This window comes from Peromyscus maniculatus, chromosome 1 (genome assembly GCF_049852395.1).
Source record: "Peromyscus maniculatus bairdii isolate BWxNUB_F1_BW_parent chromosome 1, HU_Pman_BW_mat_3.1, whole genome shotgun sequence".
NCBI classification, from domain to species: Eukaryota; Metazoa; Chordata; class Mammalia; order Rodentia; family Cricetidae; genus Peromyscus; species Peromyscus maniculatus.
Genome location: NC_134852.1, coordinates 61,565,289 through 61,637,377, shown reverse-complemented (window position 1 = coordinate 61,637,377; position 72,089 = coordinate 61,565,289). Strand labels below are relative to the sequence as shown.

The following is a 72,089-nucleotide window of genomic DNA, read 5'->3' as shown; positions in this document are numbered from 1 at the left end:
GAAGAATTATGAATTAACAGCTTTAGCAGAGGACATTCTGAATCAAGCTAGCAACAGCTATGTTGTGTTGCTATTAATGGCCAGTCTTATATAGATCTATAATGAAAAGATGTAATCTGAACAAGGAAAAATAAAAAAAACATACAATTAGAAGAGGAAAGGAGCATCAGCAAGTGTAAACTGATTAAAGGAAAGCCTGATACTAAGTGGAATAAAGGGAGTAGTGACCTCAGAGTAAGACCCTACCTCACTGAACTTCCAACTTGTGAAAAGGAATTAACGTAGAATGAAAAGGAATTAAAAAAATGTTTAAGGACAGGTGTGGTGATGCACAGTTTTATCTTAGAACTCAGAAGGCAGAGGCTGGTGGATCTCTGAGTTCAAGGTCAGCCTGGTTAGTAGATTGAATTTCAGGGCAGACAAGTTTAGACAGCAAAGGAACCCATAGAAAATAGAAAGCTGGTGAAGATATAATTTGAACAAGGGGACCATATTCCAGCCCCAGTAAGCAGCAGAACTTGGTTGGCATCTTTGACCCTATGGTTTTAGATTTAGAGTCAAGGATACAATCAAGGGGTTGTGGAATCTCCTTCCATGGCTGAGGGAAGAAGCATGTGTCAGGGATATCCCTGAATGGAAGTTTAGGGAGGCCACTGTGTGAATTTATGAAGATAAAGACTGGATTGCCTTGGAGACACCAAGAGGTTAGAGAGTCCAGAGCTTTGAGATACCTGCCAAAGAAAGCTACTAACATGGAGTGGACCAGCCCAAGGAAAAAAATGTGTGTTGTAGTAAAAAAAATGCTGAAAGGGGGTGGAGATCTGAAGAGCTCTTTGACATCAGACAAGGAAATGCAGTGTTTGCAGTTTCTCCAGCTGTGTTTTGGTAAAGTATTTTCTTACTATTTTCTCTTTTTTCCATTTTGGAACAGTAATGTATATTATATGCCATTATATGTTGGAAGTATGTGATCTTATTTTTTTTCTTTTCTTTTTGTTTTTTTGAGACAGGGTTTCTCTGTGTAGCTTTGTGCCTTTCCTCGAACTCACTTGGTAGTCCAGGCTAACTTCAAACTCACAGAGATTCGCCTGGCTCTGCCTCTTGTGTGCTGGGATTAAAGGCATGTGCCACCACTGCCAGGCCTTTTTTTCTTTTTCTTTTTTTCATTTTTCTTTATTAAGAAATTTTCTACTCACTCCACATACCATCCACAGATACCCCCTCCTCCCTCCTCCCACCACCAGGCCTCTTTTCCAAGCCACCCGGCATCCCCACATCTGCCAAATCAAGGTCTCCCATGGGGAGTCAGTAGAGCATAGCAAACTGAGCCTAGGCAGGTCCAAGCTCCTTCCCACTGCACCAAGGCTGTGCAAGGTGTCACACCATAGGCACTGGATTCCCAGAAGCCTGCCCATAGACTAGGGACAGATCATGATCCCCCTGCCTAGGTGCTTCCCAAACAGTTCTAGCCAAACAACCATCTTCCGTATCCAGAGGGCCTAATCCAGTCCCATGGGTCTCCACAGCCACCAGACCACAGTTCATGGGCTTCCACCAGTGTGGCCCATCATCTCTGCATGTCCTTCCATTATGATCTCAACTTCCCTCACCTGCAATATCTCTCCTCTCTCTCATCAATTGGATTCCTGGAGCTCAGCCTGGTGCCTGGCTGTGGATCTCTGCATCTGCCTCCATCAGTCACTGGACAAAGGCTCTATGATGACAGCTAGCTTATTCTCTAGACTGGTCACCAGAGTAGACCGGTCCAGGTACCCTCTGGACCACTGCCAGCAGACCAAGGTGGAGGCATCCTTGTGGATTCCTGAGAGCCTCCCAAGCACCCTGCCTCTTCCTATTCCCATGGTGTCCTCATCTATCTTGGTATCTTCTTCCCTGCCCTCCCATTTTGTCCCTGTTCTGGCTTGACCCTCCCATTTCCCTATGTTCTCATCCAAGACTCCTCACACTCTGCCACCCTCCACACCCAGTCTGTTCATGTAGATCTCATCCACTTCTCCTTTGCAGGGTCATCCATGTGTCCCTCCAAGTGTCTTTCTCTGTTAGCTAGCCTCTCTGGAGTTGTGGGTTGCAGTCTGGCCATCCCTTCCCACACATGTAGTATCCACTTATGAGTGAGTACATACTATATTTGTCCTTCTGAGTCTGGATTACCTCACTCAAGATGATATTTTCTAGTTCCATCCCTTTGCCTGCAAATTTCATGATGTCATTGTTTTTTTCACTGCTGAGTAGTACTCCATTGTGTATATGTGCCATATTTTCCTTATCCATTCTTCAGTTGAGGGGTATCTAGGTTGTTTCCATTTCTTGCTACTACAAATAATGCTGCTATGAACATAGTTGAGCATGTGTCCTTGTGGTAAGATTGAACATTCCTTGGGTATATGCCCAAGAATGGTATAACTGGGTCTTGAGGAAGACTTATTCCCAATTTTCTGAGAAACTGCCATACTGATTTCCAGAGTGGCTGTACAAGTTTGCATTACCACCAACAGTGGTGGTGTGTTCCCCCTGCTCCAATGCTATCCAGCATAAACTGTCTTCAGTGTTTTTGATGTTAGCCATTCTGACTTTAAGAAATGGTGCTGGAATAACTGGATATCAACACGCAGAAGATTGCAAATAGATCCATATCTGTCGCCATGCACAAAACTCAAGTCCAAGTGGATCAAAACCTCAACATAAATCCAGTTACACTGAACCTGATAGAAGAGAAAGTAGGACGTAGTCTGGAACGCATTGGCATAGGAGACCACTTCCTAAATATAACACCAGTAGCACATACAGTGAGAGCAACAATTAATAAATGGGTTCCCTTGAAACTGAGAAGCTTTTATAGAGCAAAGGACATGATCAATAAGACAAAATGACAGTTTACAGAATGGGAAAAGATCTTCGCCAACCCCACATCTGACAGAGGGCTGATCTCTCATATATAAAGAACTCAAAAAGCTAGACTTCAAAATACTGAACAACCCAATTAAAAAATGGGGTATAGAGCTTAACAGAGAATACTCAACAGAAGAATTTCAAATGGCTGAAAGGCATTTAAGGAATTGCTAAACGTCATCAGAGAAATGCAAATCAAAACAACTCTGAGATACCATGTGATCTTATTTTTGATTTTGATTTTTACAAGAGATTACATTTAAGATATTGAATGAGTTTCAGAAGGGATTTGAACTTTGGACTTATAAATATGTTTCAGACTGATAGACTATGGGACCTTTGAAGTTAGACTGAATGCATTTCTGCATTATGATATGGCTACAAGTCTACAGAGGCCAGGGAGTATAATGTGGTGCTTTGAATGAATGTGGTACCTATAGAGTCATAGTGAGTGGCACTATTAGGAGGTGTGGCCTTGTTGGAATAGATGCAGTCTTGTTGAAAGAAGTGTGTTACTGGGGTCAGAATTTGAGATTTCAGAAGCTCAGGCCAGGCCCAGTGTTAGTCTCTCTTCCCGATGCCTGACAATCCAGATACAGAACTTTAAGTTCCTTCTCTAGCACCATGTCTGCCTGCATGTGGTCAAACTTCCTGCCATGATGACAATGGACTATACCTTCATACTGAAGTCATCCCCAGTTAAATGTTGTTCTTTATAAGAGTTGCTGTGGTCATGCTGTGTCTTCAGAGCAACAGAATCTATAACTAAACAAGGACTGACCACTCTTTGCTTAACCCTGGGAGAAGCTAATTCCCCCCCACACCCCCAGAAGTCATTAAATACCTGTAGATCTTTGTCTGGGGATGGAATTCTGATATTTCTCCTTCTGCATTAACATGTCCACTGATGTTGCCATTGTTTGATCTTGTTTATGCAACCATTTCTAGGAAAGACAGTTTCATAGCAGACTTCCTAGTATTATAGTACTTTCTGCCCCCTTTTTAGTGCTTTGAATAGGTATGGCCTTTATAGACTCATGTGTTTGGATGCTTGGCCTATACAGAGTGGCAATATTAGGAGGTATGGCCTTGTTGGAGTAGGTGTGACCTTGGTGGAGAACATGTGTCATTGTGGAGGTGGGCTTTTAGGCATATATTTACAATAGAAACCCTACTTAAGACACCCCTCTTCTATTATGCCTCCATAATTATCAGAAATGACAGTGCCATGGGGTGGTTTTCAAGGACAAAGTTGGGTGTGGAGTGGAGACAGCCTGAGTCTATGTGACAAACTATGTTTGCTGTAAATGGCAGAGCCTATGAGACAAAGTGTGTTCGCTGTACATAGCCGAGCTGTTGAGTGAGCCTGCATAAACTTTTTGGTTAGACAACTAGAGACTCCCAGATGCTGAGCATGAACTGCATGATTTGCATTTACACTGCTAGATTTTTCATTTTTTTTTTTGCTATTCTTCAATTCTTTCATTTTGGAATAAGACATATATTGTTTTTTTTTTTTGTTATATTTCAAGACAGAGTTAAGAGACTTCTGACATTTGAAGAGTCATTGCATATTTAATTGCTTAAAAATTTCAAGAGTATGGGACTTTGAAATTTGAATTATCTGCTGATATTAAAATGAGAGCTCAGGGAAAAGGAATAGAAAAAATATGGCTTTAAGTGAAATGCTTGTGTGGGAAGTTGACAAATGGTGGAATGTCCTAGTTATCATATTGGCATATTGACACAGAATAGGATCCTCTGAGAAGCCCCAATTGAGTACTTTAATGTTTATCTTATGGAGATAAATCTGAGGGATTGTCTTAATTGTTAATTAACTTAGGATGACTCAGCCTACTTAGGGCGTTGCCATTCCCTTGGCTAGTGGTCTGGAGCTCTATAAGAAAGTTATCTAGCACTTGGGAGGCAAAGCTGGTGAATCTCTGTGAGTTAGAGGCCAGCCTGGTCTACAGAGTGAGATCCAACAGAGGCACCAAAACTACACAGAGAAACCTTTCTCAAAAAAAAAAAAAAGGAAGAAAGTTATCTAAACAGTCACCTCTGCAATGCCAAGTGGGGAACCCGGCAAGCAGTGTACCTCCATAGTTTTTTAGTTTCTGCATGAATTCTCTCAGTGATAAACTCTGAAAAGTTTCCTTTAATATATATTTTTGGCCTTTCCTATCACATTTGTTTTCTGTCTTTTATCATGTGAGCTTTCCTTCCTTTCACATAGCCCCACCTCCATTACATTCTACATAGATTCAAAGAGACATTAAATCATGTATCACATGCTCAAACCATGAGCCGCAATAATCTGTCTTCTCTTCCTGTCACATACTAATTGAAACAGAGTGACTTTAGTACTGAATTTCAGAAAAAGAGAACAAAACACCCTAAAATTATATTGTTCCAGATGCTGACTATGAGATATAGATGTATCAGATTAAAATAAAATAATTAACAAAGGCCTCTTTACCACTAATAAAAAGAAAGTGTTGCATGTTTATTGGAACATTATTTACAGGTTCAGTATGTGGGAGAGTTAGGCATCCAACAACAGATAAATGGATTATGAAATTGTGACAGTCACATACAGCATATCATTCCTCAACTGTCAAAAGGGAGGAGTTCTTATCCTTGGCTACAATATGGGTGGAGTTATGCCCAACAGTTAGGAACTAATCTTTGTACAATCTCTCAAAATAGAACAATTAGCAGGACAACAAACATTTAAAGCACAAGCCTATGAAGATTTTGATACTCAGAACTTAACATTCTGCCCAAAGTGTCATGCACATTTCATAATGTAAAACTTATATAGTTCACCTTTAAGCTTCACAGAATACATTTCCAACACTGTTTCAAGGCTCAGGTTCAATAGGAGGGCAGGATAGAAGACAGAATTTGGAGTAGGTTAAGTATAACACTATAAAGGCCTTATGAAAAGCTATATGGAAACCCACTACTTCCTCAAATAAATACATATATTAATGGAGTTCTAATTTAAATGGAGTCACCATATAACTCAACTCAAAATAAGATTAACATAAGGAGAAAACTATTGAATAACCTCATTTACATATGGAATGTATATTAAAGTGTCAATATGTACAGGCAGACTACATGATATAATAGTAGTTACTAAACCTTTGTGGTCATAGCAAATGGATAAATGTGTAAAAAATATGAAGAAACTAATATATAAGATGAAATAAAAATAATTTATAACACAAGATCACTATGTGGTAAATTTGCATTGCATTCAGGAGTTTTTCCTATGACAGTTTTTGCTATATGGAGGAAAAGGAAACTTAAATTTTAAATGTATATACATATATATGTGTGTGTTTGTGTGTGCAAATATATCTATATGTTAGTGCATTCAAATTTAACAACCATTTTATCACATATCACACAACATGATGATATACTCTTAGTTTGCACTCTCAATTTTACATTAAATTGTAAATATGGAATGTACTGACCTCCACAGCAGAGTTATGACTGGAGGAACAGAAGGAACTCACAGAGGCAAGGAAGTATTTTGTGTCTTGATTGGGTTTTGAGTCAAGTAATTATATTTATCCAAGCAAATTTACTGAATTATGCATTTGTTTAATCTGTGCATATCAGCTTTTCTTAATTATACTTTAAATTATCAAATGCAGTAGCATTTAAGAATGAAATATTATTTCATAGAAAAATGTTACCTCACTCCATGTAATATTTTCTAGGTTTAGCCTTTTATCTACATAAAAGGCTGAATAGTATTCCATTGTGTATATGTAGCACATTTTCATTATCTGTTCATCCAGTTGAAGTCATTTGGGTTGTTTCCATTTCCTGGCTTCTGTGAAGAAGGCGTCAATGAACACTGGTGAACAAGTATCTTTGGACTAGATGTTCAGTTCTTCAGTCATATACCAATGAGTAGTATAGCAGGGCATATGGTGGATACATTTTTAGTCTTTGAAAATTCTCCATCCTGTTTTCCAGAGTGGCTACACCAGTTCACATTTCTACAAGAATGAATGAGGGAGAGTTCTGCTTTCTCCACAACCTAGATAACATTTTTTGTTCATTTTGTTTTGTTGTTGTTGATGTTGATTTGAAATGTGCTGCCTGGGGCAACATGAAATATCAAAGTTGTTTTAGTTTGCATTCTTCTCATTTTTAGGTTGATAAAGACATTTCAAGATTTTATTAGCAATTTTTATTTTTCTCTTGAGAACTCTCTGTTTAGGTGTTAGTCCATTTTTCAATTGTTAATTTGGTTTTGGGACTCTTCATTTTTGAAATTCTTTATATTCTGAATATAAATCCTTCATCTGGTGTGTAACTGGCAAAGATTCTCTCCCATCCTGTGAGTTTTTTCTTTACCTGGCTAATTGCTTCCTTAGTTGTGCAGAAGTTTTTTAGTTTTATGAAGATTCACTTATCAATTGTTGGCCTTAATTGTTTTGCAAATGGAGTCCTGTTCACAAAGACAAATGCCACATAGTCTCTCTGATCTGTAGTTCCTAACTCCACACTCTCAGATGTGCATATACAATATAGAAAAACCACAATCCAGAAAAGTATAAAGAGACCATATGTTGGGGGGATTGGAAAGCAATAGCAGGATAGATACAATGTAAAGTGGATATTGGAATAATGGGAAGGGTATCTCATTGGTGTGGAGGGTAGAAGGTCAATAAAGAAGAAAGAAGAGGGACAGGGACAAAAAACAAGAAGGTTGTTTGTTGAGGCCTTAAGGAATTGTATTGTTTTATATTTCCTTGAAATTATACATACACAAATATATATTTATATGTGTTTATATATATATTCATGTACACATATACATGTATGAACACATGCATGTATGCAAGCATTATATATATATATATATGTATATATATATATATATATATATATATATATATATATATATATCACATCTTTAAGGAAGTCACTTGGGTTGACAATAAACCCACAGAAACAGTTCCAGGCATGAGACACCTTTTTTTGAATGGTTGGTCAGGGTTGTCCCTGTGACTTCCAAAACATTACAGATTATAGATCAACCATTGTTCATTTCTTAGTGTTTTAGGGTAGGCCACTATTGCTGAAGACACTTCACATTTAGGACAAAGGACTCAGATGATTTGAGCTTGAGCTGACCTCTTTCCTGCATTATGGCTTCCTGGGTCCATAAAATACTATACCAACTGCCAAGGGAATGAAACAAACAATTCTACCAAGCTTCAATAATCATGATTCATTTTTAAAAGAAAAATGTAAACAATCATAACTCAAGTAATGGATGCTATGAACTTTGGGGAATAATGTAAATATGACAGAGGTTCAATTCAAGAGTAAATAAGTTCAATGACACTGAAAATGTTTTCATGAGGGGTTAGACAGTCACAGAGAGACAGTCAGGGTGAAGACAAGGGAAGAAGAGGGAAGACATGACTGTGGAATGCTAACCAAGTCATTGGGAAAGGGGGAAACTGGAGATAGTCTCTCTCCACCTTCAAGTGTGTTTGGATGTTGATGTATAAAACCTGACCTTATTCTTTCAATGCTGAAGATGGCATATATTTGAAGTTCTAGACTCAATGGGTGAATGGAGATTTAGAATAGGCAGTCTTAAAGATGCATATTTTTTACTAAGGAATTTATATAAGGAACAGTTTAAAATTATACATATATTTTAAAATAGGATATTGAAGGAAACTGGAATTATCGGAAGTTCAATTATTTCTCAAACATTTAGAAAATACCCTGTAAAAAATAGGGATATTACTATTAAATACAGTACTCATTTAATCTTTATCATGTTCAGTGACCAAAGAAATCCTGATTTTCTCTGCATTGCTTTGGGCCTTTTTTGTAGGGAGTGGTTTGTCTATAGTGGGACCTGTCCAGGCCTTAAGTGATTTGATTAAAAGGTTTACATTACATAGGTCCACATAAGGCAGCTTTATGGTGCTGCAGTCAATTTCCATTAACAAGCCCCAGTTTACCCAATTTCTACAAAATGATTGTTTTCTCAAACCAGTTGAACAAGGTTGTGGAAATGGCCCACACAGATAAGGGCCAGGTTGTTTCTCAAAGCAACTGTGTCTGATCAAGGACTCACTCAACTACCATACATGGCTGTTTCCTGCTGTCCAGGATTTCCTGAAGAAGCCCTCTCTCCATCTTCTTCCTCAGGAGTGTCCTGCTTTGCTCTCTGCAGAAGCATCTTCAGAGTCTGCCTCTGAAACCTGCAATGCCTAATGGAGTCAACAAAAAAGTAAATGATGGGATTGGTACAGCTGTTAACACAGGACAGGAAAGATGTAATTTCATAACTATTGCAAAAGGATACACTAGACCACTTCCCACTCCAAAGGAAAATTATCCAGTACATACCAAAGGGCAGACCAAAGAGTAAGAAGACCAGCACTGTGAGTGCAATGGTCACATACAACCTGGTCACAGGAATCCTCTGTGAGCCACAGAAGATCCTGACCAACAGGGCCAGGTTGAAAACACAAGGAAACACAGATAGTGCTGGTATAAATACAAAAGCAACAGTCAAACAGAAAGAATAATGGTAATCACTATATAGTAAATTGCAACCAAACCACAACAGGAGGCTTAACAGTAGAGTGAAGCCCCAGAGCAGGGCACACACAACAGATGACATGTATCTTGGTCATTTGCAGTGATACCAAATGGGCCACAAAACAGAGAGGAATCGCTCAACACTGATGGCTGTAATCATACATAAACCTGCAAGGTAAGCAAAAATTAATATACGGGTGAAATATGGAATATGGAAGTAGCTGACATCAAACAGTGAAAGGATTTGTCTCAGGGAAAACACAGTCTGAAAACAAAGGTAGAGGAAGTCAGCCCCAGCCAGGTTGAGGACATAGACAGAGAAGGCCTTCCTGTGCACATGGCAGCCCAGAAGCCACAGCACTATGGCATTTCCTGCAACTCCAACCATGCAAATGATGGCAGTGAGAATGCTCAAGATTTTATACATGGTGACACAGAGTGAGCTTGTAATGTAGTAACTTCTATTCATTGTTGTGTTGTCAGTATTCCAGGCTGGGATGGATGGACCCATGCTGAAGAAATTTCCACTGGTGTTCCTGCAAAGTAAATTGAGATATGAACACATGAAACTTTCTGTCAATAACACCTGGCTATGTGGGAATGTCTGGCACAGGTTCATAAGGAGGAGGAGACAGACTTGCAGAGATTATGTAATTTATCAAACCTGCACAGTGATAGAAACTTCTTTAAATCCAGTTTGTACTATTCAGCCTATCTGCAGACCAATGTCTCTAGTGATGTTGGGGTACTCAATGGTTCTAGTACAGTTGCTAAGCATCTTATGCTGTGTCAGGAAGAGACAGAATTCTGAAACTGTCTTTCTGATCCAGGGCTGTGGTTCCTTCTCAGGATTAGGAATATGGTAGATCCTGGTACAAGCCATAGCTGCCCTCAGTCACTGTGAGGGGTCTACCAAATGAGGAAAATAGAATCATGAATGAGAGTCATGAAGGGAATGGGATTTCTTATGAAGACCTGTGTTCAAACAGTCACATAGAAGGACTGAGTCTTTTTTTAAAATTTGAAAAGTAGAAGGACAAAGCCTTGAATGACATCAATCACGTCTATGTTTGTGATTATGTCACCAGAGTCCTGTTCTCTACAGGGCTACAGGGGAGAGTTAAGAACTATAATAAATGAGCCAAGGAACCTTTAGTTCAAGGATAGTTCAAAATTTGGAGTTAATGTTCTGGTTGTGACTTGTACCTACATGTAAAGAAACAGGTCTGAGACATGAAAAGTGTGGCCTGTGATGCAGAGGAAGCCAGAGAGCACCTCCATTTGGGAATAGTGTCCCAACCCCTGAGAAGAGCTTTGAGATCTATACATGGATGCAAACAGTCTGGAAAAGAGAGCAGTAAAGCTGGGCAGGTAGCATCATTTAGAGCTTTCTTTCCACTCCACTTCCCCATACAGACATTCTCAGTTGGCTTCTATCTCTAACTCCTGAAGCCAAGAGACATTTGAAGAAAAGAAAGCTTTTCTTTCACACACTGACCAAGGGTGCAGAATACAGGGCTGTTCTTGTGCTATCAGTAGCTTAGCATGAACAGTACCCATATAGAAAACTTTGCATCACAGGATCCTTCTGGATAACTTGTTATTGTAGACAGAGACTTTCATGTAGAAGAAATCATCTGAGAATGCCAAGACAGAGCTCCAGAGCCAGGGAAACCATCTAGAAGACCTTACAAACTAACCTCACACAAGGGATTTGAAGAAAATCATCCAATAAACTCAGTTGTACTCATGAAGGTCATACCATTCATTCTTGGAGCATTGATCTCCCCATAGAAGCACAAGGTTTTAATCCAGGAAATCATCAGGGGCATCAAGAGCTTAAAATAGTCAGACTGTTAGGAGGTAAGCAGCTGACTTAAACATATTAAGCTTGCTGCTGAGGGTAGCATGGCAGTGGTTGGTACAATTGTTCACCAGTGTGCATTTCAGCTTCATGAAATGGAAACAGGAAGCCAAAATAGGATCCACTTATCTTCAGCTCCCATTGTGACTGGCTTTGCTAGTCAGTATTTTTCTAGTCAGTGGAAGACAGTGATACTAAAGGTGACTTGAATTGTGGAGGCCAGGCACAAGAGAGTTCAGAGGAGAAGAATGTTAGTATGTTGCATAGACACTATTCTTGGGGTATTTTGGTGAAGAATATGGCTGCTGTCTGCCCTTGTCCAAGAAATTGTGCCTGCATCTAAACTGAAGAGTTTTGCATTAATTTCATTGGCAGGGGAAATCTCAAAACAGCCTAGTATCAACTCTGTCTTGTGGTTATTAGAGTTCACTCTTATGCATTTCTAACATTAAAAGAAATAAGCTGCCGGGCGGTAGTGGCGCACGCCTTTAATCTCAGCACTTGGGAGGCAGAGGCAGGCGGATCTCTGTGAGTTTGAGGCCAGCCTGGACTACCAAGTGAGCTCCAGGAAAGGCGCAAAGCTACACAGAGAAACCCTGTCTCGAAAAACCAAAAAAAAAAAAAAAAAAAAAAAAGGCATGAGTGCCAACATTTGCCTGGCGTTGGTGGCGCAGGCCTTTAATCCCAGCACTCGGGAGGCAGAGGCAGGCGGATCTCTGTGAGTTCGAGGCCAGCCTGGGCTACCAAGTGAGATCCAGGGAAGGCACAAAGCTACACAGAGAAACCCTGTCTCGAAAAACCAAAAAAAAAAAAAAAAAAAAAAAAAAAAAGAAATAATCTCATCAAAAAAAGTTATAAAACATAGAATTTGAGAAAAGTGACACCAAGAACACCAAGAAGTGGAATGGAGCTAAGTCCTGTGTTCAAGGATATAAGCAGATTAACAAAAAGCCTGATATTAAAAAGAATAAGGGGTATACTAACCTTAGGATATAACTCTGCTCAGCTAAGCTTTCAACTTGTGAAAAAGTATGAAAGAATAGCTTAGATCCTGGCATAGTTGTACATTCCTTTCATCTCAGCACTCATGAGACATTCAAGAGGATCTCCAAGTTCAAGGCCAGGCTTGTCTACATACTGAGATTCAGGACAGACAAGCTTAGGCAGTAAAGGAAACTATCAAAAACAGAAAGGTGGTAAGATATAATGAATGAGGGGGCCAGGTTACTGTGCCAGCAAGCAGTGCAACTTGTCAGCTTTGGCCATGTGGTTCCAGCTTTAGAGGCAAGGATAGAAGGTTATGGAATCTCCCTCTGCAACACGAGGAAGTTTCAGAGGCCAGGCATGTCTCAGGCTTGTCCCTGAATGGAGGCCTAGTGAGGCAATTATGTGAAGCTGTGAATGTGAAGCCTAGATTGCCATGGAGATCCCAAGATGTTGGAGATGCCATAGCTGTAGGAGACCTGTTGAGGAAAGCTGCTAACAGGGAGTTGAATCAGCCCAAGAGAAAGAAGTGTGTTGCAGTCACAAAGCTGAACAGAGTTGGAGATCTAAACAGTGTTTTGACATTGGCTTTTGAGATGAAGTGTTTAGAGTTTGCCCAGATTGTTTTGCATCTTGCTTTGGTCCAGTTTTTCCTCACCATGCTCCCTTTCCTCCATTTTGGAATGGTAATGTATATCATGTGCCATTATATGTTGGAAGCATGTAATCTCATTTTTCATTTTGATTGTAGAGGAGTTTCAGTTAAGAAATTGGCATGAGTCTTGGAAGAGATTTGGGACTTTAAAACAAATTTGAGATTATTACAGACTACAGGGAATTTTGAAGTTTGACTAAACTCATTTTTTGCATTATGATAAAGATATAAGTCTATGGGAAGTGGAATGTGGTGATTTGAATGAAAATGACCCCATAGATTCATAGGGTATGGCACTATTAGGAGATGTGGCCTTCCTGAAGTAGGTGTGGTGTTGTTGAGACAGTGTGCCTCAGTCTTTTCTGCTTCCTGTGGATCCAAATGTAGAACTCCCAGATTCCTCTCTAGCACCATGTCTGCCTGCATGTCACCATGCTTCCTATCACGAGGATAAGGGACAAAATCTTTGAACCTATAAGCCAGCCCAATTCAATGTTTTCCTTTATAAAAATTGCCATGGTTATGGGGTCTCTTCACAGCAATACAATCTTCACTAAAACATAATCCATGACAGTTCACCCAAGAGCTATCGAATGCATATCCTTGTCAGTAACCGCCAGAATTTTTCTATATTATGTCATATTTTAGGTAATAAAGCAGTCTTCATGAGCATAAAGGAATTGCATTGTATTGTACAATGTTAGTTCACAATAGAACAGAATTAGAAATGGTCAACAATCCACAGCCCAAGTGATGATGTTTGGCTCAGGTTTGTGCAAGCCACCCACATGCCAGACTTGGTCCTCAAGACCTGGATTGGCAGGAAGACTTCCATGGCCCATCTGATGCTGTCTAGCTCAGGTGTATGCAAGCCATCCATAGGCCAGCCTGATGGGTCCCATTATGACAAGCAAGAGTGTGGTTGAGAAATGGGAGAGAAGGGAAGAGGAATGGTCTATATGCTCTGAAATGAGGTGGCATGGAACAGGTTAATGTGGTGAGGAGTAGGCTGATGTGGGAGTCCTTCTTGCCAATCAGAGACATGGTGGCATCTGGGCTAGAATACTGCCAGGGGCCATGTCTGGCTCCATGGTTCTACCACAGCCAGGTGCTGTATAGTCATCCATGGACCCATTGCTAAAAGGATCCATGGAGTTGTCCAGTGTCTGGGCCGCCACCAGTGGCCATGTGAGTGTCTAGGAGTTGTGCCACCACCAGAGCCACACTGATCTGTGTCACCTGTGCTGCCATCCAGGGCCATAGTGTCATCTAGGCCTGAGATGCTACAGATGGCCATGTCTGGGTCCAAGGCCCTATAACAATCAGCATCTGGGCCAATGTCTTTGGCTAGTATTGCAACCAAGGACTGTGTGGTTTCTGGGTTCTGACCGACCAACCTGTGAGTATGTTTTTTCCCAAGGTCCATGCCACATCTGGGTCCATATAGCCCAAAGTGGCATATTCTGTTATCTGTTGCCGTGGTGATGTCTGGACCAGGGATACAGGTAGGAGCCATGCCTGGGTCCCTGACCCTACAGCAGTAAATGTCTGTGGCTCCTGTTGCAACTGAGGACTGTACTGTATGATTGTTGAGGTCTGATCAGCCACATGGGACCATGTTGTTGCTCAAGGGACATGCTACATATGGTTCCATACAGACCAAAGGGGCACATTCTGTTATCTGGTGCCATGGTGATGCCTGGGCCAGTGCCGCTACTGGGAGCCATGTCTGGTTCTGTGGCCCTACTGCATTCTGAATCTCTGTAGATGTCCATGGATCCTTTCACCACGAGGACATGTAGAATCCTGGCGTCTGAGCCAACACCTGGGGCCATGTTGTTATCTGATGGTCATGCTGCCACTGGGGTCATGATGGTCTGGGTGACCTGTGCCACCATCTGGGGCCATGGTGACATCCAACCTGGCTGCTGCTGAATGCCATGTCTGAGTTTATGGTCCCAGCACAACCAGGGTCTCTGTCACCACCAAAGGTTGCACAGAAGCCTGGGATAGGGGCTGCAACCTGTGGCCATGTTGGTGTCCAGGAGCCATGCCACTACCAGAGCCATTCTGATTTGAGTGGCCTGTGCTTCCACCAAGAGCCAGGATGTCACCCAGGCCCAAACTTCTGTAGAATGCCATGTCTAAGTCCATGGTCCTGCTACAGCTGGGGTCTGTGTTGATGTCTATGGCCTGTGTCATCTCAGGGGGCCACAGGATATGTTCCTGATGAAGACAGAGAGCTTGTTGAGCCATCCCCACCATTCACTGACCATGATGTAGTTGGCTCTGTCCCTTACTGGACACTGCAGTAAGAGAGCTGACCCCAAATTATAATGTCAGAGCTTGCCCCCCCCCACTTTGGAGAGAATGCCCTACCCTTCATGATGGGTGAGGGAGAATTGACCCTCATAGCATAGGTGTAGGCGAGCTGGCTCTGCCCCTCACCTGAGGAGTGGCCCAAGTGGTCTGGAATGACCAGGTCAAGTACCTTCCCAGGCCAACTGCCAGGCCTGGTGTTGTTCTACCCTAATATCTACCCCACCTAGGACTTGCTGCATCTGGGGACATGACTGGTCCTATGAAATGATACACACAAGATCTCAGTGACTCTCAGTGTCCTCAGGATATCCAAGATATTTTTCAGTGAGTATCCATTGATGATGATATAACAGAAACCAGAGGCCTTGAACCAGACCATGAGTCTTGGCAATGAACATTTGTGAGTAAAGCTGATCGGACAAAAAAAAAAAAAAAAAAAAGCTTTATTGTGTGACACATTGCAGCACTCATTGCTACTATGATGAATTAAGAGGTGTTGTAGAGGGTCCCCAAAAAAAGACACGGAGAAATGGACGAGATCTACATGAACAGCTTGGTCATGAGTGGGAACAATGAAGGGCGACGGTCGAGGGAAAGAGAGTGGGAGATCCTAGCTGGATCAAGAAAAGAGAGGGAGAACAAGGAATAGGAGACCAGGGTAAATGAAGACCACATGAGAAGGTGAGAAGGGGAGGAAGCAGAGAGCTAGGGAGGCCCACAGAGATCCATAAAGATACCCCCGCAAAAGACTGCTGGCAATGGTCGCGAGACGGCAGGAACTGACCTCCTCTGGTGATGGGATGGCCAGACATCCTGATAGTTGTGCCATAAACCCCATCCAAGGACTGAGGAATCTGAATGCAGACATCCATGGCTGGGCCCCTGGTGGAGCACTGGGAGTCTAATTAGTGAGAAAGAAGAGGGTTTATATGAGCGAGAATTGTTGAAGCCAAGCTTGGATAAAGCACCGGGACAAATAACCAAATGAATGGAAGCACAGGATCTATGAACCAAAAACTGAGGGGCCCCCAACTGGATCAGGCCCCCTGAATGCGTGAGATAGTCATTTGGCTTGATCTGTTTGGGAGGCAGCTGTGCATTGGTGCCGGGTCCTGGGCTCGTTGCATGAGTTGGCTGTTTGAATCCTGGGACTTATGCAGGGACACTTGGCTCAGTCTGGGAGGGGGGGAATGGACCTGCCTGGACTGAGTCTACCAGGTCGACCCCGGTCCTCGGGGGAGACCTTGATCTGGAGGAGGTGGGAATGGGGGGGTGAGCTGGGGGGAGGGGTGGGCGAGAGGGGGAGAACAGGGGAATCTGTGGCTATTATGTTGAACTGAATGGTGTTGTAAAATAATAAAAAAAAATGATTCTAAAAAAAAATAAATAAAATCAGCCTAGATCTTCATCAGCATGAAAATGGACAATGAAAATATGCCACACATGCACAGTGGAAACTCATTCAATTATAAAGAAAAATGAATTTTTTTTGTCTACAGGAAAATAGATGGATTTGGAAAATATTGTACTGAATCAATAAAACCAGAAACAGAAAAAAAAGAGGTGTTGTAGAAGCTGGGAAGATGGAAAAACTAAGAAGTTTATGCTTGTTTTTACTACCTCACTTTTTGAGACAGGGTTTCTCACTGAACATGGAGCTCACAGTCTCAACAGCAGTTCAGCTGAGATTCATTCTGGATGAGGATTCAGAGGCTCCCAGTCTGAGGACACAGGATCAGCTGAGGAATTGGCGAGGTGAGGAAGCTGTGGCTTGTTCTGTTTCTCTGAACATTCAGTGTTCACCTCAATACCTGGCTCTGGATTTGTTTTTATTAATAAGACGTTTTAAAATTTTAATATAAATTAATTGTAGCATGAATCTTAAGACATTTATATTTCATTATTTGTAATGTTCTATAATATTGTTTGATACTATATATATATATATATATATATATATATATATTTATATTCCTAATGATATATGTAGGTATAGTTCATTGCTTAATTACTCTATGTGTTTTATTGAGTGAATATCAAATTTATGTATCCATTTTCTTATTCCTGGATACTTAGGCTTAATCAACTGTCCATAATTATTTACAATATAATAACAAACACTAAACTTTTTGTGGGTTAATGAACTTTATTGATGGTAATCCAGAGAGTAGTCATTGCTAAGCTTCTCTCTTTCTTCTGGAATGGCCTATAATAGTTATTTACTTAAAAGACTGTTTCTTTACCATACCCTTACAAGAAAATGATAGAGAAAAATTTGCCTTTACAGTACCTAATTATAATAATTCTCAGCCAGTCAAGAGATATCAATGGAAGGTATTCCCACAGGGAATGTTAAACAGCCCTACTTTGTGCCAATACTTTGCAGAAACCATTAGAGATAATTCGTGTAAAGTTTCCACAATCCATAATTTATCACTATATGGATGATATCCTATTAGCTGATCCAAAGATAGATACATTAGAAAGCATGTTTGAAGAAGTAAAAAAAGTTTTGCCTCACTGGGGACTGCAAATTGCTCCTGAAAAAATACAAAGAGGAGATTCTATTAATTACTTAGGATATAAGATAGAGCTACAGAAAATTAGACCCCAACAGGTACAACTAAGGAGAGATAGATTGAAGACTCTTAATGATTTTCAAAAGTTATTAGGAAGCATTTCCAACTTACTGGGTATCATGGGAATACCCAAAGATGGACTACAAAATTTGGCTAATACTCTAGAAAGGGACAAAGAATTAAATAGTCCAAGAGAATTATCAGCCGAAGCTGAGAAGGAATTGGCTCTAGTAGAAAACACAATTTGAGAAGCACATGTGGATCATGTGGATCCAGAACTTAAATGCATTCTTGTCATATTCCCCTCCAGACATTCCCCAAGAGGTATTTTTGATGCGGAGGGAAGATATTATATTGGAATGGATATTCCTACCATGTAAACCAAATAAGAAATTAAAGACTTATATAGAAAAGGTCTCTTATTTGATTCAAAAGGGTAAATTAAGACTTCGCCAGTTGACAGGAATGGACCCAGCAGAAATTGTAGTACCGTTAACTAATGAGGAAATTTCATTACTATGGAAAGATAACAAATACTGGCAGAGACTTTTTGGGAGAGATTAACACCCACTATCCCAAAAGCAAGAGAATAGAATTCATAAAGAAGACTGAATGGGTCCTTCCTCACATTGTACGACAAAAGCCAATTTCTGGAGTCCTCACATTCTATACTGATGCAAATAAATCAGGGAAAGCAGGATATAAATCAGGAGACTTAAGTAAAGTGGTACAAAGTCTATATAGCTCTGTACAAAAGGCAGAACTGTATGCCATTCTTATGGTACTGATGGACTTCAAAGAACCCCTCAATATAGTCACTGACTCTCAATATGCAGAGAGAATTGTTTTACATATTGAAACTGCTGAATTTATTCCTGATAATACAGAATTAACTTCATTATTCATACAATTGCAGGAAATCATCAGAAAAAGGGAACATCCTATATATATAACACATATCAGATCCCATACAGGTCTGCCAGGACCTCTAGCACAAGGTAATGATGAGATTGATCAGCTACTAATAGGTAATGTGCTAGAAGCCTCAGAATGTCATAAGAAATACCATGTAAATAGCAAAGGTTTGAAGAAGAATTTCTCCATCACTTGGCAACAGGCTAAGGATATTGTGAAAAAAATGTCCTACTTGTTCCATCTATAACCAAACTCCATTACCTGCAGGGAGCAATCCAAAAGGTATACAAAGAAATGAAATTTGGCAGATGGATGTGTTTCATTTTACAGAATTTGGAAGATTAAAGTATGTACATCATACCATTGACATCTATTCAGGATTTCAATGGGCAACTCCTGTGAGTTCTGAAAAGGCTGATTCTGTGATTACACACCTATTAGAAGTTATGGCCATCATGGGAATATCTGTACAAATTAAGGCAGACAATGCCCCAGAATATGTCTCCAATAAAATGAGACAATTCTTTGCTTATTACAATATAAAGCATGTTACAGGTATACCACACAATCCCACAGGCCAAGCAGTCATAGAAAGATCCATTCGAACTTTAAAGGATATGCTAAATAAACAGCAACAGGTAACAATGACTCCTAGAAATAGACTGCATAGTACTTTATTAACCTTGAATTTTCTCAGTGCTGATGAAAAAGGAACAACAGCTGCAGAGAGACATTGGACAACAGACAGAACTCCTGAGCTAAACCAACTGGTTTATTTCAAGGATGTGCTGACCTTAGAATGGAAACCTGGATATGTTCTACGTTGGGGAAGCGGTTTTGCCTTTGTTTCTGCAGGAGAAGAAAAGCAATGGATACCAACAAAATTAATAAAAATTTGATTCAAACAGGACAAACCCCTTGATGAAGAGAAGTAAAAGATCATCCACCAATGTGACATCTCTACAAGTTGTAAGAAAAATTTAACAATCAAAGGTAGGGTTCTGTTTTTGTCTTTCCAGGATAATGGAAATACCCATCTTCCAAAACTCATAAGGCCTTGGATATCCAGATGTTTACAGCAGAAAGAAAGAATCTATTGGTACCAATCTACACATGGTAAAATCTCACTGTCTAACATCTATCTCTCTATCAGTCTAGAAAAGTTGTGGTTCCAATTCAATTATAAGCCAAGCTGGCTTTGGAGATGGAATTGGCTCACTCCTCTAAACCCAAGCATATTGCTAAAAGAAAAGTTTGAGAGATTCTTCAGTCCCGTATCAGAAGAGCCCTCTGGTGTGAGACAGAAGGAAACCAATAAACAGGGACCATTGTCTTCTAAATTCTAACTCTCTCCATGCTTACTCTTGATTTCTCAGAATCCTTTCTTACATGCTATGTCCTCTTTAAATCCAAACCTCCCATTTTCAATAACAAATAAGTTTTTCCAATAGCAATATCAGAAGTCTCCAGAAGGAAGATGGGGCCCCTACAACAACAACTCTACCCAATCTAGAATGATGCCATGGTCATCATCATCATACTACACTTCTTGCCAGAATTTCAGACAATCTTACCCATTACTCTAAAACTTGCTGCAGAACCTACAGTTAGTCTAACTGAGGTTTAACTATCTGAGCTTTCTCACAGTACCCAACAGAGATAACATCACCCCCTAAATGGCAGGAAACAATCCTAAGAAAACGACGCCCCTTCTCCCTTAGGTTTCATAATTCTCAGGGTTATGGATGATGGTTATAGGGTTGGGGGTGGAAGAAAATATTAGACTCAGTATTCTAAAAAAAAAAAGGGTGGGGGAGAAGAAATGGAATGGATAGGTATAAGATATGATGGTAGATCATTGTATATACGAGTAAACAAATTTAGTAAAATAGCAACCTTAGATAATTTGCACTGTAATTTGTACTGTTATGGATTCTTATATGTTGATACAAATGTAAACTATTTTTATATTCCTGTTTAAGATAATTTGTATATTGATACAAATACAGAACTATATTTGTTATAATGTACATATATTTCTACTCTTATTTGAAATATTTTTATATTGATACAAATGTAAATTTATGTCTGTCATAATTTATGTATGTTCTACTTCTGTTTAGAATATTCAGTATATTGATATATATTTAAGATTATTGTCATATTGCATATCGCAGTATATATTCCCACCTCTGTTATAAATATCTTATGTATTGTCACAATTTTGAAGTCATTGTTCTTCACCATACAGTTGCTTATAGACTGTTTACCTTGTTTATGTGAAGCCTCAGTCCTTAGGTTATTTCAGTAGATAAGACTTATAGATTTATAGTCACCTATGCCTGTCATCTCTAGAGTCACATTAGTTAGATTATCCAGATTTATAGATACATAGGTCAGATGGACAGGTAATCTTCAGACACTTCCCAGACCTAGAGAATATGGCATTTAAATAACTTAGAATTCTGTTGATGTGAGACACAATTGCTCCTGGTTGCAATTTGATCCCAAGAGAATGTTGGGCTTCTAAGACATTTCCATTTGGAAGTTTGTCTTTTGGGCACAAAATGGCCTACTGGGCAAAGAACTGCCCTTGCCTTGACAGCTGACAGTACAAATGCAATGCTGTCCTTTCTGGACAAGCGGGACACAAGGAAAGCGACCACTGTACTCTGCCAAGACAGGGTAAGATGATCTTTCAGAATTCCTGCTTCTGAAAATGGTCTGTCAGATACTCTAGGCCTGTAGCCAATTTAAATGCACCAATAATGCTGAGAAACATTAGGTGACTGTCCAGGCTGCCAGCTGTCTTGGTCTACTCTTGCAAGATTCCTGAAAGTTGCTTGCATCCATCTACCATTTCTCAGGTATCATTTTGTTCCATCTCAGGTCTTTGATGGGATTGAAGACTAGCAGTTATAGTTCCAACTTAGTATATATAATATCATAGATAGAACATATTAAGTACTAGATTCAGGTTCTTTAGGATAGGACACTTTTTGGAATGATCTTTATAACATGCCATTTACTGTGCTCTATACTTCTCTGGATTTTAGTATGTGTTTCTTGCTTGATACTGTTTGCATTGGTTGTAGTTCCATCTTATCTAGGTCATTATCCCTTATTATTCCTGGACAATATTTGATAACCATTCCTTTGTATATAGTCTTGTATTAGTTTAGAACCTTCTTATTTAGACAAAAAGGGGAAATGTCGTGGGTAGCCATTCCAGCTTGGATCTGGAAGTTCCAACCCCCATTGAGACTCTAGCAACTGTCACACCTATGAGGCGGGGCCAGGGGAGGTGCTTGGAGACCCAAGAGCTGGATGGGCTAGGGCTTGCTCTGTGCCGGGACACTGAACGGTGGAGGTAGACTAAGCAGAGCTCCAGAGAACACTGCTGGACTGCGACACACCTTCCCCAGACCCTGAGACCTACCTATTCCTTAATTTGTGGGTTATGCCATTAAATAAATATCCTTTTAACTACATGGAGTGGCCATAATAATTTCACCAATAAACATCTCTTGAATTTATGAATAAAACAAGCATATCCCCCATCCCTCTTTTCTTTATCATTGTTCTTAAAACCTTAGTAAAAGTAATAAATCAAAAGAAAGAAAAAGAACCATTCACAGTTTCTCCTTTTAATATAATAGATTACATACTTAAAAAACAGAAACATCTGATGCTCACAGAGTATCAGAAATTCTGGGAACAATTTTACAACTTTATGTTTAGTTTGTGTTAAGCCTTGGTATCCTCTTTTTTAAGGAATGAATGTATACTTGCAGATATAGTGTTGGATGATTTGGGTGATGTAGAAAATAAAAATGCAAATGCAACAGAAGACATTAGAACAGGCACAGATCAAATGAAGGAGAAATTCTTGATATTCCTAAATCTCTTTGGTGGACAGTCCTGAGTATATTCACAATTATTTGTGCATGCACAATAATTGATGTTTGTTGATAAGACATAAAAATAAAGATGAAGGACAGCTTTGTTGAGCAGCAGGAAGCACTTAGGTACACAGCATGACAATAGGAGGGTCATCTGAGATGATTGCTCAGCAGAGGAAGGAGGTCATCTATGGTGATATTTTATTTGTGCTTTAATAAATAAAGCTTGCCTGGAGATCAGAGGAGGAAGCCAAATTCCAAAAGCACCAGCAATTTCCAGAGTTTAAAATCCTGAATCATGACAGGACACTGGCAGAATTCAAGTTATCTGACACTTGGAATACTGCTGTGGGATGGTCTGTATGTCAAATGCTCTGATTGGTCAATAAATAAGACACTGATTGGCCGGTGGCTAGGCAGGAAGTATAGGCAGGACTAACAGAGAGGAAAAAAGAAAGAACAGAAAGGCAGGAGACCCTGTCAGCCGCTGCCATGACAAGAAGCATGTGAAGATGCCAGTAAGCCATGAGCCACGTGGCAAGGTATAGATTTATGGAAATGGATTAATTTAAGCTAAAAGAACAGTTAGCAAGAAGTCTGACACGGCCATACAGTTTGTAAGCAATATAAGTCTCTGTGTTTACTTGGTTGGGTCTGAGCGGCTGTGGGACTGGCGGGTGACAAAGATTTGTCCTGACTGTGGGCAAGGCAGGAAAACTCTAGCTACAGAATACTTGCACCAAATGTGAGGATGAGTTGTAGGCCTTGCATACATCCTACTTCACAAATGTGTCTGTGAGATACACTAAGCCTATAGGCCGAAGATGATGCCCTAATATGCAGAGAAACCTCGAGTGACTGTCAAGGAATCTAGCTGTTTTTGTCAAAACTCACAATTTTTTTGAAGTCACTTGTTTGCACATCCTGTTTTACTAGGTAATATTATTTCCTTCTAGAGTGTCTGAGGGAGTTGAAGATTAAATAGATGTAACTATAGTTTTCCTTGTTCAGAAATTTCAGAAAAATAAACTCATTAAGTGGTGTTAAGTGTATAAGTTTGAAAGACATCATAAGATAGTTTTCTGGTGATAATACAAGATAGGATAGAAAGTGAATTAGGTATATTTTTGGACTCACCAAATAGGATAGAATGGAATATTTTCTCTGAACTTGTCAAATGCAAATAGAGTAGACATTATTGATATATTTATCTTGTATATATTTTATACAGTTATTGTATATAGTTTTTATTATATTAGTTATAACTGTTTTTTAATTTTTTATTAGAAAAAGGGGAAATGTGATGTTTTATTTGTGCTTTAAAAATAAATTAGCCTGGAGATCAGAGGAATAGGAACAGCCATTAAGTAAACAAAGGAGTCAGGCATGGGAGTACACGCCTTTAACCTATCACTTGGCAGGCAGGAATCTGTCTGGATCTCTGTGAGTTCAAAGCCACACTGGAAACAGATCAAGGTGTGGTGGCACACGCCTAAATTCCAACACTTGTTAACCATGGATGTCTGGAGTTCTGTACAGACAGACAGGAAGTGACAGAGCTGGCAATGAAGAGGAAGTGTTGTAGCTGGACAGAGAGAGCAAATCAGATGTCAGAACATCAGCATATATAGGCGTGGGTAGACAGGAAGTAACTTGCATTTGGAAGCTGTAGAGTTTGTGAGGTGAGGTTGGCTGGTGGCTTTCCTTATCTCTCTAAGGCTTTCAGCCCTATATCTGGCTCTGTGTTTTTTATTTGATAAGACCATTTAGAAATTCATCCACAGTCATCATCCATCTAAGTAAATGCTTTTCCCTGATTGCACTCCCATCATAGGTAGGAAGACCAAGCATTAGGAATTTGCATTCTGAGGAATTATTATTAAGTAACAAATTAACCATTGATCTAATCAATACCCTTCATGGCCACACTGAATTTAAACTTCTGTTTATTGGTTTCAGAGGGTTTTGTTCTTATTTTTGTTTTTGTTTGTTTTTGGAGAAAGAACATAAGGGTGGAGAGGGAGTAAGAGCGGATCTGGAAGGACTTGAGGGGAGATATAAAATATGTTTAATTTAATAATAATAAGTAAGCAAATATATTTCAACTAAAATTATTTTAAATAAAAAGTATTAAGAAGGAATTGACAAGTTTATATTTCATTATCTGTAATGTTCTATAATATTGTTTGATACAATATTTATATTTTTATTTATATATTTATATATATTTATATTCCTAATGATATGTAGGTATAGTTCATTGTTTAATTACTCTATGTGTTTTATTGAATGAATATCAAATTTATGTATCCATTTTCTTATTCCTGGATACTTATTCCTGGATACTTAGGCTTAATCAACTGTCCATAATTATTTGCAATATAATAACAAACACAAAACTTTTTGTGGGTTTAGTGAACTTTATTGATGTTATTCAAGAGAGTAGGAATGGCTAAGCCCCTTCCTTTCTTCTGGGATTCTGGGATAGAAACTGTGGTGGAGAGACTCAGTGTTGTAGGCTGATTTGGTACAGGAAGTGCTTCATAGTCCAGGACATCTCATGCTCTTGTGTTCTTGTTGGGGTAGGTGGTCTAGGCCTTCTTGCTCCTTGGAGGCCATGTAGGCCATGAGATCCACTGTCCTGTTACATTAGCTGTATTAATTGTCATACCAAGAAATGACCTTTTCAAAGTTGACATTGAGAGCACTACCAGTCCCAGCTTCATAGATGGCAGAGTAGTTATTACTGTTAAAGTTGCAGGAGACATCTTCATTATCAGCTTAGCCTGGAATGTCCTTAATGGGACCTTGGATGCCTGCATCACCAACTTCTTGATGTCATCATATGCTTGGAAGCTTTCTTCAGGTGACATGTCAGAGCTATGTCAGAAAGATTGTGGATAGGAACACAAAATGGCATGCAAATGAGCTTCTGATTGAGCTCTGGGATCACCTTGCCCACACCCTTGCAGCACCAGTGAATGCATAAATGATGTTCTGGGGTACCACACCACAGCTTCCCAGAAGGACCATCCACAGTTTTCTGGGTGGCAATGATGTCTTGGATTGCCATCATGAGTCCTTCCCCAATGCCAAAATAGTCATGGATGATGTTGGTCAGGGGGACTAAGCAGTTGGTGGTAAAGGAATCATTGCTGACAATCTTGAGTGAATTGTCATATTTCTCATATTCCACATCTATCACAAACATGAAGCATTAGCAGAAGGGGCATAGGTGATGACCCTTTGGGCCCCACCTTTCAAGTGGGCTCCAGGCTTCTCTATTGGTGAAGACACCAGTTAACTTTACAGCATTATCCCATCCAATATGGGCAGTCTCTTGCTCCTGGAAGATGATGGCAGTCTTACAGTTCTCAGCCTTGTCTGTGTATATATGATAGTTTCCAAATCTATGTATGAATATTTTCAAATCTCCTAAGTATCATCAAACTGAATAAATATGAAAGTAATTACTATAACTACAACAGTAACACTAGCTACTTATAGTACCACCTGCATATGTGGTGATATTTTATTTGTGCTCTAACAAATAAAGCTTGCCCTAGGGATCAGAGAAAAGAGTCAGTCACTATATTTAACATAGAGGTAGGCAGTGGATGCACATACCTTTAATCCTGCCATTCAGGAGGCAGAGATTCATCAGGATCTCTGTGAGTTCAAGGCATACTGGGAAAAGAGCCATGCATGGTGGCACACACCTTTAATTCCAGCACTTATTAACCATAGAGATCTGCAGGATCTGTATGGACAGACAGGAAGTGACAGAGCTGGTCAAAAAGAGCCAGTGATATAGCTAGGTTGAGAGAGGAAGTAAAATAGCAGGGCCTAGAAAGATATATAGGCATGAGTATGTAGGAAGCAGCTCTCTCTTGGGCTGAAGATTTCCAAGCAGTAAGAACTTGTGGCTAGAGCTGGCTCTATTCTTTTGATCTCTCAGCTTTCATCTCAATATATGGCTCCAAGGTTTTTTTATTATAAGACCCTTTACAAGTCGTGTTACATGTATATTTTGAGATTGCATTATTTTTTTACATCTGTGTTGATGTATATTTTCCATTTAATTTTTGTAAAGCTTAAGAGCATGAAATAGTATCAGAAATACATACTCCTCATTTAAACATTAATAATAACAGAACTAGACTCTCTCAACCACATTCTTCAGATACCACCACATCCTAACTTCACTGTCTAATTACATTTATCATTAATATCTCTGAATACAAACTTATTTTTTGTTAACTTGTCCATGTGAAATGGATCTTAAGATTTTTCCCAAGGAAAGGCAGAATTCCCCACATGGAACACATTCTTGTTCCTCACTCTCCTTTATGAATCTGCTCTTTATGTTCTTTATTGTTATTTTTTTCAGTTTCAATACAATTTTATTTTTTATTTTAATTTTTTTATTTAATTCTACTCATTCCTCATGCTATCCACAGAATACCCCATCCTCCCTCCTCAAACCACCCAGCCCTCTCTCCCAAGCCACCCTTCATCCCCATATCCCACAAATCAAGGTCTCCCATGGAGAGTCAGCAGATCCCAGCACACATGTCCAAGCATGTCCAAGCCCCTTCCCACAGCACCAAGGCTGTGCAAGGTGTCACACCACAGACACCGGATTCCCAGAAGCCTGCCCATGCACCAGGGACAGATCCCGACCCCTCTGCCTGGGTGCCCCTCAAACAGTTCTAGCCAAAGAAACGTCTTCTGTGTCCAGAGGGCCTAGTCCAGTCCATGGGGACTCCACAGCTACCAGTCCACATTTCATGGGTTTCCACTAGTGTGGTCCATCATCTCGGCACATCCTCCCATCATGATCTCAATGACCCTCACCTGCAGTATCTCTCCTCTCTCTCATCAATTGGATTCTCAGAGCTCAGCCTGCTGCCTGGCTGTGGATCTCTGCATCTGCCTCCATCTGTCACTGGACAAAGGCTCTATGATGACAGTTAGGTTATTTGTTAGGCTGGTCACCAGAGTAGAGTAGACTGGTCCAGGCACCCTCTGGACCACTGCCAGCAGACCAAGGTGGGGTCAACCTTGTGGATTCCTGAGAGCCTCCCCAGCACTCTGCCTCTTCCTATTTCCATGATGTCCTCATCTATCATGGTATCTTTCTCCCTGCCCTCCCACTTTGTCCCTGTTCCAGCTTGACCCTGCCATTTCCCTATGTCCTCATCCCACACTCCTCTCCCTCTGACACCCCCCCCAACACCCACTCCATTCATGTAGATCTCATCCACTTCTCCTTCGCAAGGTCATCCATTTGTCCCTCCTAGCGTCTTTTCCTGTTGGCTAGCCTCTCTGGAGCTGTGGGTTGCAATCTGGCCATCCCTTCCCTTCCATTTAGTATCCACTTATGAGTGAGTACATACTATGTTTGTGCTTCTGAGCCTGGGTTACCTCGCTGAAGATGATATTTTCTAGATCCATGCATTTGCCTGCAAATTTCATGATATTTTTTTTTAATGCTGACTACTATTCCATTGTGTATATGTGCCACATTTTCTTTTTCCACCCTCCAGTTGCAGGGCATCTAGGTTGTTTCCAGGTTCTTGCTATTACAAATAATGCTGATATGAACATAGCTGAGCAAGTGTCCACGTGGTAAGATTGAGCATTCCTTGGGTATATGCCCAAGAGTGGTATAATTGGGTCTTGAGGAAGAATTATTCCCAACTTTCTGAGAAACCTCCATACTGATTTCCAGAGTGGCTATCCAAGTTTGCATTCCCACCAGCAGTGGAGGAGTGTTCCCCTTGTTCCATATCCTCTCCAGCATAAGCTGTCTTCAGTGTTTTTGATCTTAGCCATTCTGACAGGTGTAAGATGGTATCTCAGAGTTGTTTTGATTTTCATTTCCCTGATGACCAAGGATGTTGAGCAATTCCTTAAATGTCTTTCAGCCATTTGAGATTCTTCTAATGAGAATTCTCTGTTAAGCTCTGTACCCCATTTTTTAATTGGATTGTTCAGTATTTTGATGTGTAGCTTTTTGAGTTCTTTATATATTTTGGAGATCAGCCCTCTGTCAGATGTGGGGTTGGTGAAGATCGTTTTTCACTCTGTAGGCTGTTGTTTGGTCTTATTGACCATATCCTTTGCTCTACAAAAGCTTCTCAGTTTCAGGAGGTCCCATTTATTAATTGCCACTCTCAGTATCTGTGGTACTGGTGTTATATTTAGGAAGTGGTCTCCTGTACCAATTTGTTCCAGATTATTTCCTACTTTCTCTACTATCAAGTTCAGTGTAACTGGACTTATGTTGAGGTCTTTGATCCACTTGGACTTGAATTTTATGCATGGTGACAGATATAGATCTATTTGCAATCTTCTGTATGTTGACATTCAGTTATGCCAGCACCATTTGTTGAAGATGCTTTCTTTTTTCCATGGTACAGTTTTGTGTTTTTTGTTGAAAATAATATGTTCATAGGTGCAGGGACTGATGTCAAGTCTTCAGTTCGATTCCATTGGTCCATATGTCGATTTTTATGCTAGTATCAAGCTGTTTTTATTCCCGTAGCTCTTTAGTAAAGCTTGAGGTCAGGGATCATGATTCCTCCAGAGGTTGCTCTATTATACAGGATTCTTTTAGCTATCCTAGGTTTTTGTTTTTCCATATAAAGTTAAGTATTGTTCTTTCCAAGTCTGTGAAGAATTGTGTTGATATTTTGATGGGGATTGCATTGAATCTATAGATTGCTTTTGGTAAGATTTCCATTTTTACTGTGTTGATTCTACCTATCCTTGATCATGGTAGATCTTTCCATTTTCTGATAACTTCTTCAATTTCTTTCTTCAGAGACTTAAAGTTCTTATCATACAGGTCTTTCACTTCTTAGTTAGAGATACCCCAAGGTATTTTATATTATTTGTGGCCATTGTAAAGGTGATGTTTCTCTGATTTCTTTCTCAGCCTCTTTTTCATTTGTATATAGGAAGGCTACTGATTTTTTTTTGAGTTAACCTTGTATCCTGCCACTTTACTGAAGGAGTTTATTAGTTGTAGGAGTTCCCTGGTAGAATTTTGGGGTCACTTATGTATACTCTCATATTGTCTGCAAATAATGAAAGTTTGACTTCTTCCTTTCCAATTTATATCACCTGGACCTCCTTATGTTGTCTTATTGCTCTAGCTAGAAATTCAAGTACTCTATTGCATAAGTTTAGGGAGAGTAGACAGCCTTGTCTTGTTCCTGATTTTGTGGGAATTGCTTTGAGTTTCTCCCCATTTAATATGATTTTGGCTGTTGACTTGCTGTAATTTGCCTTTATTATGTTTAGGTATGTTCCTTGTATTCCTGATCTCTACAAGACCTTTATCATGAAGGGGTGTTGTATTTTGTCAGAGGGTTTTTCAGCATCTAATGAGATATTCATGTGTTTTTTTTCTTTCATTTTTGCCATGGACTGGCCCACCGGGAGTACCACAACCATAGGAGAACCAGGGCTTGGGTAGTCAGGAAGGCAAGGATTCGGTGAATGACAGACAGACAACAGACTCAGAAGTGGTTTGAATCTGCTGCAATCTTACTTCTGCAAATCAGTAGTTTATATACAGAAAAGAAAACTATCAAGTCATAGAAGGATCAACAAGAGCTTGGCAATAATTTAATCACATCATCTTTAAAAAGCAGCAAGCACACAATTATTAATTGGTGCTAGACATATCCCTTCACCCACAAGAACTTTATGACCTAAAAGGCAGTCTGTGTTTTCTAAACTTAAAACAGTCCCTAGACTTGTGTAGACTTCTTTGCAGTTACAGCTGTGTCCTTAATCTTATCTAGTTTATTATGTACTTTACTTTTTTGGTTTTTATGACCCACTTAGCCAATTTGGATGCTGCAGATGCTCTCTAAGTCTTTCTTTAGTTCTTTTTTTAATCACATATCTATTTTAATATAAAACCTTCTTACCTGTTGGAATATGGACTCCTGTACTTTTATGCCTGTAAGTGGAAAGGGTTCTGCTGTAGCCTTTAAGTTTTCCATGCTGAACTTCCTCATGGAGGGGCCCACCATCTGCCTCCTATGAGATAACGTCTTCTGCCATAAATCACTTAGTTGGGATTCCCAAAGGATTCCTAGTGGGTGAGTGTTCATTCCCTAGAAGTGCCTTGGGATCTTAAAAAATAGCTCCTTCTGCTATATCTGATTAAGCTCCATGTCCAGCTTCCTCTTCCCTCCATAGTTCACAACCCAAGCATTCATTAATTTTGGCTGTGCTTCATAAATTAATTAGAACATTATCAGAAAAGCAGTTATACAGAACCCATAGCCCAGGGAGCTCATTTTCTGTGAAGTACATCTTCTCTGAGAAGGAAGCATAATGCAGCCACTCTGCGAGGGACCTCCAGGGAGCTTAGTCCCGTGGGACACGTATTTCCAATCAGGTATTATTGACATAATTGTTCATGTCACATGGACAACACTGGAGTTTGTGTGGCACAGTTTGTTTATATGGTGTATCACATTGACAGATTTTCATATGCTGAACCATCCTGGCATCCCTGCAATGAAGCCTACTTGGTCATGGTGGATAATTGTTTTGATGTGTTCCTGGTTGAGGTGTGTTTCTTGTGTGAAGCAAATGTATGGATCTTGTTTTTGTATCCATTCTGTTAGCCTGTGTCTTTTTATAGGTAATTTGAGACCATTGATATTGATGGATATTAATGACAAGTTATTGTTAATTCCTGTAATTTTTTTGGTGGTAGTGTTGTATGTTTCCCTTCTTTGGTATTTGTTGGTATGGAACTAGCTATTGCCTGTGTTTTCATGGGTGTATCTAACTTCCTTAGGTTGAATTTTTCCTTCAAGTGCTTTCTGTAGGGCTGGATTTGTGGAGAGATATTGTTTAAATCTCTTTTTATCATGGAATATTTTGTTTACTCCGTCTATCTTGATTGAGAGTTTTGCTGGGTATAATAGTCTCAGTTAGCATCCATGGTCTCTTAGTATCTGCATAACATCTGTCCAGGACCTTGTGGCTTTTAGAGTCTCCATTGGGAAGTCAGGTGTTATTCTTATGGGTCTGTCTTTATATGTTACTAGGCCTTTTTCCCTTGCAGCTCTTAATATTTTTCTTTATTTGTATGTTAGTGATTTGATTATTATGTGGCAAGGGGACTTTTTTTTGATCCAGTCTATTTGGTGTTCCTTAACCTTCTTGTATTTTTATAGGCATTTCCTTCTTTAGGTTGGGAAAGTTTTCTGCTATAATTTTGTTGAATATATTTTCTGTGCCTTTGAGTTGGTGTTCTTCTCCTTCTTCTATCCCTATTATTCTTAGGTTTGGTCTTTTTATGGTGTCCCAAATTTCCTGGACATTTTAGTTCATGACTTTGTTGGTTTTACTGTTTTCTTTGTCTGATGAATCTATTTCTTCTACTGTATATTCAATGGCAGAGATCTTCTCTTCCATCTTTGCATTCTGTTGGTTATACTTGCATCTGTAGTTCCTGTTCGTTTACTCAGATTTTCCACTTCCAGCATTACCTCAGTTTGTGTCTTCTTTATTGACTCCATTTCAGTTTTGAAATCTTGAACTGTTTCCCTCATTTGTTTAATTGCTTTCTCTTGGCTTTCAAGGGATTTACTGATTTCTTCCCATTTTTTGTTTGATTTTTCCTCGATTTCTTTAAAGGAATTTTTCATTTCCTCTTTTTTTTTTTTTTTTTTTTTTTTTTTTTGGTTTTTTCGAGACAGGGTTTCTCTGTGTAGTTTTGCGCCTTTCCTGGAACTCACTTGGTAGCCCAGGCTGGCCTCGAACTCACAAAGATCCGCCTGCCTCTGCCTCCCGAGTGCTGGGATTAAAGGCGTGCGCCACCACCGCCCGGCTCATTTCCTCTTTTATGATCTCTAATATCTTCTTAAAGTCATTTTCATTGTAGAGATCTTCCATTTCCTCTCTGTTGGGATGCTTAGGTCTTGCTGATGTAGGTTCTGATAAGGTCATATTGGTTTTTATGTTGTTGACTCTATTTTTGCACTGGAATCTACTCATCTCTTTCTCCACTTGGTGCAAGTGGTGTCTGTGTCTGAGGGAGCCTCTCTTGGTCTGATTGATACTCTTGATTCAGTGGGAGCTCTTGGTCTAGTCAATGCTAATGGACTTTTTGTCTCAGGGGTCAGCTCTTAGTCCAACTGACGCTAGTGGGCTCTGTCTCAGGGAGTAGTTGCAGTCTTGCCATGTGGTAGATGGTGGTAGTCTGACCTGTCTGCAGGATGTCTGCTAGTCAACTGGCCTCTTAGTTTAGTTGGGTGCTGGCAGGCTCTACCTCAGGGAACAGTTGTATTCTCAGAAGGTGGGTGGGATTTGGGGGTGGTGAGGCTTGGGTTACAGGGTCTGATGGGGGATGGGAGTAGTCTGACCTGTGTGCAGGAGGTCTTCCTGTCAACTGGCCTGAAACTGGACCTGCAATGGGTGAGGGTGTAAGGCACAGGGTTGTGACCCTTGGCCCCAAGCCTAGGGCCTGGGATGTTATGGTATGAGGATAAATACTCACCTCTTAGTCCAGTCAGGTGGCAGGCTCTGTCTCCTATGTTCTTATATTATAAATTATCACAGCACATATTTAGTATCTTTTTTTATGATTTACCTCTTTGTTCTTAAAGCAACAATTATTTTATCCTTCTTATAATTTTTTAAAAATGTGATTTCGGTTAAAAAAGAACAAGGGCATCATCTTAAAGGTTATAGTTAAAATACCATGATTTGGATATCAATAAAATCTCTCCTTCTTTAGGGCTCATGTGATTGATTTTCTCTTCAGGGTGTTAGGCTTTGGAAAATTTTGTTTGAGTTCTAACAGATAAAACTTAGAGGATGGTCCTCAGTATATTGGGGTTATGTTATCAAATGTTGGATTCGAGAGATGGCTCAGTGTTGAAAGTGTATACTGCTCTTGCAAATGACCTAGGTTCATTCCCAAGTTTGTAAAGCAATGTACAAGAACCTGTAATTCCATCTTGAGGATAACCTAATGCCCTCTTCTCTGCTTTGCAGGTGCATTCACTCACTTACACAAGCCCCCACAATTTTAATTAACATTTTAAAAAGAAGATATACAGATGTGGGAAAGGATTATGATATCCATTAAATGTTAAAATTAAAAAGGAACACAATGAGAAGCTAGAATATAGAATATATATTAGACTATAATATAATATAAAACACCCATCCACTAGAATATAAAAACACTGATGGCACCAAATTCTGCTAAGAAGGAGAAGCAGGAATGCTGGCATTCTGTGGATAATATAAAAAATAAACTGCTCAGGAACTTATAAAGCTAGGTAAAATTTCCGAAAAGTACAAAAAATAGACTTATCATAAATCACAATAGCCACGTTATTTAGAATTCATAAAATTAATAACATATCCACACCTCATATATATCTTTAAAAAAGCATCTTAGCTGAAGCTCATGACAGAACACTTACATAGCACATAGAATCAATCATTAGCACCTCACAAGCAATAGAAACAAAAGCTTGCATTAGTGACTCTCTTTGCCATATCTAGAAGTGTACAAAATGTTCTTAGTAAGTAAATGAATAAGGAAAGAGTAGAATATCCATATAAAGTGAATCAATAATCATCATTAACAATAAATGGCCTGCCATGAGAAGACATGGAAGAAGCCTAAATGAAATATGAATGAAGTTAGTCTAATAGAGCCACATGCTAGTTCAAAGCAATAAATCAAAGTATTGTAAGTCATAAAACTACAGTGAGAGAAAGTAGTAATGACCAGGAGCAATTGCAGGAAATGAGAGAATACAAAATGGTTTAAGAGCATCAAAACTATGCTGCAGGAGATTGTAAAGACTGGTGAATGTTGTTCTTCTGTATGTGTATGGTTACACAATGAGTGGTATAAAAACTCAACAATAAAATGAAGGTATTATCGAGAGACCAACCCCCAGCCCCCATCCTGCTCCCCCCACTTCCCTTCTGGACCAGTGACTTCTGGTCCAGATAAGAGCTTCCATCCTGCGCCGGAGTTCCCATTTGGACAAGATAACTCCCATCTGGACAAGAGAGAGAGAGACTTCCTGAATCTGTCATCTCTTTCTGAACCAAGTACACTGATAAGACCAAGAAGGAACCACAAGCAGATGGGCAGATGTCAAGGTAGAAGTGCATACAACAAAATGAAGAGCAATACAGCATCACCAGAACCTAGTCTGCCTCCAACATCTAGACCTGAACATCAAAAATTGGAAGAAGCAGAAGAAAATAGCCTTATGCGTAACATCATGAAGAAGGTAGAGGCTTGTGTAGAGGAAAAGACAAAAAAAATGGAAGAACACTGTAAACAACTAGAGGAAAGGGCAAACAAATTAGAAGAAAACAATAAAATCCTGGAAGAAAACAATAAAGTCCTGGAAGAAAACAATAAAGTACTGAAAGAAAATCATGAAAAAGCAATGAAACAAATAAAGGAAACAGTCCAAGACCTGAAAAGGGAAATTGAAAAAATAAAGAAGACACAAACAGAGGGAATGCTGGAAATAGAAAACCTGAGTAAAAGATCGGGAACTTCAGATACAAGTATAACCAACGAATGCAAGAGATGGAAGAGAGGATCTCTGGCATTGAAGATACAGTAGAAGAAATAGTTTCATCAGTCGAAGGAAACACTAAAGCCAACAAAGTCATGAACCAAAATGTCCAAGAAATTTGGGACACCATGAAAAGACCAAACCTATGAATTATAGGGATAGAAGAAGGTGAAGAATACCAACTCAAAGGCACAGAAAATATATTCAACAAAATTATAGAAGAAAACTTTCCCAACTTAAAAAGGAAATGCCTATGAAGATACAAGAAGCCTATAGAACACCAAACAGACTAGACCCCCCAAAAAAGTCCCCTCGACACATAATAATTAAACAACTAAATGTACAGAATAAAGAAAGAATATTAAGAGCAGCAAAGGAAAAATGCCAAGTGACCAATAAAGGTAAACCCATCAGAATAACACCCGATTTCTCAATGGAGACTTTGAAAGCCAGAAGGACCTGGACAGATGTAATGCAGACACTAAGAGAGCATGGCTGTCAGCCCAGAATAATATACCCAGCAAAACTTTCAATCATCATAGACGGAAGGAACAAGACATTCGAAGACAAAGCCAGATTTAAACAATACCTATCCACAAACCCAGCCTTACAGAAAGCACTAGAAGGAAAATTCCAACCGAAGGAAGTCAGATACACACTCGAAAACACAGGTAATAGATAAAGCCACAGCACTGAACCCCAGAGAAGAGAAGTACACACACACTACCAACAAAAATAACAGGGATGAACAATTACTGGTCATTAATATCCCTTAATATCAATGGACTTAATTTACACATCTCAAATTCAAAGACAGACACTACCTAAGAATAAAAGGCTGGGAAAAGACTTTCCAATCAAACGGTCTTAAGAAACAAGCAGGTGTAGCCATCCTGATATCCAACAAAATAGAATTCAAACTAAAATCAATCAAAAGAGGTCAAGATGGGCATTACATACTCATCACAGGAAAGATCCACCAAGATGAAGTTTCAATTCTGAACATTTATGCCCCAAACTCAAGGGCACCCACATATGTAAAAGAAACATTACTAAGGCTTAAACCACATATAAAACCCCATACATTAATAGTGGGAGATCTCAACACCCCACTTTCACCACTGGACAGATCTCCCAAATAGAAACTTAACAGAGAAATAAAGGACTTAACTGATGTCATGACTCAATTGGACCTAATAGATATCTACAGAACATTCCATCCTAACAAGAAAGAATATACCTTCTTCTCAACACCCCATGGAACTTTCTCTAAAATCGACCACATACTTGGCCACAAAGTAAATCTCAACAGATACAAAACAATTGGAATAACCTCCTGTGTTCTATCAGACCACCATGGTTTAAAGTTAGATTTCAACAACAACAAAAACTACAGAAAACCTACAATCTCATGGAAACTGAATAATGCTCAACTGAATCACCAATGGGTTAAGGAAGAAATAAAGAAAGAAATTAAAGACTTCCTAGAGATCAATGAAAATGAAGACACCACATACCCAAACTTATGGGACACTATGAAAGCAGTGTTAAGAGGGAAATTCATAGCACTAAATGCCCACATAAAGAAGTTGTAGAAATCCCACACTAGTGACTTAACAGCACACCTTAAAGCTCTAGAACAAGAAGAAGCAAAGTCTCCCCGGAAGGATAGACATCAGGAAATTATCAAAGTGAGAGGTGAAATTAATAAATTAGAAACTAAGAGAATAATACAAAAAATTAATGAAACAAAGAGTTGGTTCTTTGAGAAAATCAACAAGATAGACAAGCCCTTATCCAAACTAACCAAAAGACACAGAGAGAGAATCCAAATCAACAAAATCAGAAATGAAAAGGGGGACATAACAACAGATATTGAGGAAATCCAGAGAATTATAAGGTCATATTTCAAAAAACTCTACTCCAAAAAACTGGAAAACCTAAAAGAAATGGACATTTTTTCTAGATAGGTACCACATACCCAAGTTAAATCAAGACCAGATAAACTATTTATATAGTCCAATAACCCCTAAGGAAATAGAAACAGTCATTAAAAATCTCTCAACGAAAAAAAGCCCAGGACCAGATGGTTTCAGCGCAGAATTCTACCAGATCTTCAAAGAAGAGTTAATACCAATATTCTCTAAATTGTTCCACATAATAGAAACAAGGAACATTACCAAACTCCTTCTATGAGGCTACAATTATCCTGATTCCTAAACCAAACAAGGATGCAACAAAAAAAGAGAACTACAGACCGATCTCTCTCATGAACATTGATGCAAAAATACTCAATAAAATACTGGCAAACAGACTCCAAGAACGCATCAGAACAATTATCCACCATGATGAAGTAGGATTCATCCCAGGGATGCAAGGGTAGTTCAACATACGAAAGTCCATCAATGTAATACACAATATAAACAAACTCAAAGAAAAAAAACCACATGATCATCTCACTAGATGCAGAAAAGGCATTTGACAAAATTTAACACCCCTTCATGATAAAAGTCTTGGAGTGATCAGGAATACATGGACCATACCTAAACATAATAAAGGCAATTTACAGCAAGCCAACAGCCAACATCAAATTAAGTGGAGAGAAACTCAAAGCAATTCCACTAAAATCGGGAACGAGGCTAGGCTGTCCACTCTCCCCATACTTATTCAATATAGTACTTGAAGTTCTAGCCAGAGCAATAAGACAACATAAGGAGATTAAGGGGATACAAATTGGAAAGGAAGAAGTCAAGCTTTCCCTATTTGCAGATGACATGATAGTATGCTTGAGTGATCCCAAAAATTCCACCCAGGAACTGATAAAGCTTATAAACACCTTCAGCAACATAGCAGGATACAAGATCAACTAAAAAAAAAAATCAGTAGCCCTCCTATATACAATGGACAAAGAAGTTGAGAAGGCAATTAGAGATACATCACCCTTTACAATAGCCAAAAATGACATAAAATACCTTGGGTAACACTAACCAAGCAAGTGAAGGACCTATATGACAAGAACTCTAAGTCCCTGAAAAAAATTGAAGAAGATGTCAGAAAATGGAAAGATGGATATGCTCATGGATAGGCAGGGTTAACATAATAAAAATGGCAATCTTACCAAAAGAAATTTACAGATTTAATGCAATCCCCATCAAAGTACCAACACAATTCTTCACAGACCTGGATAGAGTAATACTCAACTTCATATGAAAAAAAAAACCCAGGATAGCCAAAAGAATCCTGTACAATAAAACATCCTCTGGAGGCATCACAATCTCTGACTTCAAGCTCTACTATAGAGCTACTGCAATAAAAACAGCTTGGTATTGGCATAAAAACCCACATGTGGACCAATGGAATCGAATTGAAGACCCTGACATTAACCCACACACCTATGAACATATAATTTTTGACAAAGAAGCCAAAGTGTACAATGGAAAAAAGAAAGCATCTTCAACAAATGGTGCTGGCATAACTGGATATCAACATGTAGAAGGCTGCAAATAGATCCATATCTGTCACCGTGCACAAAACTTAAGTCCAAGTGGATCAAGGACCTCAACATAAATCCAGCTACTCTGAACCTACTAGAAGAGAAAGTAGGAAGTAGTCTTGAACGCATTGGCATAGGAGATCACTTCCTAAATATAACACCAGTAGCGCAGACACTGAGACAAACAATCAATCAATGGGACCTCTTGAAACTGAGAAGCTTTTGTAGAACAAAGGGTAAAGTCAACAAGGCAAAGTGACAGCTTACAGAATGGGAAAAGATCTTCACCAACCCTACATCTGACAGAGGACTGATATCCAGAATATATAAGGAACTCAAGAAATTAGACATCAAAACGACCAACAGTCCAATTGAGAAATGGGCTTTAGAACTAAACAGAGAATTCTCAACAGAGGAAACTCAAATGGCTGAAAGACATTTAAGGAATTGCTCAACATCCCTAATCATCAGGGAAATGCAAATCAAAACAACTCTGAGATACCACTTTACGCCTGTCAGAATGGCTAAGATCAAAAACACTGAAGACACTTTATACTGGAGAGGATGTGGAACTAGGGGAACTCTCCTCCACTGCTGGTGGGAATGCAAGCTTGTACAACCACTTTGGAAATCAATATGGTGCTTCTTTAGAAAATTGGGAATCAATCTCCCCCAAGACCCAGCTATACCACTCCTGGGCATATACCCAATAAATGCTCAATCATACCACAAGAGCACTTGCTCAGCTATGTTCATATCAGCATTGTTTGTAATAGCCAAAACCTGGAAACAACCTAGATGCCCTTCAACTGAAGAATGGATAAATAAATTGTGGCACATATACACAATGGAATAGTACTTAGCAGAGAAAAACAAGGACATCATGTGGTTTGCATTTAGATGGATGGGTCTAGAAAAAATCATCCTGAGTGAGGTAACCCAGACTCAGAAAGACAAATATGGTATGTACTCACTCATAGGAAGATGCTAGATGTGGAATAAGGATGACTGGACTGCTACTCACATCACCAGTGAGGCTACCTGGAAAACAGGACCCCAAGAAAGACACGGAAATATGGATGAGATCTACAGGAACAGCCTGGACATGAGTGGGAGCAATGAAGGGCAAGGGTCAAGGGAAAGAGAGTGGGAGATCCTAGCTGGATCAAGAAAAGAGAGGGAGAACAAGGAATAGGAGACCATGGTAAATGAAGACCACATGAGAAATGGAAGAAACAAAGAGCTAAAGAGGCTCACAGAAATCCACAAAATACCCCCACAAAAGACTGCTGGCAATGGTCGAGAGACAGCCGGGACTGACCTACTCTGGTGATGGGATGGCCAAAAACCCTAATAGTTGTGCCATAAACCCATCCAAGGACTGAGGAATCTGGATGCAGACATCCACAGCTAAGCCCCTGGTGGAGCGCTGGGAGTCTAATTAGTGAGAAAGAGGAGGGTTTATATGAGCGAGAATTGTTGAAACCAAGGTTGGATAAAGCACAGGGACAAATAACCAAATGAATGGAAACACATGAACTATGAACCAAAGGCTGAGGGGCCCCCAACTGGATCAGGCCCTCTGAATAGGTCAGACAGTCGATTGGCTTGATCTGCTTGGGAGGTATCTAGGCAGTGGTACCTGGTCCTGGGCTCATTGCATGAGTTAGCTGTTTGAAACCTGGGACTTATGCAGGTATGCTTGGCTTAATCTGGGAGGAGGGGTCTGGACCTGCCTGGACTGAGTCTATCACGTCTATCCCAGTCCTCAGGGGAGACCTTGATCTAAAGGAGGTGGGAATGGAGGGTGGGCTGGGGGGAAGAGAAGGGGGGCAGGAAGGGAGAGAACAAGGGAATCTGTGGCTATTATATAGAACTGAATAGTATTGTAAAATAAATAAAAAAAGAATAAATCCACATAAAGATAAGAAATACAAAAAAATGAAGGGATTATCAACTTACCTGAGATTGATATAATGTCAACTATCATCTTGATAATTCTTGTTTAATCCCTAAAAAAGTTGGTTGATATGGGTGCCAAGATACAGCACTTAACAAGAGTTACTAGAGAAAATATTGACATTTTTACTGATAAGTTACAAGTTTTATAAAAAGTTACTAACACAGATAATAGAGATATTCAGATGAAGACAACGAAATTTAAAGGAGAACCAACCTCACCATCACATTATAAAATTAGAGAGGAACAGTCTAAGGTTATGAAACAACCATCCTTAATTTATCCCATCATCTTACAGGAACAACTCCTAAATGACAGGTTTTCCCAAGGCTATATAAGAGCTGACTGCATTCCTGTGGAAATGTTAGATTTAGGAGATTTAAGGAAGTTATAATCTCATATGATATGCATTCACCTTTTGTAAAGCAGCTGTTAAAATCATCGTTGACTAGTAATGGAATTGTCCCACAAAACTGGAGAGACTTGATTACAGTTGTATTGGAATGTCGTCCTCTATTACAGTGAAGGACCTGGTGGAAAGATGAGGCTAGGACCACTGAACAATGAGGTAGGGTTAGAGGTATGGAAATCTCCCAAGGTCAACTTCTTGCAGAGGAAAATTGTGCTAATGTACAAAGACATTCTCTATATGATGACCACACACTGAGTCTTTGCCTTGCAGCAGCTTTGAATGCTTGGGACAGATTGAAGAAGTCAGAAAGAGAACTGACTCATTTACTAAAGTTACACAGGCCCCAAAAGAAAACTTGACTGATCTTTTACAAAGATTGATGTCAGTTGTAAATAGAATGATATAAATTTCAGAAGGGGCGGAGACAAGCAGACGCAGGTAGGCCTGTGGCAATGGCCCGTGGAGGTAGATGGGCCCGGTGGCAGCAGCCCACAGGGACATTTAGGCCTGGCAGCGGCGGTCGACAGAGACATTCAGGTCCGCCGGCGGTCCACAGAAGTAGATAGGCCACGCGGCGGAGACAAGTGGACACAGGTGGGCCTGTGGCAGTGGGCCACAGGGGTGGACAGGCCCGGGGACAGAGAGGGGCGGACGCAGCTTGGAACGGGGACGCCTTTAGCCCCAACAACTGGGGAAGAGGCTTTCTCCGTGGGTTGGAACCAGGGCGAGTCTGGGCACTCTGGGGACAACCCAGGGCCCAACTGCTGATCCTGTGAAACCCAACAACTTGGAGGTGTTGGTGAGACTACCCTGCTCAGCTGAAACCCATCTGGGAGAGGATTCAGATGCCTACAGTTTGAAGTCTGAAGAAACAAGATCAGCTGAGGAGTTGACAAATGAACAAAACTTGACCTGGGAACACAGAAGAAGGCGCTACCCAGCCACCAAACCAGATCACCAGAATCATAAGTACATAATTCACTGACTGAAATCAGCTGTCCCTGAAGAAACAGCCCAATAGAACCAATTTAACCAAGAACCCCTACTAAACCAAGACTAAAAATTAGAACAAGAGAGGCACTCTCAGACACAGACACCACCTGCACCACACAGAGGAAGAGATGAGTAGACGCCAGTGCAAAAATACAGGCAACAACATAAAGACCTATATGGCAACATCAGAACCTAGTGATTCTACACCTGTAAGACCTAAACATACCATGACAGAAGAAACAGAAGAAATCAACCCTAAAAATGACTTTAAGTAGATGATAGAGGCCCTTAAAGAAGAAATAAAACATTCCCTCAATGGGGAAATAAAAACTTTCCTTAAAGAGGAAATGAAAAACTACCTTAAAGAGGAAATAAAAACTTTCCTTAAAGAGGAAATGAAAAACTCCATTAAAGAGGAAATAAAAAACTCCCTTAAAGAAATGGAAGAAAAAACGAACAAAAAATGGGAAGAAATCAAATCAAGCCAAGAAAAAGCAATTAAACAGATGAAAGAAACATTCCAAGATCTGAAAAATGAATTTGAGACAATAAAGAAAACACATGCTGAGGGAATGCTGGAAATAGAAATCCTGACAAAACGAACAGGAACTACAGAAACAAGCATAACCAACCGATTGCAAGAGATGGAACAGAGAATCTCTGACACTGAAGACACGATAGAGAAAATAGATTCGTCAGTCAAAGAAAACACTAAAAACAAACAAGTCGTAACACAAAACATCCAGGAAATTTGGGACACCATGAAAAGACCAAACCTAAGAATAATAGGGATAGAAGAAGGAGAAGAATACCAACTCAAAGGCACAGAAAATATATTCAACAAAATCATAGAAGAAAACTTTCCTAACCTAAAGAAAGAAATACCTATGAAGATACAAGAAGCTTACAGAACACCAAATAGGCTGGATCCAAAAAAAAGTCCCCTCACCACATAATAATCAAAACACTAAACACACAGAACAAAGAAAAAATATTAAGAGCTGCAAAGGAAAAAGACCAAGTAACATATAAAGGTAAACCCATCAGAATAACACCAGACTACTCAATAGAGACTATGAAAGCTAGAAGATCATGGACAAATCTCATGCAGACACTAAGAGACCACGGATGCCAACCCAGACTATTATACCCAGCAAAACTCTTAATCACCATAGGCGGAGTAAACAAAATATTCCAGGATAAAAGCAGATTTAATCAATACCTTTCTACAAACCCAGCCCTACAGAAAGCACTAGAAGGGAAAATTCAACCCAAAGAAGCTAAACACATCCATGAAAAATCAAGCAATATATAATCCCACACCAACATACACCAGAGAAGGACAACACAACACAACCACAAAAAATGACAGGAATTAACAATCACTGGTCATTAATATCCATCAATATCAATAGTCTCAACTCACCTCTAAAAAGATATAGGCTAACAGAATTGATAAGAAAACAGAACCCATCCATTTGCTGCATACAAGAAACACACCTTAACTTCAAAGATAGATACTACCTCCGAGTAAAGGGCTGGGAAAAGGCTTTCCAAGCAAATGGACCTAAGAAACAAGCTGGTGTAGCTATCCTAATATCTAGAGAAAAAGGATGTTTCAAAAGAGAAGAAGACTTGTGGCAATGCCTCAGTGGTCCAGGTAACTACCAGAACTCGGAAATCCGCGACAGAGACTAAGACAACAGAGATCTAGAGTGGAGTGCTGAGTTCTGGCAAACAGCTGCATCTTTCTTCCAGTAAGTACCTGAACAGGGCTGATGTGAATTATGTACAGTCCAGATTTTAAGAATCATACTCTCTCAGGGATCTCCATAAACTAGTGGGTGTCCTCCCTCACTGCCCCTGTGAGACAGTCTCTGTACAGGAGAGGCCTCACGTGACTTTGTCTCTGGTGTTCCTCTGGGGACACCTGTGTGAGAAACTGTATGCTCCAAAACCAGCTCTCATGTCCTTTGGCCAATGCCGGAGTGTGAAATAGTCCAACATGGGAAACAAAAGATGATCCCAATCGGGAATCGTGACTTTTTTTTTTTTTTGGATGATGGTCATATTCTGTTTTGAAATAACCTCTGTGTATTTCATTTATTTTCTTTTACCTGGCGATCTCTGAGCAGGCTTCAGATTTTGACAGTTGATGAAAGATACGACAAGCATTAATGTGTAGGTGAAAAGCTTGGTGAAATTCTGAGTGAAGTTTTAGTTAAAGTTGGTTGAACTTGGGATTGACTGGGAGGCCAAAGATTTAAAAAGCAGAAGATTCTCTCAAGACACAAGTTGTGTTTTGTGTTTTGTGTGTGTGAATGAGAATTTGTAAATGTTGAATTCTAGGCTCCGACAATCATTGTCAGTGCAGATCAAGCTGCAAGTATTTATGTTTTAAAACTTAAATTATAAAGCTAGTTACGTCTTTCTAACAACTAGTTTTAATGTTTATGAGCATATTTTACCTACATTACCTTTTCAGGATGTTGAGAAAGATGCATCACAAGCACAGGCTGGAGGCTGGGGGCTAGATGGTTTTGAGGAAGAGGTCTTGGTGGACTCTTTCATAGAGCAAAGGGAAGCAATGCCTTCTGGGAAATGAGCTAAGTTTTAATCTAGTCTTTAAGATTAGAAGTCAAAAACAAAAATATTAAGGAAATGAAAACCTAATTGATCTTTGAAGTATTGTTATGTGGAATTGAGTGGGACTTTTGAGGCCTTTCTTCCAGAAAACAAGGACTTGGTTGTCAGGCCTATATTAGGCCTAAACCTTGGTGCCATGTAGTTGTACTTAAATCATGTCAATGGAAAGTGTCTTAGTGATTGGAACTTCTAGTGCAGTTTGGAGTTCTTCCATTTGAAAAATGTGATATTTGCATGGGATTGTTTGAATCTTGTTTTCTAGTCCCTCCCCATCACCACCCTCATAGTCTGAAGGTAGATTTTTCTCTTGATAAAGGAACAAAAAAAGTGAACATCTTGTTTGTAAATTGGTATCTAGTAACTAGTGGTAAACTTGAAATGGTAGAATTCTTTAAAGCCTAATTCTAGGTAGCCTTAGGAGAATGTATCTTAATTATTTTTGAACCTGTATTCACCTTGTTTTTTTCAAATATCTTAAGTTATATTTTCTTTTTCAGAGCTGCTTCTTATTTGGGGCTACTTTTTTTTAATTGAGGAGTAATTCATAAAAGGGTATATTGTTTTGATGAGACTTTTTACAAATGTGGCTGGATGTCTTTCTTTAGTCTTCCAAGAAGGGCCATTTTACTTTTTTAGAGTTACTTTTTAAAGTCATGAGGTCAACAACTTGGACTACTATGCATGTGAGTGCTAATGCAAATTAAAACCCAAGTTGACCTCCAGCAGCAGTTCATTCTATGTTGACAGTGAGAGAACACTTTGCCTGTTAGGATACTGTTACTCGTGGACTGAAATGCTGAAGAAACCCCTCCCCCTATTTTGTTTTTTTGCAAAAATCAAGGTATATTCTAGGGTTTCCTGGTTGACCTCAACAGATAAACTGAGCTGATAGTCTTAGTTCAGAAATGATCTGAATGTAGATTTACAGTCTACGTGTACAGCTGGCTAAGTGAGATCACTTTCACAGTTCTGCATGTATCCCATCGGCTCCCCATTAGTCACTGAACTCTTAAAACTGGTATTGTAACATTATCACAATGTTTTGCACCAATTTTATAAACTTTACAGTGCAATATGTTTTCCTTTTCTGAGGCAAACCAAAGGTATATTTCTCAAGGTTCTGCTGCTAACAGCAGCGTTGATGGAGGATTTTTTATACAATTGCAATAGATAGAAATAAACCAGATAAAAGAAGAAAAAAAAGTGGTGGAGGAAAAGGTGAACACTGCAAGAATACTCAAAAGGTCTGAGAGTTGCAAACACCACGAATGGCTTTGCATAGTAAATGAAATAGAACAGCTCTGAACTATAGCTTACTTTTCCTGGTTTGGTCTGACAGAATGATTGAATGCTTTTGTACAAAAATCAGAGCCTTAAAAACAAGGATTTGGTGAGATTGTAAAATGGTGTACCACTTTGGCAAAACAGTTTAGTGGTTGGTCAAAATGCAAAACATTGTTACTCTGTTACTCAACAATTCTACCCTTAGGAATATATCCTCAAACTACTGAAAATGTGCACCTATGAAACATGTACATGAAAGTTTACAGCAGTGTGTTGCTAATAGTAAAAAAGTTAAAACAACTCAAATAGCTATCAAATACTGGAGAGAAATAAAATGTGGCTTATTCATACAATAGAATATTATTAAGACATAAAAATGAATGAGAAACTGACAGATTAAATGACTTTGGTGAACCTTCATAATTTCATTTGTAGATCTTTCCATTTCTAATTTATAAATACATTTGGGGTTATAAATTATAAATGTACTGCCTCCTGTCAACATTGTATACTTCTATTTGATGATTTCTGTGTCAAACATTATATGGAAATGTTTCCAAGTATTTTCTGTATTAACTGTGAATGAATAGAACAAAATAAATTGCCTGTGATGGAAAAAAATTTCAGAAGCTAGACAAATAATAATTGTATCTATGGCTTTTGACAATGCTATTTCACAATGCACAAGGGTAATTAGGCTTTGAAAGGCAAGATGAGCACCTATAGAGGATTGGATCCATCCAAATTACAGTCAATATTGAATCTTATAACCATGATGAAGTTTGAACAGGACAGCTGGTTTCCAAAGGCTTGAAGAAAAAATAAAGATGACTGATATTTTAATTGTGCCAAACAAGGTCATATAGAAAGGGAGTATAGACAGTGCTTTCCTAGAAAAATATTTCTTTTAATCCAAAAAGAAGGTCCTTGTCTTCTGGACTATGCAGAAGGTGCTTCAAAGGCTGACATGGCAATTAAGATCAACAAGGGACAGACAAAGTAACCCTTTACCATCAGGAAATACCTTGGGAGAGTCTCTTGCAGGCCCCCATGTCAAATTTGGTTCAATCATTTCCTGTCACCATGGGGGAAACTCTTCCCCACAGCAATTAATGGGCCTAATGCCTATTGTAGAAAATCATAGTGCTCTGGATGATGGAACAACTTTAGAAGATAAAAAAAAATTCAGGAGAAACCATAATGCAAATATTTTCACAAACTTCTATAAATGATCAATGACCAAGGTTAAAAATATGACTTTGTACAGGAGAAATAAAGCTATAGATACCATCAAAATTGATAAAGAGTATATTTGAACATTAGAGACCCCTTGATTAGAAGAGGTGATAGTTCTTCAAATAGTGTGATCATTTAATCTAAAATAACTTGTAAGACTAACAAATGCTTTTTATTTTATCAGATATAACTTGCCAAAGGGATACTCCCCATTGTTAGATTTGGGGCAGTGCAGTGATATTTTGTTTGTGCTGAAATATGATATTATTTGTATGTTAATAAATAAAGTTTGCCTGGAGATCAGAGGTGAAATAGTCAGCCATAAACAGAAGTCAGGCAGTGGTAGCACATGCCCTTAATCCAATCACATGGCAGGCAGAGTCTATGGGTGTTCAAAGACACAGTCAACCATGATGAAACAAGCCTTTATTTCTAGTACCAACCATAGAGACCTGGAGGTCTGTATAGACAGGCAGTGATGAGAAGGTGATGTGGCTGTGCTTACAGCCAATGAGAAGGCAGAACAGGAAGGCAATAAAAGCACAGGTTAGACAGGAAGAGTCTCTCTCTGTGGAAGCCACTGCATAGTGGTAAGCTAAGGCTAGAAATTGCTATTTGTTATTTCTCTGATCTCTTTGGCTATTACCCCTGTATTTGGTTCTGTGTTCCTTATTTAGTAAGACTATTTAGAAGTTCATCTACATTTGGTGCCTATGTGGTAAGAATTCATTAAAAAAAAACATTGGTAGCCTTTCAGGCTAGAATTTATATGCCCCAGAGGCCTGGCTGAAGTTACAAGCAGTTGGGCTCCATGCAGCCAGATCTGCACTCAACTGTAGTGGAGTTTTCTCCAGTCCTGCATGGGCCCACAGCCACTCAGACCCAAATAAACACACAGACGCTTATATTAATTAAGACTGTTTGGCTTAATGTCTCAGGCTTCTTGTAGCTAGACCTTGTACTTAAGATAACCATTATTCTTATTTATATTTAGCCACATGGCTTGGTACCTTTTCTCAGTTCTACTTTCACATCTTGCTTCCTCTATGTCTTGCTGTTGACTCCTGTCTCAGCCTTTCTTTTCCCAGAATTCTCCTCTCTCTTTGTCCTGCCTATACTTCTTGCCTGGCTACTGGCCAAATCAGCACCTTATTTATTAACCAATCAGAGCAACACATTCACAGCATACAGAGCAATATCCACAGCTGCACACAGCTGGAGCTACTTGTGGCCAGATCTCCAACTCATGTGGCTGGTGCTTAAAGGGGCTGGAGCTCAAAGGGCCCTAAAAAGCTCAAGATGGAGCATGTGGCTGGACTGTAGCTTTTAGCTTTTTTCTGTTTTCGTGTTAGGTAGTAGAAACATTCTCTCTCTCTCTCTCTCTCTCTCTCTCTCTCTCTCTCTCTCTCTCTCTCTATTCTCCCTCCCTTTCTTTCTGGATTCCCATCTCAGACTGCAAATATGCTAGGTAGCTGTTTTGAAATTCCCCTGGACTTCTACTGTTCTACACAGACTTCATAAGTCAATTAAGATATCAGATATCTTAAAGGAAGAAACTACTTAAAAGAGAAAAAAAATTTCCACATTAACAAAATGGGAAATATCTTTACAATGGATGGAAATTGGTCTTTTTTTAAAATAAAACATTAGGCGGTCTGAAAATGAAACAATTATATGAGAGGATTAGTGTTGATGGGATGTATTTAACATCAATTATGTGTATTATTTATTTAATTATCCTTATTGTAATATTAAAAAAGATGGTCCATTCAAATGCTAAGATAAAAGCTTTAAAAATGTGTGAAAATGAATTATAGAAAAATTCAGATTCAGACAGAAAAATTTAAGGGTGAAAATATTTCAGGATTGGATTATGAGGTTACAGAGAGACAGCTTGTTTTCAAGCAATCAAACTTAATTTATCTGATAAACATACAGCAAGTTCCTGATCAAGGGCATGTACAAACTAATTGGACTCCAGTTGAATTCTTAGATTTGAGGAGATTTAAGGAAGCTATACTATCCTATGGCACACACTCTCCATTTGTAAACAAATGTTAAACTTGTGGTCAACTTTAATAGGATTATTCCTCAAGACTGGAAAGAATTAGTAATGGCTGTCCTGGAACCTGGAGCACAATTGCAGTGGTGCATGTGGTATAGAGACAAGGCTAAGACAATAGAAAATCAATGTAGCATGAGAGGTGTGGAAATTTCCCAGGATCAGCTTCTTGGAGAAGGCCAATACACTGGAATACAAAGACAATGTTTATATGATAACCAAACCCTAATTCAATGTCAAGTCGTGGCCATGAATGCATGGGACAGAATTGAAGAAGCAGGGAAGACAATTGAATCATTCACAAAATTTATATGGGACCTGAAAGAAATCTTCATGGATTTCTTACACAGGCTGTCTTCAGCAGTAAATAGAATGGTATCGGATTCAGAAGCTAGACAGATAATTGTTGCTGGAGGGCTTCTCTCCAGGTTCCCCAAGCCCTGCAATCCCACAATCCACTTATAAAATAATCACTCAGATGCTTATATCACTTATAAACTGTATGGCCGTGGCAGGCTTCTTGCTAACTGTTCTTTTATCTTAAATTAACCCATTTCTATAAATCTATACCTTGCTACATGGCTGGTGGCTTACCAGAGTCTTTACATGCTGCTTGTCCTGGCGGTGGCTGCAGTGTCTCTCCCCGCAGCCTTCTGCTTCCCAGAATTCTCCTCTCTCCTTGTCCCACCTACTTCCTGCCTGGCAACCTATTTCTTGCCTGGTCACTGGCCATCAGTGTTTTATTTATATAGAATGATATCCACAGCAGATAATAATTGAATCTTGGCCTTTGAGAACATGGATGCAGCATACAAAAAAATAACAGGCCACTAAAGGCACGATCTGTACCCTCGGAGGATTGAATAAGGGACACAATTAATGTCGAGTCTCATGGCCATGATGATTTGTAGATAGGAGAAGCAATTTCAAAAGGTTTGAGGAATGTCAGATGTTTTGGGTGTGGAAAGCAAGGTCATTTGAAAAGGGAATGTAAACAGGGCATCCCTAGAAAGGATTTTTATTCCAGGAACCACAGCAACAAAATGCCCCTCCCTTTGGGAGTATGGAAAAGGTGGAGTAAATGTAAACATTGGACCAATGAATGTTGATCAACAAGGGACAGGCAAGGTAATCCTTTGCCTCTGTCCTCGGGTAAATCCCAGAGGGGCCTCATGCAGGCTCCCATAACAAATCCAGCTCAGACCTCTCCTGCCATCATAGAAGAAACCTCTACTCAGAGCAATTAAATAACCAAACTCCTATTGGAATAAACCAGGCTGCTTGGGGTGAACACCTGAGGTAGAGAGAACAGAAAATTCGGGAGAAGCCATAAAGAAAAAATTTTTTGGCAAACTTCTATAAATGAACAAAGACCAAAATTAAAAATATGAATAAATGACTTTCTCTTGGAAGGTTTATTGGACACAGTTGTGTATGTTATGATAATTGAACCAGAATTTAGGCATCCAAATTGGCCTCTTCAGGAGGTAAATGTTCAGCTATTAGGGATTGTAACATTATCTCAAGTGAAACAGAGTGAAAGGTAGCTCAAATGTATAGGTCCAGAAGGACAGAGAGGAAAATTAAAGCCATATGTGGCTAACATAGCTATGAACATATGGGACCATGATCTATTACAACAATGGAATACTCAGATTAACATTCCTCTGACCTCAGAAACATATAATAAACTAACACATGCTTCTGAGAGAAATATTAGAAGGTATTATTCTAACAAGTGGTCACCAGCCATCCAGATTGTACAAGAACAGGGCACAACAATGGATGATCTTTCAAAGACACCAAGATCTCTACCTTTAAAATGGTTAACAGACAAGCCTGTATGGGTTCAGCATTGGCCTTTAACAACAGAGAAACTGCAGGATTTAGAAGAGTTGGTATAAGAGCCGTTAAATGCTCAGCATATTGAAAAATCAACCAGCCCTTGGAATTCTCCTGTATTTGTTATTACAAAGAAATCTGGTAAATAGAGAATGGTAACAGACCTAAGAGCAATTAACAAATTAATTCAGCCAATGGGCTCTCTACAATCTGGAATTCCTTTGCCTACTCTGTTACTTACGCAGAAAAGGATGGTCTCTTATTGTTATCGATTTGAAAGACTTTTTCATTTCAATCCCTTACAAAAAGACAGAGGAAGTTTTTCCTTCATGATGCCTACTTATAATAATTCTCAACCAGTTAAGAGATATCAATCGAGGATTCTCCCACAGGGAATGTTGAATAGCCCAACCCTGTGCCAGTATTTTGCACAACAGCCATTGGAAGTGATATGTAAAAAAATTCCTAAATCTATAATTTATCAGTATATGGATGATATTTTACTAGCTGACTCAAATGCATGTACTTTAGAAAGAATATTTGAAGAAGTAAAAAAATTTTGCCTTGGTGATTATAAATTGCCACTGAAAAGATACAAAGAGGACATTCTAATTATTTAGGATATAAATTATTTAGGATATAAAACAGGTCTACAAAAAATTAGACCCCAAAAGATGCAAATTAGGATAGATTGATTATGGACTCTTAATGACTTTCAAAGATTATTCAGAGAAAATCTTCATCTACAAACTATTGCTGGGGTAAAAATGATGAACTTAGTAATTTGTTCAAAACCTTAGAAGATGACAAGGACTTAAATAGTCTGAGAGAATAATCACCTGAAGCAGAGAAAGAATTGACCTTAGTAGAAAAGAAAGTACAGGAAGGACATGTGGATAGTGTGGATCCAAAGCTCGATTGCATTTTGGTTATTTGACCCTCTAGGCATTCACCTACAGGAATTTTAATGCAGAGAGAAGATGTTATATTGGAATGGATATTTCTACCAAATAAACAGAGTAAAAAATTAAAAACTTATGTGGAAAAGATCTCTGATTTTATTTTAAAAGGAAAATTGAGACTTTGCCAATTAGCAGAAATAGACCCAGGAGAAAAAGTAGAACCTTTAACTAAGGATGACATTGACAAATTATGGGGAGAAAGTGAACCTTGGCAAAGAGCATGCAGTAATTTTTTTGGGAGAGAATAATGACAAATATCCCAAAAGCTATAGAATTCTACTTCTAAAGAGAGCTGAATGGACTCTGCCTCGCATTATATGGGAAATAACAATATTTGGAGCTTGTACATTTTATACAGATGCTAACAAACAAGGAAAGGCAGGTTAAAAATCAGAAAATTTAAGTAAATTGGTTCAAAGCCCTTATAATTCAGTTCAAAAATCAGAATTGTATGCTATTCTGTTGGTATTAATGGATTTTTCAGAACCTCTCAACATAGTTCCTGACTCTCAGTTTGCTGAATGAGTGGTATTATATATTGTGACTGCAGAATTTATCTCCGATGAGTCAGAATTTACTTCACTATTTATTCAGTTACAAGATATAATCAGGAATTAGAATCATCCCTTATATATAACTCACATCCAATCCCATATTGATCCGCCAGGCCCTCTAGCACAAGGTAATGATGAGATTGATAAATTACTGATGGGAAATGTGGGACTTCGAATTTAATTAAAAAAAAATCATGTTAAGAGTAAAGTTTTAAAACAGGTTTTTTTTAATATAATCTGGCAACAAGCCAAGGAAATTATAAGGAAATGTCATACTTGTTCCTTTTGTAATCAGAAACCACGACCAGCAGGATGTAACCCAAGGATACTCAGAGGAATGAAATCTGGCAGATGGATGTGTTTCACTTTGGAGAATTTGGAAAATTTAAATATGTGCACCATACCATTGGTACTTATTCAGGATTTCAATGAGCACCTGCTTTGAGTTCTGAAAAAGTTGATTCTGTAATCACTAGTTTGCTAGAAGTTATGGCCATCATGAGCATAACTGCACTAATTAAAACTGACAATGTTCCAGCATATGTCTCTGGTAAAATGAAACTTTTTTGCTTATTACAATATAAAGCATATTAAAGGTATACTACACAATCCTATAGGCCAAGCAGTTATAGAAAGATCAAACAGAACACTAAATAAACACTTAATAAACAGAAAGGGGTAACAAAATCCCCCAAAAATAGATTACATAATGCTCTATTAACTTTGAATTTTCTCAATGCTAATGAGAAAGGAATAACAGCTGCAGAGAGACATTGGATATTAGAAAAAACTACAGAATTAAATCATTCTATATTTTTTAAAGATGTGCTGGCCTCAGAATGGAAAACAGGGTATGTGTTACCTTGGGAATGAGGTTTTGCTTTTGTTTCTACAGGAGGAGATAAGCTGTGGATACCATCAAAACTGATAAAGTTTCAATTGGAACAAGAAACACCTCTTAATTAGAAGAAGTGATAGTTCATCAACCAGCATGACCATCCAATTTAAACTAATTTATATCACTAACAAATGTTTTTCATTTAATCAGATATAACTTGCCAAAAAGGAACCTGCCCAAAGTTAGGATTTGGGAAGTGTTTTTAATTTTTGTCTTTCAGGATAATGAAGGCTAAAGAATCTGAAGAACACTGGTGAATGAGACATCTGAAGAAAAAGGACAAATCTTCTAGAAAAAAAGTTCCCAAGAAAAGGAGTAAATTGTCCTATCTATAAAATTTCATAAGTCTTCCTAAATATTTGTTTCTACTCTTCTCTAAAGTCACTTAACACAAATGGTCTTTTTGTAGACTCAGTTCAATTAAAAATTGAAGCTGACTTTGGAGTTGGAGAATGGTTCTCTCCTTCTTTAAACCCAAGTATGTTGTTAAAATGAAAATGCAAAATCCCTGATCATTCCAGAAGAAAGAGCCATCTTCTGGTATGGGACAGGAAAAAACAAAAATATTATTCTATTGCTAATAATCTCAATTCTTTAATTCTATTTTGATTCTTTAATTTTTCTTAACATTAATATATATATATATATATATATTATATATTCATTTTAAATTTTTGTTATGATATTAATGGTCATATAGAGTAATAACTAATTCTGGAAAAAAAGGCTTCAATTAGCTGCCTATACATGTTTTTGTGTTTGAGTCTCTATCAGTTTTCTACAGGGAATCACGACCAGGTCTAACAGTGAATTTGAAGTCTCCAGAAAGATGATGGGGCCCCACAATGATTCCATGGGGACAATAGTAATACCAGTAAGCTGACTAACATCACCTACAGATCAGCTTTGGACTACAAACTGCTCAGAACAATTTCGAGATGGCTAGCAGAGATTATCCAGTTTCACATACTACTTGAACAAGGACTTGAGATAAGCCCTGAACATTGGAGTTATACAGATACTGGGCAACAGGTGATATAGCTATTTTTCCTAGAACTTAACAATTAACCCAAATTTTTTTCTTTTCAGAATAAAGATGTCTTCCCCCACAACCAGCAGGAAGCAGTTTTAAGAACACGATGTTCACATTTCCAAAAAGATGGTGTAGGGTGAATAGTTTTTGGTGTTTCAGTGGATTTCAGGTCTGGGATAATTTTTATTATTTAAGAGGGTTGGTTATAATTTGTTGTTGTTAATCGTTAGGAAAAGGGCTAAGCAAGGAAAATTAGATTTAAGGTTCTTGTTTAAAAAAGATATATAGAAATTATAGAATAGAGGGTAGATTATTGAAACTAATCTAAAAAGTTAAGAGAAGATATAGATATGATAGAGATACAAAGATAGATTATTGAATCTACTTGTAAAAGACAATTATTAGTTTTAAATACTTTCTATTGGATTGGATTTTTATATATGGTATTTAAAATGTTTTAATAATTTGGAATTTTTTTTTCTTTTTTATGTCTGTAACACATGTCGGCTCCTGGCAGCACCAGTATACTTTAGAGAAGATATGGGCATTGAAGAAACTGCATATGGTGTTAACTTTCATTATGCAAAAGGTAGCCACTGATCAACAAAATGCCCTTGCATTTCTATTGACAAACAGGACAAAATGGACAGACAGGACATGAAACAGAGGACTGCTGATTCTTTTTTTTCTGTTGTCTTGTTTTTCTTTCATTTTTCTTTACTAAGAAATTTTCTATTCACTCCACATGCTATCCACAGACCCCCCTTCTCACTCCTTCCACCCTAGCCCTCTTTCTCAAGCCACCCTGCATCCCCACATTCCCCAAATCGAGGACTCCCATGGGGAGTAAGACTGCTCATTCTTGCCAAGAGAAGTGTGATTGTTTATTTAGCAACAGGAGTCCTCTGAGGCCAGGATAACATGGCACCATCTCTGAAGTGGTCTTTGCAATCTGGAAAAGGTACAATGCCCCTTTCTTTGAAGGCAGCTGAACAGGCAGTGGGCTGATGACTTTGATGTGCAGTGAAACAGCAGCTGAAACAGTTATTCTTGAAAGAGTAACTAGGATGATGAATTCTAACCTCTCAATGGTAGACTGGCATTTAATAAAAGAGGTGAAGCCACCCACAAGCTGAGAAGAATGGGATGCCAGGATGAAGCCACCCACAAGCCAAGAATAATGGACAGCTGGATTTAAAAAACACCAACAATTTCCAGAATTTAAAATCCTGAATCATGACAGGACATTGGTGGAATTTAGGTTTATCTGGTACATGGACTACTGGCCTCTAATGTGAGATGGAACTGTAGGCCTTGTGTACATCCTACTTCACATACAAGTCTGTCTGATAAGCTAAGCTTATAGGCTAAAGATGCTGCCCCAACGTTGTGGAGAAACCTCGGGTGACTGTCCAGGCAGCTGACTGTTTTTGTAACTCACACTTTGTTGGGAGTCGCTTGTTTGCACTTCCTGTTTTATTAGGTAATATTATTTCCTTCCTAGGTCTCTGAGGGAGTTGAAAATTAGATAGATATAGTTATAGTTTTCCTTGTTAAGAATTTCAAAAAAGGAACTAACTAAAGATATGTAAATGTATAAATTTGAAAGACATTATAAGATTTGAAAGACATTATAAGATTACCTGTTAGTAATATAAGTTAGGATAAAAAATGATTCAGGTACATGGCTTAACAAAATAGGATAGATCATGGAATATTTTCTCTGAGTTTGTCAAATTCAAATGTACTAGACATTGTTGAGTTATTTATTAGTAGTATATATTATATATAGTTATTGTACTTTTTGTATATAATTTTCATATATTAGTTATGACTTTTCTTTTTATTAGAATACAAAGGGGAAATGTGGTGAAATGTAATTTTTATTTGTTTGTTAATAAAGTTTGCCTGGAGATCAGAGGTCAAATAATCAGCCATAAATAGAAATCATATGGTGATAGCACATGTCCTTAATCTGATCAAATGGCAGGCAGAATCTCTGGGTGGTCAAGGACACAACCAATCATGATGACACACGCCTTTATTTCCAATACCCACCATAGAGACCTGGAGGTCTGTATAGACAGGCAGTGTTGAGAAAGGGATGTGGCTGAGCTTAGAGCAAATGAGAAGGCAGAACAGAAAGGCAATAAAAGCATAGGTTAGACATGAAATGTTTTTCTCTGTGGAAGCTACTGCATGGTGGTAAGCTAAGGCTAGTCGTGGCTCTTTGCTATTTCTCTGATCTCTTTGGCTATTACTCCCATATTTGGTTGTGTGTTTCTTATTTAATAAGACTATTTAGAAATTTGTCTACAGGGCAGGGTTTTGTTTTTGTGTTTCCAGGGTAATAAAGGCATCCATCTAAGCAATCTGAAGACCACTGGACAAATCAGACATCTGAAGCAAAATATTGAATCATCCAGAGAAAATGTCCCAAGAAAAAGAGTAAATTGGCCTATTGGTATATCCCATGTACAATAGGATAAAATTTCATAAATCATCCCAAATATTTGTTTCTGCTGTTCTCTACAAACACATGAATCAAATGGTCTTTTATAGTACCAGTTAAATTAAAAATTAAAACTGGCTTTGGAGTTGGAGTATGGCTCTCTCCTTCTGTAAACCCAAGCATGCTTGTTAAAAGAAAGATCCAAATCTGTGTCTTATGTCAGAAGAGCTACCTGATATGTGACAGAAGGAAAATCAAAATTAAAGGACTGCCCTATTGCTACTAATCTCATGATCCTCAGCTTTTATTTTGACTCTTTAAAACTTTTCTTAAGGTATAAATAGTATCTCAATATTTATAAAATTAATGTGTATATATTTTAAACATTTTGTTATGATGTTAATTGGTATATAATGTAGTAATTCTAGAAAAAGTCTTCATATAGCTTCCTGTACAAGATTTCAGGTTTGAATCTCTATCAGGTATCTAGGAACAAAGTTTTTGTACTCTAGATGTACATAACAAATTATGGCCCTTTACCCTCTTTGGAATATGTTGCCTATGACTTTTGAAATGTTTAAGTTTTCTACAGTGACCCATATACATGCCTAACAGTGTTCAAGAGTAGGATGGGGCCCCAGAACGATGATTCCACCTGGATTGTGGTAACACCAGTAAGCTGACAAATGCCACCCAAAGATATGCTTTAGACTACAAATTGCTCAGGACAATTTCAAGGTGGCTAGCTGAGATGACCAAGCCTCACAGACTACTCTTCCCAGGAACTGAGATAATCTCTTCCCTTTCCCATTACAGAGACTGGACAACAAATGATACAGCTTCCTCTCCCAGGACTTGTAATTATCTCATTTTTTTTTCAGGATCCCCTAAAGATGATATCATCCCCAGACAGCATGAAGTAATTTAGAGAACATCATACCCACATTCCCAAGAAGTGGAGTGGACAGTTTTTGGTCATTCAGTGGGTTATGGATATTTGTCATTGTTGGGGGGGGGTTGGTTATATATTGTTATTGGTAGTGGTCAGGAAAGAAGCTGAACAAAGGAGATTAGATTCAGGGATCTCACTCTAAAAAGAAAAAGGGGAGATTTAGACATAGGATAAATAGATAGATTTATACTTTTAAACTAAAAAGCAGCTACTAGTCTTTTTTTCATTTTTCTTTATTAAGAAGTTTTCTACTCACTCCACATACTATCCACAACCCCCCTACCACCTTCCACTCCTCAGCCCTCTTTCCCAAGTCATCTGAAACCCCACATCCCCCAAATCAAGGTCTCCCATGGGGACTCATCAGCTACTAGTCTTAAATTCTTTACATTGGTAAGGATTTTTGTATATTGATACAAATTTAAGATTACTTTTTAAAACTGTATATGTTTCTACTCTTGTTTAAGATATTTTTGTATATTGATATGAATTTAAAGTTATTGTAGTTATCACATACTATACAAATGTTTCTACTCTTGTTCCAGGTATTATACCTATACAGCTCCTTTAACAATGTAATATAAATTCCTAGTCCTTGAAAGTTATTATTAAAAAGTGTTTAGGATAATAAAGAAATGCAGATTACTAGTGAGTCACCTATCACTATCAAACTTGTAGTCATGTTAGGTATGTTTTTAAGGTCAAACAGAGATACAGCTTAGATAGACAGGTAGTATTCAAATACTTTAGAGATCTAAAAATTATAATATTTAAGATATTTTGACTACATAAGGTTCTTTTTTACGGTAATGAGAATGTTTGCTCCTGGCATTTAATAGACTGAATGAGTTTCAGAAGAGATTAACTTTGGACTTTTTTGTTTTTGTTTTTGTTTTTGTTTTTTCGAGACAGGGTTTCTATGTGTAGTTTTGTGCCTTTCCTGGAACTCACTTGGTAGACCAGGCTGGCCTCGAACTCACAGAGATCTGCCTGGCTCTGCCTTCCGAGTGCTCAGATTAAAGGCGTGCACCACCACCGCCTGGCAACTTTGGACTTTTAAACATGTTTCAGACTGATAGACTATGGGACTTTTGAAGTTAGACTGAAAGCATTACTGCATTATGATATGGCTACAAGTCTATTGGGGCCAGGGAGTATAATGTGGTGGTTTGAAAGAAAATGGTCCCTATAGACTCACAGGGAGTGGCACTATTAGGAGGTGTGGCCTTGTTGGAATAAATGTCTTTTTGTTGAAAAAAGTATGTTACTGGGGTAAGAATTTGAGGTCTCATAAGCTAAAGCCAGGCCCAGTGTTTTCTCTCTTCCTGATGCCTGACAATCCAAATGTAGACCTCTCAACTCTTTCTCTAGCACCATGTCTGCCTGCACATGGCCAGACTTCCTCCCATGATAACAATGGACTATACCTTTGAACTGTAAGTCATCCCCAATTAAAAGTTTTTCTTTATAAAAGTTGCTGTGGTCATGCTGTCTCTTCAGAGCAACAGAATCTATAACTAAACAAGCACTGACCACTCTTTGCTTAACCCTGGGAGAAGGTAACTCCCCTCCTCCCAGAAGTCATTACCTGCCTATAGATCTTTGTCTGGGGGTGAAACTCTGATATTTCTTCCTCTGCATTAGCATGTGCACTGATGTTGCCATTGTTTTGGTCTTGTTTTTGCAACCATTTCTAGGATAGATAGTTTCACAGCAAACTTTCTAATATTGTGGTTCTTTCTGCCCCATTTATAGTGTTTTGAAAGTATGGCCCTCATAGACTCCTGTGTTTGGATGCTTGGTCTACAGAGAGTGGCAATATTAGGAGTTATTACTCTGGTGGATGATGTGTGTAATTGTGGAGGTGGGCTTTGAGGTCTTACATGTTCAAGCTATGCCTAGATTTGGACACACATTTAACTTCCTGTTGCCTGCAGATCAAGATGTAGAGCTCTCAGTTCCCTCCCCAGCACCATGTCTCCCTGCATGTTACCTTACATGATAATAATAGACTAAACCTCTAAACTGTAAGCCAGCACCAATTAAATGTTTTCTTTATAAGAGTTGCCATAGTTGTGGCATATATTTACAAAAATATAAATCCTACTTAAGACAACCCTCTTCTATTATGCTTCCTTGATTATCAGAAATGACAGTACTTTGGGGTGGTTTTCAAGGACAAAGGCAACAGCATGAGCTTATGAGACAAACTGTGTTTGCTAAATGGCAGAACCTACAAAACAAAGTGTGTTTGCTGCATATAGCAGAGCTTTCAAATAGCTGGCATAAATTTTTGGAGCTAGACAACTACAGAATGAGTGAGTCCTAGATGCTGAACATGAGCTGCATGATTTGCATTTACACTGCTAGATTTTTCATTTATTTTCTATTCTTCATTTCCTTCATTTTTGAACATGACATATATTGTTTGTTTTTTATTTTCAAGACTTAGAGTTAAGAGACTTTTGACTATTAAAGAGTTATTGCATATTTAATTGCTTAAAAATTTCAAGAGTATGATGTGACTTTGAAACTTTGTCTGTATTTTATCTGGTGATATTAAAATGAGAGCTCAGGGACAAGGAATAGAAAAATTATGGCTTTAAGTGAAATGATTGGGTGGCAAGTTGACAAATGGAATGTCCTAGTTATCAAATTCACATATTGACACAGAATAGGATCCTGAGAGAATCCGAATTGAATAGTTCATCAGTTTATTTTATGTAGATATCTCTGAGGGATTATCTTAATTGTTAATTAAGGTAGGAGGATTCAGCCTACTTAGGGCATTGCCATTCCCTCAGCTAGTAATCTGGAGCACTATAAGAAGTTATCTAGCACTTATGTGGCAGAGCCAGACAGATCTTTGAGTTCGAAACCAGACTGGTCTACAGAGTGAGATCCAAGACAGGCACCAAAACTACACAGAGAAAGCCTGTCTCAAAAATTCCAAAAAAAAGTTATCTAAGCATCCACCTCTGAGATGCCAAGTGGGGAAGCCAGCAAGCTATATCCCTCCCTAGTTTTTTTAGTACCTGTATGAATTATCACAGTGACAGACTCTGAAAAGTTTCCTTTAATATATATATTTGGCCTTTTCCTGTTACATTTGTTTTCTGTCTTCCATCATGTAAGCTTTCTTCCCTTTCACACATTTCCACCTCCATTACATTTTACATAGATTCATTAAATCGTGTATCACACATGCAAACCATGAACCACAATAATCTGTCTTCTCTTCATGTCACATACTAAATGAAACAGAGTGACTTTAGTACTGAATTCCAGAAAAAGAGAACAAAACACCCTAAATTCAGATTGTTTCCAGATGCTGACTATGAAATATAGATGTATCAGATTAAAATAAAATAATTGTCAAAGGCCTCTCTACTACTAATAAAAAGAAAGTGTTGTATGTTTATTGGAACATTAGTTACAGGATTCAGTACATGGGAGACTTAGGCATCCAACAACAGATAAATGAATTATGAAATCATGACAGTCATACGCAGCATGTTATTCTTCACCAACTGTCAAAAGTGAAGAGTTCTTATCCTTGGACACAATATGGGTGGAGTTATGCCCAATAGTTAGGAACTAATCTTTGTATAATTTCAAAATAAAACTACTAGCTGGAAAATAAACATTTAAAGCATAAGCCTATGAAGATTTTTGATACTCAGACCTCAGCATTCTGCCCTCTATTCCAAAGTGTCATGCACATTTCATAATGTAAAACTTATGTAGTTCATTTTCAAGAGTCATAAGATGCTTACATTTCTAACAGTATGTCAGAAGCCCAAGTTCAATAGGAGGGCAGTATAGAGGATGCAGTTGGAGAAGGTTAAGTATAACACTATGAGACTTATGAAAAGCTATATGGAAACCCACTACTTCCTCAAATAGATACATATATTAATGGACTTTTAATTTAAATGGAGTCACCATTTAACTTAACTGGAAGTAAGATCAACATAAGGAGAAAACTATTGAATAACCTCATTTATATATGGAATGTATATTAAAGTGTCAATATGTACAGGCAGACTGCATGATATAATGGTGGTGACAAAACCTTTGTGGTAATAGCAAATGAATAAATGTGTAAAAAAATATGAAGTGACAAAATCATAAGATAAAATAGAAATAATTTCCAACCCAAGATCACTATGTGGAAATAATGCATTGTATTCAGGAGTTTTTCCTCAAGCACTTTTTGATATATATAGGAAAAGGAAACTTAACAAGCATTTTCATCACATATCACAGAACATGATGATATACTCTTAGGTCACACTCTCAATTTTACATTAAATTGCAAATATGGACAGTACTTTTCTCCAAGTCAGAGTTATGACTAGTAGAACAGAGGGAAATCACAGAGGCAAGGAAGTATTTTGTGTCTTGATTGGGTTTTGAGTCAAGTAGTTATATTTATCCAAGCAAATTTATTGAATTAAGCATTTGTTTAATTTGTGCATATCACCTTTTCTTAATTATACTTTAAATTATCAAATTATCAAATGCAGTAGCATTTAAGAATGAAATATTATTTCATAGAAAAATGTTACCTCATTCCATGTAATGTTTTCTAGGTTTAGACTTTTATTTACATAAAACGCTGCTTAGTATTCCATTGTGTGTATGTAGCACATTTTCATTATCCATTCGTCCAGTGGAAATCATTTGGGTTGTTTCCATTTCCATTTTTTTGAAGAAGGTGTCAATCAACACTGGTTAACAAATATCTGTGGACTGTGTTGTTTCATTCTTTGGTCATATGCCTATGAGTAGCATATTCTCCATCCTATTTTCCAGAGAGGCTACACCAGTTCACATTTCTTCAAGAATGAATGAGGGAGAAGTCTGCTAGATAATATATTTTGTTTCTCTCTCTCTCTCTCTCTCTCTCTCTCTCTCTCTCTCTCTCTCTCTCTGTTGTTTTTTGTTGTTGTTCTTGTTTATGTGATTTGAAATGTGTTGCCTGGGGCAATGTGAAATGTCAAAGTTGTTTTAGTTTGCATTCTTCTCATTTTTAGGTTGATAAAGACATTTCAAGATTTTATTAGCAATTTTTATTTTTCTCTTGAGAACTCTCTGTTTAGGTGTTAGTCCATTTTTCAATTGTTAATTTGGTTTTGGGACTCTTCATTTTTGAAATTCTTTATATTCTGAATATAAATCCTCCATCTGGTGTGTAACTGGCAAAGATTCTCTCCCATCCTGTGAGTTTCTTCTTTACCTGGTTGATTGCTTTCTTAGTTGTGCAGAAGTTTTTTAGTTTTGTGAAGATTCACTTATGAATTGTTTGCCTTAATTGTTTTGCAAGTGGATTCCTGTCCACAAAGACAAAAGCCACACATGCTTTCTTATCTGTAGTTCCTAGCTCAGAATTCTCAGATGTGTATAATGTACAACATGGAATTACCACAAGTCAGAAAAGTATAAAGAGAGCATATGTTGGTGGGCTTGGGAGGCAATGGCAGGACAAATATGATGTGAAGTAGGAATGGGAATAATGAGGAGGGGGTATGAATGGTGTGGAGGTTGGCAGGTCAATAAAGAAGGAAGAATAGGGACAAGGAACAAATAATAGGAAGGTTGTTTGTTAAGGCCTTAAGGAATTATATTGTTTTATATTTCCTTGAAATTATACACATACATGAATATATATGTATTCATATGCATGTAATACATATGCATGTATACAAACATAATATATACATGTATATATTCCTACACATACAGCTTAAAAGTAGTTAAGACATTTAGGCTGACAATAAACCCAAGGAACCAGTTCCAGGCATGAGACACCTCCTTTGGAATGGTTCGTCAGGATAGTCCCTGTGACTCCCAAAACAATACAGATTGTTTACATTATAGATGTAACCATGGGTCATTTCTTAGCGGTATAGGGTAGGCCACTATTGCTGAAGACACCTCACATTTACGACAAAGGACTCAGATGATTTGAGCTTGAGCTGATCTCTCTCCTGTGGTATGGGTTCCTTGGTTCCAGAAAATACTATACAAACTGTCAAGGGAAGAAAACAATTAAACAATCACACCAAGCATCAATACTCATGGCTCATTTTAAAAAGAAAATATAAAGATTCATAATTCAAGTTATGGATGCTATGCACTTTTGGGAACAATGTAAATATGGCAGAGGTTCAATTCAAGAGGAATTAAGTTCAATGACACTCACTTGAAATGTTTTTGTGAGGGGTTAGACAGTCACAGACAGACAGTCAGCGCAAAGACAAGGGAAGAAGAGGGAATATATGACCATGGAATGCTAACCAAGGCATTGGAAAAGGTGGAAACTGGAGACGGTTTTTTGCTACCTTCAAGTGTGCTTGGATGTTGATGTAAAAAACCTGACCTTATTCTTTCAATGCTGAAGATGGCAGATATTTGAAGTTCTAGATTCAAATTGGTAAATTGTAAATAGGCAGTCTTAAAGATACATATGTGTTTATTAAGCAATTTATATAAGAAAGAGTTTAAATTATACATACATTCAAAAAGTGTGAGAATATTGAATGTAACTGTAATTATGTGAGTTTCAATTATTTCTCTTAACAATTAGGAAATAACTTGTAAAAATAAGAACATATCTATTAAACACAGTATTCATTTAATCTTTATCATGTTCAATAACAAAAAAAATCCTGACTTCCCTGCATTATCTTGGGCCTTCTTTGTTGGGAGGGGTTGGTCTGTAGTGGTAGCTGTCCTGGCCTCAAGTGATTTCTTGAAAATCATTACAACACAAGGGGATGTAGTGAGGTCTACATAAGGCAGCTTTAGGGAGCTGCAGTCAGTTTCTGTTTAGCAAGCCCCATTTCACCCAATTTCTACAAAATGACTATTTTCTCAACTAATTGAACAAGGTTGTGAAAATGGCCCACACAGATAAAGGCCAAGTTGATTCTCAAAACAACTGTGTCTCATCAAGGACCCACTAAACTACTACACAAGGCTGTATTGTGCTGTCTAGCATTTCCTGAAGAACCGGTCTCTCCATCTTCTTCTTCAGGAGTGTCCTGCATGGCTCTCTGCAAAAGCATCTTCAGAGACTGCCTCTCGAACCTGCAATGCCTAATGGAGCCAACAAGGAAGTAAATGATGGGGTTGGCACAGCTGTTAACACAGGATAGGAAAGCTATAATTTCGTAGCTATTGCAAGAGAAAACTATATGCAATGTCTCATTCCAAAAGAGAAGTATCCAATAGATACCAAAGGGCAGACCAAAGAGTAAGAAGACCAGCACCGTGAGTGCAATGGTCACATACAACCTGGTCACAGGAATCCTCTGTGAGCCACAGAAGATCCTGACCAACAGGGTCAGGTTGAAAACACAAGGAACCATGGATAGTGCTATTATAAGTACAACAGTGGTAAAAGCAGCAGTCTCACAGAAAGAATATCCATAATGTCTCAGCAGTGAACTGCAACCAATCCATAATAGGAAACTTAACAGTAGAGAGAAAGCCCAGAGCAGTGCACACAGGACAGATGACATGTGCCTTGGTCTTTGGCAGTGATACCAGATGGGCCACAAAACAGACAGGCATCGCTCAACACTGATGGCTGCAATCATACATAAACCTGCAAGGTAAGGAATGGCTCTTATATTAAGGAAATAGTGTGGAAGATAAAAGTTTCTGACATTGAACATACGAAGAATTAGTTCCAGGAAAGACACAGTCTGAAAGCAAAGGTAGAAGAAGTCAGCCAGAGCAAGGTTGAGGACATAGACAGAGAAGGCATTCCTGTGCACATGGAAGCCCAGAAGCCGCAGCACTATGGCATTTCCTACCAGTCCAACCATGCAAATGATGACAGAAAGAATACTGAAGATTTTGTAAATGGTGACACAGTGTAAGCTTTCAGTGTAGTAACTTCTATTCATTGTTGTGTTGTTGTCAGTGATCCAGGCTGGGATGGATGGACCCATGCTTGAGAAATTTCCACTGGTGTTCCTGCAAAGTAAATTGAGATATGAACATACAAAACTTTCTGTCAAGACTACCTGGCTATGAGGGCACAGGTTCATAAGGAGGGTCAGAAAGACTTACAGAGATTATGTAATTTATCAAACCCATACAGTGCTAGAAACTTCTTTGAATCTAGTTTGTGCTATTCAGTCTATCTGCAGACCAATGCCTCTAGTGATGTTGGGGTAGTCAATGGTCCTAGTACAGTTGTTAAGCATTTTATGCTGTGTCAGGATGAGACAGAATTCTGAAACTAACTTTATTTCTGTTCCAGGGCTGAGGTTCCTTCTCTGGTGTAGCAATATGTAAGATCCTGGCACAAGCCATAGCTGCCCTCAGTCACTGTAAGGGGTCTACCAAATAGGGAAAATGGACTCCTGAATGAGAGTCATGAAGGGAATGGGACTTCTTATGAAGACATGTGTGGAAATAGTCACGCTTCTTATGCTAGAAGGTCTGAGTCTTTATTTTAAAATTTGAAAACTAGAAGGACAATGCCTTGAATGACATCAATCACATCTATATTTGTAATTATGTCACCAGTGTCCTGTTCTCTACAGGGTTACTGGGGAGAGTGAGGAACTGTAACAAATGAGCAAATGAACCATTAGTTCAAGAGTAGTTCAAAATTTGGAGTAAATGTTCTGGTTGTGACTTGTACCTACATGCAAAGGAACAGGTCTCTGACATGAAAAGTGTGGCCTGTGCTGCAGAAGAAGCCAGAGAGCACCTCCATTTGGGAATAGTGTCCCAACCCCTGAGAAGAGCTTTGAGATCTATACATGGATGCAAACAGTCTGAAAAAGAGAGAAGTGAAGCTGGGCAGGTAGCATCATTTAGAGCTTTCTTTCCACTCCACTTCCCCATAGAGACATTCTCAGTTGGCTTCTATCTCTAACCCCTGAAGCCACAGAGACATTTGAAGAAAAGAAAGCTTTTCTTTCACACACTGACCAAGGGTGCAGAATACAGGGCTGTTCTTGTGCCATCAGTAGCTTAGCATGAACAGTGCCTATATAGAAAACTTTGCATCACAGGATCCTTCTGGATAACTTCTTATTGCAGACAGAGACTTTCATGTAGAAGAAATCATCTGAGAATGCCAAGACAGAGCTCCAGACCCAGGGAAACCATCCAGAAGACCTTACAAACTAACCTCACACAAGGGATTTGAAGAAAACCACCCAATAAACTCAGTTGTGCTCACCAAGGTCATACCATTCATTCTTGGAGCATTGATCTCCCCATAGTAGCACAAGGTTTTAATCCAGAAACCATCAGGGGCATCAAGAGCTTAAAATAGTCAGACTGTAAGAGTTAAGCAGTCAACTTAACCATATTGTGCTTGCTGCTGATGGTAGCATGGCAGTGGTTTTACAATTGTTCACCAGTGTGCATTTCAGCTTCATGAAATGGAAACAGGAAGCCAAAATAGGATCCACTTATCTTCAGCTCCCATTGTGACTGGCTTTGCTAGTCAGTATTTTTCTAGTCAGTGGAAGACAGTGATACTAAGGGTGACTTGAACTGTGGAGGCCAGGCACAAGAGAGTTCAGAGGAGAAGAATGTAAGTATGTTGCATAGACACTATTCTTGGGGTATTTTGGTGAAGAATATGGCTGCTGTCTCCCCTTGTCTAAGAAATTGTGCCTGGGTCTAAACTGAAGAGTTTTGCATTAATTTCCTTGGCAGGGGAAATCTCAAAACAGCCTAGAATCAACTCTGTCTTGTGGTTATTAGTTTACTCTTATGCATATCTAACATGAAAGAATATAAGCTTATCCAAAAAGTTATAAAACATAGAATTTGAAAAAAGTGGCACCAAGAATTGGAATGGAGCTAAGTCCTGTGTTCAAGGATATAAACAGATTAATGAAAACCCTGATATTAAAAGGAATATGGGGTATGCTAACCTCAGGAAATAACTCTGCTTAGCTAAGCTTTCAACTTGTGAAAATGTATGAAAGAATAGCTTAGATCCTGGCATAACGGTATATTCCTTTCATCTCAGCACTCATGAGACATGCAAGAGGATCTCCAAGTCCAAGGCCAGGCTTGTCTACATACTGAGATTCAGGAGAGACAAGCTTAGGCAGTAAAGTAAACTATCAAAAACAGAAAGGTGATAAAGTATAATTGAATGAGGGGGCCAGGTTACTGTGCCAGCAAACAGTGCAACTTGGCAGCTTTGGTCATGTGGTTCCAGCTTTAATGGCAAGGATAGAAGGTTATTGCATCTCCCTCTGCAACAAGAGAAAGAATCAGAGGCTATGCATGTCTCAGGCTTGTCCCTGAATGGAGGCCTAGTGAGGCCATTATGTGAAACTGTGAATGTGAAGCCTGGATTGCCATGGAGATCCCAAGATGTTGGAGATGCCAGAGCTATAGGATACCTGTTGAGGAAAGCTGCTAACAGGGAGTTGAATCAGCCCAAGAGAAAGAAGTGTGTTGCAGTCACAAAGCTGAACAGAGTTGGAGATCTAAAGTGTGTTTTGACATTGGACATGGAGATGAAGTGTTTAGAGTTTGCACAACTTGTTTTGTGGCTTGCTTTGGTCCAGTTTTTCCTCATCATGCTCCCTTTCCTCCATTTTGGAATGGTAATGTATATCATGTGCCATTATATGTTGGAAGCATGTGATCTTGTTTTTTCATTTTGATTGTAGAGGAGTTTCAGTTAAGAAATTGGCATGAGTCTTGGAAGAGATTTTGGACTTTAAAAGAAGTTTGATATTGTTATAGACTACAGGGACTTTTGAAGTTGGACTAAATGCATTTTTTTTTGCATTATGATGAATATATAAGTCTATGGGTCCCAGGAAGTGGAATGTGGTGATTTGAATGAAAATGACCCATAGATTCATAGGGTGTGGCACTATTAGGAGATGTGGCCTTCCTGAAGTAGGTGTGGTGTTGTTGGAGACAGTGTGCCTCAGTCTTTTCTGCTTCCTGCGGATCCAAATGTAGAACTCCCAGATTCCTCTCTAGCACCATGTCTGCCTGCATGTCACCATGCTTCCTATCATGAGGATAAGGGACAAAACCTTTGAACCTGTAAGCCAGCCCCAATTCAATGTTTTCCTTTATAAGAATTGCCATGGTCCTGGGGTCTCTTCACAGCAATAAAACCTTTACTAAAACATAATCCATAACAGTTCACCCAAGAGCTATGGAATGCATATCCTTGTTGCAACCTTCAGAATTTTTCTATATTATGTCATATTTTAGGTCATAAAGCAGTCTTAATGAGCATAAAGGGAATTGCATTGTATTGTACAATATTAGTTCACAATAGAACAGAATTAGAAGTGGTCAACAATCCACAGCCCAAGTGATGATGTTTGGCTCAGGTTTGTGAAAGCCACCCACATGCCAGACTTGGTCGTCAAGATCTGGATTGGCAAGATTTCCACGGCCCATCTGATGCTGTCTAGCTCAGGTGTATAAAAGCCACCCACAGACCCACCTGGTGGGTCCCATTATGACAAGCAAGTATGTGGTAGAGAAATGGGAGAGAAGGGGGAGAAATGGTTTATATGCTATGGAATGAGGTGGCGTGGAAGAGGTTAATGTGGTGAGGAGTAGGCTGATGTGGGAGTCCTTCTTGCCAATCAGAGGCATTGTGGCTTCTAGGCCAGAATACTGCCAGGGGCCATGTCTGGCTGCATGGTTCTACCACAGCCAGGGGCTGTGTAGTCATCCATGAACCCATTACTAAAAGGATCCACGGAGTTGTCCAATGTCGGGGCTGCCACCAGTGGCCATTTGAGTGTCCAGGAGATGTGCCATCACCAGAGCCACACTGATCTGTATGGCCTGTGCTGCCATCCAGGGCCATAGTGTCATCTAGGCCTGAGATGCTACTGAGGGCCATGTCTGGGTCTAAGGCCCTATAACAATCAGAATCTGTGCCAATGTATGTGGCTCCTATTGCAACCAAGGACTGTGTGGTTTCTGGGTTCTGACCAACCAACCTGTGAGTATGTTGTTTCCCAAGGTCCATGTCACATCTGGGATGATACAGACCAAAGTGGCATTCTGTTATCTGTTGCCATGGTGATGTCTGAGTCAGGGATGTAGGTAGGAGCCATGGCTGGGTCCTTGGTCCTACAGCAGTAAATGTCTGTGTCTCCTGTTGCAACTGAGGACTGTACTGTATGATTATTGAGGTCTGATCAGCCACATGGGACCATGTTGGCACTCTTAGACATGCTATACCTGGGGCCATACAGACCAAAGAGGCACATTCTGTTATCTGGTACCATGGTGATGTCTGGGCCAGGGCTGCTACTGGGAGCCATGTCTGGTTCTGTGGCACTACTGCATTCTGAGTCTCTGTTGATAGCCATGGATCCTTTCACCACGAGGACATGCAGATTCCTGGTGTCTGAGCCAACACCTGGGGCCATGTTGGTATCTGAGGGTCATGCTGTCACTGGGGTCATGATGGTCTGGGTGACCTGTACCATCATCTGGGGCCATGGTGACATCCAACCTGGCTGTTGCTGAATGCCATGTCTGAGTTTATGGTCCCAGCACAACCAGGGTCTCTGTCACCACCAAAGGTTGCACAGAAGCCTGGGATAGGGGCTGCAACCTGTGGCCATGTTGGTGTCCAGGAGCCATGCCACTACCAGAGCCATTCTGATCTGAGTGGCCTGTGCTTTCACCAAGAGCCACGATGTCACCCAGGCCCAAGCTGCCGTAGAAGACCATGTCTAAGTCCATGGTCCTGATGCAGCTGGGGTCTGTGTTGATGTCTATGGCCTGTGTCATCTCCGGGGGCCACAGTACATGTTCCTGATGAAAACAGAGAGCTTGTTGAGCCATCCCCATCATTCACTGACCATGGTGTAGCTGACTCTGTCCCTTACTGGACACTTCAGTAAGAGAACTGGCCCTGATTATAATGTCAGAGCTTGCCCCCCCCACTTTGGAGAGATTGCCCCACCCCTCATCATGGGTGAGGGAGACCTGACCCTCATGACATTGGTTTAGGGGAGCTGGCTCTGCCCCTCATCTGAGGGGTGGCCCAAGTGGTCTGAAATAACCAGGTCAACTACCTTCCCAGGCCAACTGCCAGGCCTGAGGTTGTTCCACCCTAATATCTACCCCATCTAGGACCTGCAGGATCTGGGGAAGTGACTTGTCCTGTGAAATGATACCCACAAGATCTCAGTGATTCCCAGTGGCCTTAGGATTTCCAAGATGTTTTTCAGTGAGGATCCACTGATGATGATATAACTCAAAACAGAGGCCTTGAACAAGACCATGATTCTAGGCAATGAACATTTGTAAGTAAAGCTGCTTGAACAAAAGTTTACTGTGTGACACATTGCAGCAGCCATTGCTACTAAGATGAATGAAGAGGAGTTGGAGAAGCTGGGAAGATGGAGGAACTAAGAGGTTTTTGCTCGTTTTCACTACCTCACTTTTTGAGACAGGGTTTCTCACTGAAAATGGAGCTCACAGTCTCAACAACAGACCAGTAAACTTCATGGATCCTTAGTCTCTGCATCTCCAGCACTGGATTTATATGCATGCCCTGTCAGACCTGGATTACTCTGGAGGTGGGAATTCATGTTATCATGCTAGTACCACAGTTACTTTATAAACTAATCTGTCTACCCAGGAAAGGTTACCCCCTTGACAAACTTGTGTACCCCAGAACACTCTGTGCCTCTTAGAAGTGAATAATGGAAAAGCACGGGAGTATTACTCACACTATAAGCAGAATAGCAGTCACAATTGTGGATGAATAAAATTCTTAGCTAAAAAAAACTTGTGAAACAGCAGGAGAGAAGTCAAAAGGGACTGAGAATGGAGGTGGTGGACGTCAGCTACAGTCAACACAAATGTGAAAATGGTAGTGTTCACCTGTAATGCCTGGACATGCATTCCTTAATCAACATTAATTGTGATGTTGTCCCTTGGGGGAAACATGTTTAAATGTACAAAAGGGGTTTCCTGAAATCA

The 72,089-nt window shown here is 39.0% G+C and overlaps 1 protein-coding gene and 2 pseudogenes across 1 annotated transcript; all 3 read right to left on the bottom strand.

Moving 5' to 3' along the window:
• Positions 1-9,040: 9,040 nt before the first annotated feature.
• On the bottom strand, positions 9,041-10,021 carry LOC102913288 (mas-related G-protein coupled receptor member B4-like; annotated as a pseudogene).
• Positions 10,022-25,389: 15,368 nt separating this feature from the next.
• LOC102921745 (glyceraldehyde-3-phosphate dehydrogenase pseudogene) lies at positions 25,390-40,813 on the bottom strand (annotated as a pseudogene).
• Positions 40,814-65,065: 24,252 nt separating this feature from the next.
• LOC102922059 (mas-related G-protein coupled receptor member B4-like) lies at positions 65,066-66,073 on the bottom strand. Its single transcript, XM_015991532.3, has one exon. The coding sequence runs from the start codon at positions 66,071-66,073 to the stop codon at positions 65,066-65,068; it is 1,008 nt and encodes a 335-aa protein (XP_015847018.2).
• Positions 66,074-72,089: the final 6,016 nt, after the last annotated feature.

Bases quoted from the DNA above. Each gene is read 5' to 3' on its own strand.
- LOC102922059 (XM_015991532.3), bottom strand. From the start codon at position 66,073: ATGGGTCCATCCATCCCAGCCTGGATCACTGACAACAACACAACAATG.